The 72089-nt window shown below is 36.1% G+C and overlaps 1 protein-coding gene and 1 long non-coding RNA gene across 3 annotated transcripts; one reads left to right on the top strand and one right to left on the bottom strand.

Annotated features, from left to right (window-relative positions):
• Nucleotides 1-13877: 13877 nt before the first annotated feature.
• Nucleotides 13878-33988, bottom strand: LOC122358647 (WSC domain-containing protein 1). Its single transcript, XM_043258520.1, has 9 exons — nt 33652-33988; nt 25194-25922; nt 24900-25014; nt 21776-21960; nt 17668-17789; nt 17101-17272; nt 15567-15731; nt 14696-14896; nt 13878-14293 (listed from the first exon to the last, which is right to left on the bottom strand). Exons 2-9 carry the CDS (start codon nt 25609-25611, stop codon nt 13878-13880), a joined length of 1794 nt encoding a protein of 597 aa, XP_043114455.1. The 5' UTR covers nt 25612-25922; nt 33652-33988.
• Nucleotides 33989-34049: 61 nt separating this feature from the next.
• On the top strand, nt 34050-54858 carry LOC122358549. 2 transcript variants are annotated; one of them, XR_006252626.1, is made up of 3 exons: nt 34050-34167; nt 38599-38886; nt 51170-54858. It is a non-coding gene; the product is annotated as an uncharacterized LOC122358549 (long non-coding RNA). The 2 variants fall into 2 exon arrangements; XR_006252625.1 differs by lacking the exon at nt 51170-54858 and adding an exon at nt 39038-39966.
• The last annotated feature ends 17231 nt before the right edge of the window (nt 54859-72089 follow it).

Consider the following 72089-nt stretch of genomic DNA (forward strand, 5'->3'; position numbering starts at 1 on the left):
TGACATAGTCCAACAGGGCACATCACATCCTCAGCCAGCTATGAGAAAGTATTTGCACCCAGCGGAGCACTCAATCACATCAGAACAGGCCTACTGACACCAAAGCCACCATAACTCTCCTCAGAACAAGAGGCTTTTGCTCCGGCCCTGCAGTCAACCTCGTCCAGGACTCTACTAAGATTCAGAGCATGTTCCCGCTCTCCTCACACACGCTCACCGATCAGTCTCTTGGCTAATGAGTCGCGGAGCTCTTGTGGCGCGATCGAGAACCCCGGCTCTACCTCCACTCGTCTGCCGTTTCGGTGGAGAGATGTAGGGGAGGGGAGGCTGCTCCGGGTCTGAAACACGGCCAAGTCTTTTCATTACAAAAAGTGGTCCGAGCCTCTGCTCTTAAGCCGACTCGCTCAGTCATTTCTGTCCGCGGCAGAGCCATTACGATGATTGAGGTTAATTGCGTAAATATTTCAGGTGGCCCAGAGCAGCGCGTTTTGTCATTGCGGCACCAAAATAGAAAATTACACGGAGCTTGTTTGTTTATTCCAGCAATAAAGAAGCTCATTGTGCCGCCGCTGCCCCGAATCTCGATTCGAACCCACGCTTCCTGATTTGGAAGTGACATTCGCAATTTCTTTGGTGCAAGCTGAATTGCGGCATTACTGAACGATTTTCCAAGTCGGCAATATGTCGTTGCTCGCTGGGACGAATTCCAGCGCAGGCTTGATCAGTGTGGCCGATTCATCACATTCCTGCTGTTCTCTTCAACAGAAACATAGATTACAACCTACAGCCTGTACATAAAGGAACCAGGTCAAGGACCAACATGATGGATGGGGTACATTTAAAACATAGTTTATAGCCACCCACTTCCAAGCTTTTTCAATGACAAACAAATCTTGAAGTCCCCTGACAGATATTCACTGCTTCTTAATTGATTAGCTGTTTCTCTCACCCGAACGGAGGAGGGCTAAATTAAAGAGTGGTTGTGTTTTCCTAACTGACACAGGCACTTTGTCAGTGAAAGGTTATTGGCTCCTCTCCCATCCTCATGACCTGCCAGCGCAATCCGACGGGGAGCCTCCGAATCCAACTTCTAATAATTCCTCCTTGGCAGTTTTAAGCAGGATCAGTGACCGAGGTGCTTGTGCGGAGGGGGCAGCTGGGAGCGAAATCATTTAGATTCTGATCACACGCTGGATTTACCTCCCCCTGTGCGGCAACACGGATAACCGCTGCTTGTTTGTGCTGTTTGGGTAAATGGCAAAGCCTATCTTTTGTGACATGCATTGAAAAATAAGGAGACGCATTATAGAACACCTTTTTATTGATGTCCAGTTGTCCTTAAACTTAGTTGGTGGCAACATGTTAGGCTTTTTGCTATTGTGAAGGAGTGCAGGCCAATAATATGAATGCTGAAAGCTATTTTTGACTTGCGGAGAACAAGCTGAAAATGCATTGAACGAATATCTACAGGAAATCATAGCAAATGTCTAACGTTTTCTTATTCACGTGTACAGACTATTTATATGATTTTACATTTTAACAATATAATTAGTGTTGTACTAAAACAACAATGTTGTGTTAATTTTAGAATGTATTTATGCGTGCATACTGTAAAAAAAGTGTAATTTTAACTTTAAAATACTGTAAAAACACTATGGGGGAAAACTGCTAAAAGGTTTCTATACTGTATACAGAGAGCATTTTTAAAAGATCTAGCCACACATTCAATGTAATGTGTATAATTTAGTCAAAAAATGTAACGTGGCATTCCCAGAACTCTCTGCAGGACACTCCACATTTGGTTTAGTATATTGTGTAAACCATGTTTCTTAATAGTTTTGTTAGGATTACATCTTCTGTTGTTTAATGAGTGTTAAGTGCATTGATGTGGGTTACCAAGATGGTGGTTTGTGTTTGCATGAATGCACCTTCTGTTTCTTGTATATTAATATATACTTCAGCTTGTGGAAAAGCTACTTGTGATGATTTGAATTCTTCAGGTGTCAAGTATGTTAAAGGTGCACAACAGATTTAGTAGCATTGTGCGTAGAAATTAACGTAACTTTTTTCCTTATTTGTTTTACAGTGTTTACATAATTAATAAAAAAAAAAAGAAGCTTTTATCCAGAAACAATTTCTAAGTATTACATTACTGTTATTTCACATAAATTCTGTTCATTTTAACCTTTTAGATATTTCATATGTAATTATTGTAATTTTTCTTTTACTTGATTTAGACTCTGTTAGAATAAGAGACTTCATTCAAACACGGAAAAAAAAAAAAACTTCCCCGTGACCTTTGAATGGCGGTGCATGTGTATATTGTTTTCTCTTTTTTCAGTGATATTTTTATGTGTTTGTTTGCATGTGTGCGTGTGTGAGAGAGTATTCGTAAGAGAAAATCTTCTGGGTAGTCGCCAGCTGGTTGTTATGCTTAAGTGTTTCTCAGGTGAGCGACAGCTTTGGCAGTCCCATATGGCTCTGTTCAGTCCGATCCTGTCAGGAGTGCAAAAGAGCTGTGAATAGTTTTGCAGTACTTCTTGGCAGCTGTTCCTCTCATGTGGGAGTTGTCAGTGCTATACTACGCAGGTAATTAGGAAATAATAGCAAGCCAAATATGCTGGTTTAATATATTTATCGCTTGTTTTTGTTGTTTTTTTTCACCCTTTTTTATTTATTTCCCAGAAAAGATACAGTCTCAATAAATCTATATAGATTCCCAGCAGAGCTTTTACATCTTGCGCTCAGCTAGGTGATATATTCAAAGGTAATTGGAGTTTTCTGGAAATTACGCAGGTCATCTGGCCTAGTCGAAGAGAGTGGAAAAGAATGGCCGGCCACCTTTGCGGATCTCACCAGGGAGACGTTTGGCATAATTACACCCACCTGCCTGAACGCGCCACCCACAAACCCCTCCAAGTTGGCAGGAGAAAAAGCGGAAACCAAGGTCAAATAATACACGGCATTGTGGAAAGCTAGCTGATGAAAAGAAAAGAGCTCAGCGTGGGGCTCTGACTCACTCCGACAGAATAGAAAATTGCTTGTAATATGCCTCCAATCCGAGCTTCCTGGCGTTGAATCGCGTTAGAAGTTTTGTTCCTCGTCCCTCAGCATCAATTAAATGACTTTGAGAGATTTAGGCTGAATTGCGCGATGGCCAAAACACATTAAAGAATGACAGAAATGTAAGTGTGGGGCTGATGGGGCCAGCAGCGTTTTTTTTTTTTTTCGCTAGCAAGGTCTTTCTACTAAATGGCAAAAAATAAATAAATAAATAAATAAAAACTAAATGCTGCTGACAGTAAAAGAGATCTAGCCAATTTGATTCTGTGGATATTGCTGCCATAATTTTCAAATGATAAAACTGGCATCTGTTTGGTTTGAAACAGCCTGCTAAATATTAGATCATCTGCAACTGAACAACTGTGGGGATTTAGACATGTTGTTTTTATTTATGCAGTGATAGATTTAAAGATCACAGTTCTCTAAATCCACAGATGGTGAAGTAAATTTAACTCTAAAGCCTGTTTCACACCGCATGCATATTTATTTTGCTGGTCATATTAACAGGTCACAGCATTCACACTGTGCAGCAGTCTGCACAAACAAAACGGTGCTGGGTCGCAGGATTTGCAGCAATATTATGGAAAGAAAACTCACATTTTAGCCAAAAACAACAGTTTTGAAAGAATTTTGAATAGCCTGAAGGATTTGTTTGCTACAAACATCACAAGACATTAATTGATGAATTGGATATTCTGGATTATTGTGATTATTGTTTTTATCACACTCTTATTCTGACGGCACCCATTCACTGCAGATGATCTATTGGTGAGCAAGCGATGTAATGTTACACTTCTCTAGTTCGGATAAAAAAAAAAAATTAAAAAGGGGGAAAAGTCATCTAAATCTTGGACCAGACTGAGGTTGGGTGAATTTTGGATGAACTATTTATCTAAAGGAACTGATCACCCAAAAATTTTAATTCTGTAGGAAAAATACTATGGGAGTTAACGGTGACCCAAAACAGCCTGCTTACAAACTAAGCAAAAAATACATCTTCCTTTATATTCTACAGAACAAAGAAATTCATACAGGTTTGGAACTACATGAGGCTGAGTAAATGATGACAGAATTTAAATTTTTGGGTGAACTATTCCTTTAATTACTTTTTAAATTGCACTGCAGTTTACTCACTTCATATATGAAACAGGCCACAACTACAGTGAGTTCTCAGAAATATGTCGTTCACGTAAGACCCTCTCACAGAAGTGCAGTAATATCAATAAAGTTAAGCTGTCAAGAAAGTGTTAGAATGTTTCTTCGCTCACAGTTGGACTTGCAGGTGCCTTCCTCTCAGCATTGAGTGTGTATTTTGTGTGAGTGTGGAAATGGAACAGAGTAACCTTAGAATGGCACACTTTTCAGGGCACTGCCCTCTACTGAGGTCCACTGAGTGGCATGCATGCTCATCGCATCACTTCCTGCTCACTAGCTCATGTCAAACTATTTTGAAAGGGCCTTTCGCCTTTCAGCTTCTGCTGCATTGAATCAGATATGTCTGAGTGATTCTTCAATTAAGAGCGCTTTTAACTACTTCAGCTTTGTTTGGTCTACACGATCAAGGGTACACAGGTCAGAATAATTGATCAACCATCTGATGTGGATACTCGGTCCCGCAGTACCAATTAAAGTGTGTAAATTTGTAATAACAATAATAATAAAAATTATTATAATCAGTCCTTTAAAACCTGATTTATTTTCTTTTTGCCGTATTCCATTCCATAATCATCTATTTATTAAGCAGTGGTGCTGTTTATTTAGTTTAAAACCTGTTTTCACTCAGGAATAAATCACAACCTAAAAACCATAATGTTACATAATAAAGCCCATAGTCTATAAATGTACATCAACTATTAGTCACACGCTAAGCTCTCACTCTTTGTGTATGGATCTGCGTGCAGTAAATGGCTCTTGTGCAGCTGAGTGTTTTGAGAGGGCCAAGTGTATGTCAACAGCTGGATGATTCTTCCTAATGAGTAACAGCAGGTGCCCTCTATGTATGAAGAGAGGGATATCATAATATCAACATATTTTAACCTGAACAGGTCGCACTGTTTGAGTTTGAGGTTCGTCCTTTTTGATAAAAAAAGTTAAAACATCAATAACATTCCCAGAAAAAAAGTACAAAAGCTGTATAAAAAGGCACACTTTCAAGAGTGTGCATGTTGGTCATTTTAATCCCAAAAGGGTGCATGTTGGTCATTTGAAGGTACAAATTAGTTTCTAAGCTGTACCTATTAAACTTTTAAAAAGGCTTCAGTCGCTGGTAGATGTCTGTGATGATACTGATATTAATCATTTGGGGGAATATTGATAGTTTAATTTTGGTTTTACATATATGGAAGTTCATTTCTGCCACATAAGAAAACAATTGCATTCTCATGTGGCATAACATTGTTATGATTTACCAAAATCGAGAACCTTTTATGATATAAAATTCGAAATTTTGACAGAAAAGCTGAAAAATAAGACAATTATTACATATTGCTTTCATTTTTTTTTAAATATAATTTTGATGTAATTTTTTTTCTTATATTTTTTTACTTAATATCTCATAATTTTCATAACAATTTTGAATTATTAATATCAACTTTTCAGTGCATGATTTTATGTTTTAGTTTGTTATTATGTGTTAGAATTTAGTTTTTTTTGCTCATAATTCCAGCTATTTAGTTTTGTCCTGCCCTGTCATAATTTGACTTACATCAAAATTGTCACTTTTTTTCTATATCGTTAAGACACCTTTTTCCCCAAAAATGGACTTCCTTAAACATGTATTGTGTAAATTCAAAATGTTTTTCTTTTCTCTTTTTTATAGTGAATTTATCCAGCCATAAATCTTTCAGTTCATCTTCTGCATGCATTACCCATAGAGTAAATGCACCAAGTAGCGAGATATTTTACACATCCATCAACTTTTGAACAATTTTTTCCTTTCTGTCAAAGTCGTGTCTGCAGTTGTGTCCACACTGTGAAAAATGGCGCTGTCTGGATGAACAAAATGGGATGATTCCATTGTCCCCACCAGGAGATTTAATGCTTTTCTGTGACGAAGCTAAATGATGCTTCTCCGGTCTCTCTCTCTCTGTCTGTCTCTCACTTTCTGTATGCGCTTTACAACCTTCCATACGCTTTCTGTAATGTGACACTGTGTTGTTTGCATTACAACAGATGCGGCGTGTATGCACTTATAGGAATTTGTAAGCATGCATGTTTTTCTCCACATAATTATATTAACACAATTAGGATGTGGGATGTGTTGTATAATACATTTGTTGTCTAAGGCGGCTGTTAATCTCATCAGGGTATTTATACATAACTCCTCTGCATATTAGTTGTTATAGGTTATTATCTTACTTCTTCGTTTTGTTTACTTGAAAAAGCGAGTTGTAGTTCATTACCACATAATTTGATATTAGTTGTGCAATATTGTTTTTAATTAAAATTGTTGTAGTGTTTCAAAGAAGCACTCAGACAATTTTGATAATAAAATATATTACTGAGGCAAATGTAAAGTCACTGTCAGTGCTGAGGGGCACCAACAAAATGATTAATTAAACCTGGGCTTTGACTAATAGCGTTTTTATATTGGCCAAAAATATTGGCACCCTGGTAAATATGATCAAAGAATACCGTGAAAATTAACCTGCACTGTTAAAATGCACAAAAATTTAACCTTTCACTGGATAATAAGAATTAAATACGATAAGAAATATCATTATGAAATAAATGTTGGACACAGTTATTGACAGCCCTAGAAATGCTATAGTAGAATATCTCTGAAGTTTTTTCTTCTGTATAAAACGAGTGAGGTGAACTGAAGAGAAGAAGGGGTTAATCTAAAGGGTCTGCAGTGATTAAAAGGGCTCCATTAATTGTGTATTAGAGAAAAACATTTATTTGATAATGATATTTGCCCCCATTTTAAATTCTTATTAACCAATTAAAAGTTAGTTTTTTTGCGATTTTGTTTTAATAAAAGATCAAAAGGATTAAGAATGCAGATTCATTTTCACAGCCTTCTTTGAGCATATTTACCAAGGGTGCCAATATTTTTTAACCATGACTGTATATCTATAATAATATAATTTATCGTTTTAATATTACTCAGATTTAATTAGAATTCTTAATTCAGTTCCGAATGGCGCGCAATACTAGAGCTACATTTTTTTTATTATAAATACTTAGGATATATCCAATTGTTAAGAACTTATGACATTCTGCCATGAAAAAGTAAGAGACCTCCTGCCTATTAACTGATATATTATATAGAGTCTTTGTAACATTTTTAGTATGCTTCATATCTGTGAGATCACCCAGGATCACTTTGACCCCTTAAGCGTAAACAACCTACCACACAGCAAAAAGACACAGTCCCCATTGGATTTGATCTGCTATCTACTGCGAAGCTGAAACATGCAACCCTCGTTCCTTTTTTTTCCCTCTCTGAGACGGTTGTGGTTGTATGCTTTGCTTAGGTGCCTTTGGGCGCATGTTCTTGATCTTCAGTGGTTCACTGAGAACTTGTTATGACTGCACTTTGTTCCCCTGCCACTCGTTTGGCACGTTTTCCCTCGGCTGCCTCGAAACTTGCAGTAACGGCGATGAAGGGCAAAGCCTCTTCACGAGATTATCAATTCAACCTATCCTATGCATTATGTTACCGCTACCTCTCGAGCGCTCTCTGAATTTAAATGAAGTTTCTAGGCAATTATTATTCATTGGATTGCAGGACATTTAAACACCTTATTAGAATGTGCATAAAATCAGACTTAAGGGAGAGTGAGGAAACTGTGTTATTTTACAGATTATGGAGCTGATTTGGCAATTGTTGCAGGTATTGTGGTTAGACGCGTCAGAGCATTGCGAACAATACCCGATGATAGCGTGCTGCTATTTCCATAACAATGACACGTAAAAAAAAAAAAAAAAACATTCCTCATGAGAAATCAGTTCATTTGTTCATCGCTCTCAGACTTGATGCATGTTAGGGTGTGTTTTTTCTGAAATGAGGGAATGAAAGTATCGCTTAACAAACCATACTAGCATAATAAATCTCTGCAATGCAGTCTTGGCCATTTTTTAATAACTGCGGCTAAAGCCTTATTACTTTTAAATTGCTAAACAGGAAGATTTTTAATTCTATATGGTTTTACAGAATATACATATAAATATATATATATATATATATATATATATATATATATATATATATATATATATATATACACACACACACACACACATACATATCTTTATATACATACATACAGTCATATGGATTTAAAAGCTCTATTGCTCTTATATTTAATAATTTAAAAGTAAAAGGCATTCAGTTGCGTGAAAAATGACTGGAGACATAAACTCCACAATGACAAATTTTTTATACCGATTCTGTAAAATAGCGTTACACGTAATATTGGGGTTGTGAGTAGTACTAGCGACATTGAACTATTTTTGTCAGCCAATTTATGAGGATAAGCTTTTTTTATTATTTGGTCCCTCCTCGCCCTTCAAAATAGCTGTAATGTAAAAATATCACTTCATTGTGACATCATTTCAAGGCTACAGTACGTCTGCACACAAGTGTGGGTTTTTGCTGTGTGTGATTGATGCTTTGTGCCCATTACAGTTCTGAGAAGATTACAAGTTAGTCATGGTCTACTGTTATAGCACCAAGGGCATGTACTGAAGCAGGACCAAATCCTTTTCCTAAGTCTTTTCCACTCCACACAGATTATTTTCTTTTTTCAGGGAAACGTCCTTGTGCTTATGCAGGAAATATGCTGTAAATGTTAAAAACAGATGCGGATGAGAGCTTTAAATATTCCATTAGCATAATGATAGAACAGCATATGAATTCGGTGTATGTGCTATGCGAGCCTGTTCGCTTTAAGATGCATAACGCATGTTGGAAATGAAAGCCATTTCAATGCTAATGTGACGCAAAGTCTGGTGCCGAGGGTGAAATGCCATCTGTATGGCTGCATCAATATGCCTCTTCCTTTTAGCCTTGATGAAAGGACAAAATTCTTATATCGAGGGTCCATCTGTTCAATCGGAGCAATTAGTTTATCTAAACTGACGTCACCTGGCTGAGTTTGACCTGGGCTGATTAGATCTGGGAGGTCGGGAAGGTTGATGAAGCAACAAAAAACACACCCAGAGAAAATCTGAAGCTTCATACCTTAGCCTTGAGGAGCGTAAGTGGGTGTATTGCTTGGATGCAGCCATCTCTCTGGATGTTGGTATGTGGGGTTTGTACAGTATGTGCTTTTCTGTTTACATGCTTATTCACTTCATTGACTGCATCATTAGAAAGTTGATGCATAATGTATTGAAGAATAATTTTAATTGCAACTGAATGTCAATGGGAAAATATATTATATTTTACTTGCTTTTCATTATCGTGATTTTAGCTGTGTGTGTGTATATATATACTGTGTATACTTATGTATATATAAACATACATGCATATCTATCTATCTATCTATCTATCTATCTATCTATCTATTTATTTACATTTACATTTTAGTCATTTTTTAGTCATATTTATCTATCTATCTCTATACATATATGTATATAAACTGCTTATTTTAATTAAAAACATTTTTTTGAACATTTTATTTGAAACTTTTTTAAAATGCAACAAGTCTAATATATATAACACTGTAATTGTAAAATGTGTGATTTAAAACAATAATATATTATTTTTATTATTTCATCAATATCAGATGATGCAAAATATGATAGAGATATATTGTGCATACCTAATGTCAGGCAATATGAGGTTATAAAAAGAGCACATATAATAATTGAAAAATAATTTTATTAAATGTATTATTAAACATTTTTTTTAGTTAAAATTTGAAAAATCTCTCTTAGTCTTCATAATATTTTCATTTTTGTTGAAAAAAAGCCCCCAAACTGATAAAACCACTGATATCATTGTGTTTGTACTGCTATCAACCTATTCAGATGACCCTTCTGTATTCTCATGCTTTGATAAATACACCCTGCCACTGTTCTTCTCATCTCAGACATGTTTGAACTGTACACACGCATGTGTTAGGGCAAGAGTCAGCCGCACTGAACTTCAGCTACCATGAGAGAGGCACGTAGCCATATTTAAAAGACAGATTGCCTGCAGCTTCAAATGACACAGGGGAATGAACAGCAAGGCCTTTTACTGTTTGCTGCGCTCCGAGGGGGCTCAAAGCAATGATCAAGGAGAGGGAACAAAAATGTGATTAAAGACTGATGCAAGACAGATGCAGGCACCCTGTCTTCTAAAAAAGGCGACAAAACGTAAGACAGAAAGCTCTAAGTCCCTTTTATAGAAAAGATTTTTGCCAAGTTAATCCTGAGGTTTAGACATCATTTATATTATGCTAGTTAAAGGAACATTTAAACCAAAAATAAAATAAAATTAAATAAAAAAATCATAAAAGATTCTCACCCTCTGATTTGTTTCTTCATCTCCCGCTTACCATTGGTCCTATGCATTAAATGGGTGCCGTCATTGATTGGATTGATCGGTCCATATTTCTCTCCTGATTCAAACACTGTGAATTCTCCCAGGAGAAAGCAGATAGGTCTAAACAATACACATTTAACAATTCCTGACTGATCTGTGATTGCAAACACACCGCTTTTCATTTCTCAAGGTGTGAGTTGATTGGCTGGAGATGAATGGACTATTGTGACGTTTTTAGCAGCTGTTTGGCCTCTCATTCTGACAGAGGATCCTTTGGTGACGCTTGCATTGTCTAGTAAACGATGTAATAGCAATTCAGGATGTTTGAGTCTCCCAGGCATCCGTCGGATTTATTTTCTTCCGAATATCTTAGTAGCAAGTCTTTGAAACATTCAAGTGACTTAATGCTCTCAAACATCTTTTGTCACCCCTTCCGAGACGATGAAAAAAGACACCCACTTGCATCATGAATTTTATTCATTGTGTTTTCACAACAGCAGTAAAACCTTGGGGGCCGGCCCCTCTCAATAGCATCCTCACAAGCAAATAGTCACAGGGTCTGACCAGCGTCAGGAGAGTTTATGAAAATAAAAAAAGAAGACTTCAGCTCATTATGCCTCTTGTTCCTTTACCCTTGGTTGGCTGAAAAAGAACCCATTTGCTGCTGTGGAAAGTTCAGTAAACACAATTCATGAAAAAATTGGATTTTTTTGTCCGTGGAATGAGGCACATGAACACAACCGTGCGTGCAAACACACACAAGACACACGCAACCACACGCTACCTTAAACATATCGATGTAGCGCATGTGTGCACCGCGTACTGCAGTGATCTACAAGATATGCACGGAAATAAAATTCGGTTTCATTTAGACATTAATCTGTCACAGTTCTCCAGGCAAGACACAATGACCTCAGCACCAAGCCTGCAGGAAATCACAGTGGGGGCGCAATGGATTTCATTTATAATTCATACAGGGCGCACAGCATTTTATTCTCCACAGCAGAGGCTTACAGAACCAACCTAAAGCGAAATCTGATATATTCCATTAAACCTTATATATGGCTCATTAATTATACTTCTGTTAAGCTCACTGATGTATATCTCTTTTTGGGACTCCTCAAGGGCCAAAAATGTCATGGTTGCCAAAGACATTTTACAATTTATAGTTAATAAAGGCTTAATGGCATAGTTCACCCAGAAATGAAAATTCTGTTATCATTTACTCACCCTCGTGTCACAGCATGACTTTTTTTAGTTTATGGAACATGCACACACACACACACACACACACACACACACACAAACACACACAGTGGTTTCCATTTTTGTGGAGACTCTCCATAGGCATATTGGTATATTAATAGACTCCCTTGTGTGCAATTTATATGCTTGTTTCCTTATTAAGAACAAAAAATGTCCCCACAAGGATAGATTGAAACTATAAAAGTTATAATAGCACATAATTACTAAAACTAAAACGAAAGCGGAAATGAAAAAGCTAACTTAAAATATTGATAAATACCTTAAGAAAACATAAATAATACTAAAATAATACCTAAACATGAGGTTGATGACAGAATTTTCATTTTCTGATTAACTATCCCTTTGTGTATTTTACTGTGTATTAACGCATATTTTTTTCCACCCAAAAGAAGTGTAAACAGTGTGGTTATGGCACTATTAAATATTATTCTTTGAACATCCCAACCAGTCCAGCATAGCAACACTGACTCAACCAATGATGTTATTTTGAGGGTGTAACTCTAATTTTTTTCAAACAGATGACAAATGGGGGAGTGTTTTTATTTAAACGCACTCCAGCTTTATGCAAACCTAAACGTCACTATTAAACTATGGACCCAAACAGTGCAAATGTTTTATTTAGTCTACGCTGAAAGACGCTAACCGATTGATCTTTTGCGTCTCGTTGAATAACTCAGCAGAAACAGCCCCCCCGGTGCGATTCCTGCCACTAGCACTACAGTGACATTGTCTGAATTTGCAGCTGATCCCAGTTTGGCAATGTGCAAAAGAGTATTACACCAGCGCTTAATCCAGACACATCTGGAGCACGCTGGCGGCGTGCTAATCAGCTCTGGGAGGATTAGCATCAGGCTAGCGTCATTCCGCAAGGCAAGTCTTGTCTAGTCCAGCTGAAAGCTTTCGTTCCATTCTGAAGGAATCTAGCGGGATGGGGACATTCACCATTCGTTTGACTTTGATGTATGTTAAATCTGTTTGCCATGTTATATTTTATTGATCTTAAAGGTTTGGAAAGGAAATGTTTTGTTATTCTACAACTATCAGGGTCTTTATAGATATGTTGAACTTAATATTTAACTTAATAGTTTTGTGGTTTATAAATATGACTTTTAAAAAACTTGATTCTGGAATAATAACGTTGTACTCAATCTTAACACACACACACACACACACACACACACACACACACACACACACACACACACACACACACACACACACACACACACACACACACACACACACACACACACACACACACACACACACACACACACACACACACACACACACACACACACACAAAAAGTTTAATGATGTTAAAACAAGATAAATTTAATTGAAAAGCAAAATGACTTAAGTCTGGCTTTTGTATTGTTTTGCTTTCTAAAAAAAAAAACCTAATATTAAGTGAGTTAATACTTAAAACAAAAAAAATGCCAATAGAAGAAACAATTACTTAATTTGAAGGTTACTCCATTTTTAATTTAATACTTTTTAATGTAATAAGTCTTTATATTTACGTCATTTTGCTTGTCAAAGTAAATATATCTTGTTTTAAGAATGTTAAGATGAAATAATTTTTGTAATGTCTGTGGTTGCATACCACTAATAGGTTACATTTAGCCTAGCGTTTATGATATCAACTTTGTAAATGGTCTAAATTGTCTCTACAAAGTAAAAAAAAGTCACTGTGATAAAACAATGTTGTTATTGTGGTAGACATGTCGTAATCATCTACAATACATAACGGATTAGTTCATAAGCAATTACATCTGTTGTATATTAGGCCTCTTGTTGACTTGTAGTTGAAGTATGTAATTAAGCACTCAAGTTTCCTCCCGAAGGAGGAAGGAGAACTTATTTTGCCTCTCACTAGAGACGTTTTTGATTCGGAGTTCAAGTCTGCAATTGTCAAACCCAATTTCTCACCAAGTTCAGCTTCGCATTCTTTTGCAGACTGAGCTACATACCGCCGTTAAAACATGACGATCTCAAAGCACACCAGCATCATTTCTGACCTCAATATGTGAGGAAATAACTTATCAAAATATCTCCTGGGCATCACAGTTTATATCACTGGAGCACTGGTTTGAGCGAGACAGACAGTCCTGTACTCTAGTTCTGCACACTTATCATCTCGGAGATATTCCTTTGGCAAACCAGAATGGTTGCCGGCTCTGAGGGCCTGGTCCACAGTGCTGATGTATCCATCGATCAGTCGTTTCATATCTGAGGTGAAGGGGTCAAAGGTGGGCCGTCGTACACCTGAGCGCTTAAAGTGGCCATCCTTGTTGCACTCAGCACAGAGGAGCCGCTCTTCACTGACACTGATATTGAGGAAGGAAGTGATGGATCGTAATGTGGGCACAAGTGACTCCTGCAACTCCTCATAGTGCACCACCAGAAGACTCTTTCCATAACGCAGCCAGTCCAACACGTGAGAAGCCCACCATGAAGCATAACTACCCACAAATTCGGGCCATTCTATAGGGAGGAGAAGTAAATGAGGAAATATTAAAAAGGAGAAGTATTTTAAGAAAAACTATGCATTAAGAGCCGGGGGGTGAAAACTTGGTTGAAGATCAAGGTACATTTTACTTATTTTGAAATTATTTTGCAAGTAGCTTCTGAAGGGCAGTACTGAATGTTTTTATGCAAAATGTTCAAATGTTTTCAACCCCCCCCATCTCCAGTTCTTAATGCATTGTTTTTCCATCTGCTCCCACCTGAATAATATTTAAAAAGAACAAAAATTAATTACTAAAACTTATAATCAAAAAGAAGTTATTAAATGTAAAAACTATATTAATATATACTATAATAATAGCGTATAAAAGAACACTAACATAAAGTGTCAGAGATTAACTTATACTGTACTCATAATACCTTTGCTCTTCCAGTGTTGATCAGAAGCGTAACCAAGATGCCCAGCGCACTTGCGGTTGAACTCAGCCATAAGTGAGCGGTAGGGGTTTCTTATCAACAGTATTGCTGAATCATACATCTCTATATCCCGCTGGCCGCTCTCATGTGTCTTCACACAGATGGTTCTTCCACTCTTCCAGTAATCTTTCTCACCCTTGAAGCCTGCACAGTTGGGAGGAGAAAAGGATTAGAATACACAGCCAACTGCATGTGGCGACAGCTCAGTGCCGCCTCTGAATCCAAACACATACGTTCCAAAAACTGCATCAGAAATGGTGTTAGTCCAGGCATGGGCTCCACACGCCCCCTCGGGCAAACGTGTCAGGTTCTGTGATGGATTTGAAAAGGCACTTTGACTTTCAAGGCAGGTCAAGTTCTTTAATGATAGAAAAAAAATGCTCAATAAAGTTTGGCATTTGAAAGAAAAGAGAAGGTCAGCTGTGCCCAAACGCACATTATCAAGCGATCTCAGAAAGCTGCATGGTAGTTGAAGAAAAAGAAAAAAAGAACAATTTAGAGAAACTTTATTAAAAAAAAAAAAAAAAAAAAAAAAAAAAAAAAAAAGTAAATCATTTTTTAATAAATCATTCCAAACTCTAGAGTTACTGTTTATATCAGTCGAAACTTCTTAAAAGTTACATAGAGTACTTTATGGTGGCAGATAAATTTGGTTAAACTCCCACTTTTCAACAGAGACACTGGTCTGTTTATGTGCAAAAAGTTATAAGTGCAATAATATTTTTCAGAGTGGCTTAATTTGTCTCAGTCAAATACAAGTAAGTATTTCAAATGATAAGATTTATGATCACTGATAGAATGGTGCTACTGTTACCTCTGTTGTAAAGGGTGCCGTCAAAGTAGTAGCTGCCTGTGTAGTAGCCTGTGGCGAGCTCAATCAGGTGTCTCACCCAGGTGTTACCCGCACCAGGAAAACTGGACAGAGCCACCAGTGAGCTGGATTTCTCCGGTAGAAACTTCTTCTCTGTGCATCTGGAATCTGGACAGTAAGAATTTTCCAATATTTATTTGGCACTTATGAAAGGTAAGATACCTGCTATTTTCAGCCAGGTTGTTCTATTATATCTGCTCATTAAAACAATTTCTCAATAGGTTATCTTAAAATACAGATATAGAATTAGTCTTAATCATTACAAATACATTTATTTTAACTGCATAATTGTGTTTTCTGTGTGTTGATTGATTGATTTTTAATTGCGTGTAGAACCTACACTCTGCATGGCCTTGAGAAGGATCCCAGTGTTAGGGAAGAAGTTTGTTTTTAACAACAAATTTTAACAATTTTCTTGTGTTAACATATGTCCTGTTGCAACAGGAAGTTGGGGGAATGACTGCTTGATAAAACAATTTGCATGCTAGTTTACGATAGGTTGTAGAGAGAGATAAGCATTGATAAATTTGGTCCGTTAAATTATCACTGTTTAAAATGAAAACAGAAAGAATGCTTTTAATTGATTAACGATGACATTTACAATGTTAAAAGATTTTTATTTTATACAGATGCTGCCGTTTAGTACTTTTTTATTAATCAAAAAATCATGAAAAACATTAATATTTAATTTTAGTAATTCTAATAAAAAAAAATAGAGCATCAAATAAGGATCATGTGACACTGATCATGCTTTGCCATCTCAGCATTATATGACAGGTAGTTACTAGAATATTAGTAATTAAGTACATATTATTGCCTTCTTCTACATGACCTCATCCTACATCCCCAATCTTACCTAATACCTAAACTTAACAACTACCTTCATAACTATTAATAAGTAGCAAATTAAGAATTTATTGAGGGAAAAGTTGTAGTTAATAGTTAATAGGTCTTACATATTCGAAAGTGTTACCAATTTATATTTTAAAAGATATTACAAGTTAACCTAATAATATTTGACAGTATTACTGTACTTACTATAATTTATTTATTCACTTATTCGTTTGTTTATATATTTATTCATTCCTTTCCCAAATGATGTGACAAAAGCACAGCACTAGTTAGCTTCAAATCCACCCACAAAGACACGAGCTATTGAAGATATTTACTTTCAGTCTCGCTTATTATTTTTCACGCAGTCTCATATATATATATGGGTACTTTATAGATATGCGGGTACCCTTAGGCTATTAGGTGTTGTTGGAAAGTTTAGCATTGCCAGTCACACCTAAAAAAGGTATTATTCACATTTTACATCCTTTCATGACTTCCCAAAGAAAAATCTTGGAATTGAAGGAGCAGGCACCCTTTTTAATTCTAGCATACATCTCGAGGCTGAGCTCTGTGCGAGAAGAATAAACTGCCCGAGTAGGGAAATGCGAGCACAGAGGTAATTATTAAGATCGGTAAGTCTTACCTTGAACAGGTGTCTGATAAACCTGGAGGAAGAGCTGCTGGGAAACCTGGGTAGACAGGCTGCCGTTTTCCACAGCACAGAGCTCTTCTTTCACCGGCTTGTGAAGAGTGAAGCGAGCAGTGGTGTAGCCGCAGAAACAGTCGGGCTTCCTGACCAGGGCCAGAGGAAATTCCTGATCAGAGAGAGTAAAAATGTGTATGAATGACACCGAGAGCCGACCTCTACCTCTCTCGATCCATACTTTAAATTACAACTATTCTGAGTTATCATTATCTGAAAACGTTCTCAAGCAGTGCAATTAGCTTCTCAGCTAAAAACGAGGATGAATCAATTGACCACGTTGCCAGAGTGCAACAAAGCATGACCATCTGATAGAAAGGACTCAAATTATGCCACAATCAAGGGGATAATGCTGCGTAGAAGATTGATTACAGAGCAAATTTGTGCTCTCTGGGGAAACATTAAAGTTTAAACAAGCAGATTGTGTTCAGGAGAGCGGGGAAATATATCAGCAGACCACATCCAGTCCACATGAATCTAGCATTGATGCAGTCAGGAAAGTCATACCTGATCCATGCAGGTCTGGATGCACCACTGGGAGGTGAGGTTGGGCTGGATGGCATGAGCCAGGGAAGCTGCTGTTGTGTTGTCAGGCTTTTTGAAGCAGCCCCGGTAGCGCACGTTTCTGTCTGAAGGCAGGGGAGAACCGAGAACATTGCTGATTGACAGGAGAAAAATAGTGTAGGAACAAGATTTTGTGCCAACATTCAGTTCATTGCTCTAAGGTTTGGAATGCTGCAGTGAATGTGTAATTAAGTATAAGATGGAGAAAAAAGAACCTCATAGCCCTTCAAAGAAATATCAAACAGTTCAAGGAATCAGGCTGTATGGGTAATGAGAGAACCGCAAAGAAGCCACGTTTCACAGAAATAGGAAACTGTGCTATCTAATATGAATAATTTTATCTTTTTTTTTTTTTTTTTTTTTGGGGAGTTGCTTGAGCTTCTTCCAAACCCTTTTCAGGCACAGCTGCATGTTTCTTTTAGCAGGTGTTTTTGAATGTAAGAAAAGGAATGAATTTGATGAAATAGCTTCAAACTGACATTTTGATTTTGAGCTTCCCATGATAGATGTACACAATATGTAAATATTAATTTAAAAATAAAAATTAAAATAATAATAATAATAATAATAATATGTTGATATATTGTACACTATAAAGTCTTTTACTCTTCGCCAAGGCTTAATTTATTTGAAGACAACAGAAAACAGCAATATTGTGAAATATTATTACAATTTAAAAGTAAATGATTTTCTATTTTGAATTTATAAAAAATGACTTAAGATTTCAGCTGCCTTTCATCATTGTAATTTTCTGCTCAAGAAATAATTTCTAATGATTAATGTTCAGAAATGTTCACAGATATGCTGCTTAATATAACAGATACCATTATAAATGTTATTAATATCTGAAATCAGTTTTTTATTTTTTTATTTTTCAGTGTATATATGTATCATTCATTTTTATTTTAGTTTTCATTTTAGTTAATACATCATGTTTTTATATTTGTATTTACATGTATTTTATTTAACTTTTTTTAGTTAGAGTATATATATATATATATATATATATATACATATAAGAACCCCGCCTAAATCAAACAATACATTTCGGCATCAACTATAATAAATGTGTTTTCTGTTTCTAAATGTTTTCACAGCTGCTATACAACTAGAATTGGCTCGAAGTAACTAAACCTACAGAGAACGAGCAGAGAAACAGCGGATGTGAGTGGATACTGTGATTTAAGGCGTTTGTATCTGCATTAGCGAGTGTGCTCAGGGCCTTCATGACACTCTGTCACCTCTGCAGGGTAAACAAGCACTCTGTAACCGAAACCCCGGGGCTTTTGTTTGCCTCTCCAAATAAATGAAGAGGCCCTGCAGACCGCCGTTTGCTTTTGAAGCAATCACATGATTCTTTGCGAGAGCTATAAATGAGACACAGCTGCGCGAAAACATCAAACAAAGCGCTATTAAAACATAACACAGAGGAGCACCGCAGGCCTCGGGTGAGTCTCTGAACTTCTTACTAAGACTGGAAGTATAGATTGTTCAACTGCAACAAAACAAGTCAGACCGCGGTCACCAGCGCAGGTATGGAAAAGTGATTCTCGCAGAAAACGGTGCGCTGAATATTTTCACACAAAAAGAAGTTACGTATTATAGGTTGTAGACCTGTCCTAGATTTGCAGTCAATAATTGCAAAAAGAAAACGAAATTCTTTAATTATTTAGGACAGTATGTATATAAAATATATCAAGGTTATGCATATATAAAAATACAAAGAAAACATAAAAGGCAGAGACTAAGGTAAATGTAAAAATGTTCGGTAACACTTTATTTTATGGTAACGCCTATTAGTTGGGTATTAGCATGCATATTACTGGAATATTAGCCATTTATTAGTGCTAATTAAGCACATATTAATGCTTTATTCTACATCCCTAATCCTACCCAATACATAAACTTAACACAACTACCTTACTAACAATTAACAATTAAAGCAAAAGTCGTAGTTAATAGTTAAGAAGTGTTGCCAAATGTTCATACACACCTTTACAATAACATCATTGTTGTAATGCTAAACCGTTTGCTTTTATTTGTGAAAGCCATTGTACATTTAAATGCTATTCAAAACTACCTCTAAAAAATAAGTTAATACTTTTAGGACATTACAGTTATCAAAAATAGACATTTTAAAGATATTTATGATGTTATGATGATTTATGATTTAAGACATTTCTATTTTGAATAAATGCTGTTCTTTTGAACTCTGTATTCATCTAAAAATACCTACCCAATTACATTAATGTGCGTATAAACAGCACGACTAATAAGTACGAAAACTATTGGTGGTATTGATATGCATAATGGCATGTATATGCATGCATGTGTGTAAGATTTGGTTTGTGGGGTAGATGCACCAAACACAAGCATGTTTTTACAATATTTTGCTGTATTTTTGATCATACAGATAAAGCCTTGTTGAGTCTAAGAGACGTTCAGTATATCTTTTCCAACCCCAAACTTTTAAACAGTAATTTATGTACATTTAATCCATTTTATTGAAACATACCGATGAGTATGACTAGATAATTTAATGCTCATTATGCATTTAAAAGATTTTGTTTTCCCAATTCATCCATACCATTTTAATTTTAATAGGTAAAATGATCAGACTCCTTTTCTCAGGCTGAGAGGCAACTTTACTGTGTCACAACTCATTAAAGAGCGTCACTGAACAAGTTACAGTTGCCTCCGGTGTCCCCTTCACATTTACAATTTTTCAGCATACGTTAGCATAACAATTAAAACAATAATTTAGAGACCTCTTTATGGCTTTACTGTTTCATTACATCAACATCTTAAAAAGAACAGCCAAAACAATGAACAAATCCTTTTAACAAGAAATTATTATCTGGTACAATGGATAGCATTTTCAATTTAGGCCACTAAACATATGGTCAATGCTTAATAGCTGTGTCTGTGAGTGTTGTGCTGGGCCGAATCCAGTTGGCCTGAAACTGCAGAGGGACGCTGGGTCAGAACACAAAGGTCCAACAGCATGTGGAAGAGGACTGATGAAGAAACCCGTTTCAAACATATGGCCACATCAAAGCTCCGCTGCCAGACTGTGGACTACCTGCAGAAGCAGCGCTGCTTTTATCCAGTAGAAAAGTATTACAAACAAATGTTTCTTTTTTTCATTAATAAAGACTTTTTAATGTTTTATTTTAATTAAATTTTTACATTTTATTTTATTTTTAACTGCAAAGTCCCAGAAATTATCCCACATTTTGTAACAGAACTGCTAAACTGCATAAATGCTGCTCAATGCTTACATGTTTACATTCATTCATCTAATGGATTATTTTTTTTTAAAAAACAAGCATTATAAAACCTTTTTATTCATTCACAGAGTATTTTTTTTTCTTTTTAAAATATTTGATAGCTAGAAAATTACAAAAACCATGATTTTACTTTTTTATTTTTAATGTATTATTTGAAGTTATTGTTTTCTTATTTTACTCAATTATTTTATTTTACTTCTAAAAACTATAAACTATATATGTCCCAAATTTTGTAACAGGGCTGCAAAGTGCACATAATGCATTCACATCCTCTCTTATTCATTTGGTACATGCTTTTATCCAAAGCATTATTGAAAATTTTTGTTCATAAATAATTATTTTAACATTTTATTGCTTTATTTGAGTGCTAGAAACTTACAGAAAGGATTTTATATTTTATATTTTTACATAATAATTATTAGGATAATAATTTTTCAAATGCAAAAAAATGCTGACAGTCACTTTCATCCACAGAAATGAGGTTTCCCATTTTTTCAACCTTTTATTATTTCCTGACCTTCATTGTCAGCATTGTGCTTTAGGCATTGTAGCTGCATTTTTGTGAAGTTACCGCTTATTAACAACATAGCGCTTTTAACAATACAGGTTGTATCAAAGCACTGAACGGTATCAAAATAAGACTTGTGCATTTTTGTCTCCTTCAGAATGCATTTTTTTTTATGATTCCCAATGCACTCCTAATGCATGAATGGATGAGAAGTTCTGCCCTGCAAAAAGGTAAACTTATTTCAAGTACTCACATCTTCGCTGGCCAGGAAGAACCTCCTCCACCTTGTAAACGGACAGACGGGACACACCTCCACAGATGGCGCCCTTCTCGCCTTTGCAGTCCAAGTTACACTCCTCCTCTTTCATCCGAGCGCTTGTGATGCGGTTGCCACAGTAACACTCAGACCCATATTCAAGGCCAGCGAACTGGTACCCACTGTGTGAAACAAAACATTCAAAATCTAATTATACTCACAAAATACAGGCCTGCGAGAATGAATAACAAGTATATTTATTGAAAAAATTATTTTAATTTCTGAATACAAATAAATAAATATATATATTAATTATAAATCACGCCAATATTAACTAGTTTTCAAATGTTGTGGTAATGGTTTCTTTTTATAGTATTCTAACAACTAAATAGGTGTAATATAATAACAGTTTTGAATTGTAAAGGTGTACAATTTAAAATAAAAAACAAACTATAACCATTGAAAGGTTTATTTTTTGTCAATATTTTGACAACGTTTTCAATTCAGTCAATATATATATATATATATATATATATATATATATATATAATATATATATATATATATATATATATATATAAAAAATTCTGCCCCCTGTTGGCATCCTACATCAAAATTCACCAAAATAATTGTTTAACTGATGGACTTATGTTGTGTGGATTACTGTGATGTTGATTCATATATGTGAAGTATCATTCTGATGGCACCCATTCACTGCAGAGGATCTATTGGTGAGCAAGTGATGCTAAATTTCTCCAAATATATTCTCATTAAAAAAACCCCAGCTCATATGGATCTGGTATGGTCTAAGAGTGAGTAAATTTTCAGCAAAACTTTGCATGTTAGTACATTCTTTGGTTCTCCCAGAAAAGCTCTTACACATTTTACACTCCAAAAAAGACAGACCCACTAGGTATTCTGCTAAAGTCCATAAGCATCTCTCTGTTCATCCCTGCCTATGAGCTCAAAGGGTTAACAGCTGGTGATTGGCCAGCTTGCTGAGCCAAACATCTGTCTCACCGATTCCACACCCTGCGGTGGTAGCCTATGCCACTTTGTAGTGGCAGCCATTCTCAGGGTGCCATTGCAGACCACCTGGCCAGCTATTTCACATTAACGAGCCAGTCCAGGAAGCTCCTGCCTTCACCTCCATCGATAAACGAGTTTCTGTACAGACTTTTGGTTCTGTGACATTCACAGCAAGTTGGTTAACAGTTAACCACGACGATCTTCCTCCATCTCGAAGCTTTTGTCCTCTGGCCCTCTTGACTTTTTTTGGAGATTGCAAAAAGGCGCAGCATGATTCCATTCAAGCATGTTGGTGTAGGGCTCAACAGGTATTAGCTTGAGCCCCTCTGCAAATTGTTTCTCTGATCCTCTGCTTGAAACGTGGCATTGGCACTGCCATGGCAACCCAGCCAGGGACATTCCCACTGTTAATCTGTGCTCTGAATTAATCGCTCAGTCTGAGCAGACATGTTCCTGCAGACACAGGACAGGAGAAGATTTTCTCCCCGTCACCTATCTGTAGATGATAACACTGGGCTGGGATGTCAGATCCTTTTCAGTCTGAGCAGTCACAGAGTATTAACGAAAATCTTTTCTTAGATATAAATATATGTTTCAGAAATGTTTGGTTGTGTTGCTTATTTTTTATCAGAATTAGAGGCTGATCATGTTTTTGAGGTGTTTGCTTTTAGATATGTTTGATAAACTAAACTACTTCCAGATTTTTTGGACTGAAAAAAGATTTGACAAAAATCAAAAGGGGCGGTGAAGATATTTATAATATTTAAAAGACCTCCGTGTCAAAAACTTTTAAACGTTCTATTTGGCACAAATATTAGTTTTCAGTGTTGATTGTGATGACAAATGTTTCTAGAGAGGCAAATCTTCATATTCAAATGATTTATGAAGGATCATGCGATACTGAAGACTGTGGAAATGGCTGCTGAAAATTTAGCTTTGCCATCCCAGAAATAAATAACATTTTGTACGTTCAAATTGAAAATAGATATTTAAAATATTATAATTTTACCCCACTAAATAATAAGTGTTTTGAGGGCTTAGATAAACAGGGCAATTACAGACAATTACTGTGCTAATCATTCTCATTTTCAAAAATTTTATTTCAATGATCACTTTTTTTTAAACACAAGAGGTCATTAATGGGGCTACATTATAACATGTGCAAAGTCACACACAATGTATATTTAATTTGGCTTGAAGTGCAGGTGCAGGGTCTTAATATCCAAAAAGAATGAAAAAAAGTTGAAATGTTACTACAGATTTTAAAGGGTTTTATAATTAAATGCATTCAAAAGGTCTCAAATCTAAAATTGCCACCACCCAGTGTGTATTATTAGTCCCCGCAGTGAATTTTGGCCATTTTCACCACTGATTAAATGATACTGAGGCTGATTATCAATATTTTCAGAACATTTTAAAGCATTTACCTGCTTGCACTGGTCATTTAACTAAAAAAAAAAAATTATTTGCAATTTGTTTGTTTGATTTTTGTAAACTTTATACAGACCATCTCTGTATAGCTGTAATGCAAGTACATAATATTGCCTTAAGGTGGCAACACTGCTAATTACACAATTTTCTTCCTCATAGGAAGTGACTATGTCAGCGTGAACAGAGGATCATCTTAAGCACATGTTAGGATTCATGTTTTCTAATGGACCATTTAGATTCCCCCTGAACATCGCAAATGTCACCCAAGTAATTAAATAAGCTCTGAAACGTTGGGGGTAATTACAGGAGGTCAGTCTGCCTCACACTTGTTCTCTTGTGGTCAATTATCCGGCAGCCTAAGAACTTGAAAAAGTGTATACTCTATCACGCCAGATAGATGTTTCTCCTCCAGCATTAGCGGAGTCCAGGTCCAGAGCTGCGCTCCATTTATTGGGCCTGATCCAATTCCCAGCATGAGCTCGGCCAGCTGGCACAGGGATGCACACTGCATGTTCTTTTCCCTAAACACTGTTTCATTATTTCTTGATTTAAGATGAGCACAGAGGAGCCTCAAGGCAACAGATGTCCATCTGCTTTGGGTGACTCCGTGATTACAACAAAAGCTGTGAGCATTTGAGTATACTGTGTATTAATCACATACCTTTCGGTGCAGGTGTCCTGACACAAGGTGCTGGTCATTTTCCGGAAGTCATAAAACACCATCCCTTTGAGCGCCCGGTCTTTGGCGTCATCCAGAAAGCAGCCGATGTACGTGCCTGAGCGGAGGATAACAATCGCATCAGAAATTCAGAACGTGACCTTTTTCTGCGCAAACAGATGGGAAGATAGCGTGGCACAGCTTGGAATCCAGATAATTGAGAAAATAAACCAATTATCATAAACAACCAATTTGTCATTCTGAAAAGCACACAGCTCATTTAGCACAGAGTTTCACCTTTGTGTCGGATTTTTCTTTTCGGAAGAACTTTCTCCGCTCGGGACGCTTCCTGTTCGGACATGAGGCTGTGGAACCAACGGCGTCTCAGATATCGGATCTCCTGGTTTCGTGAGATCAGCCATTGTTGTCCAGTATTGTCTTCGGACAAAACACTTTGGTATCCCAACCCTTTTCCAGAGAGTCGTGCTCCCATTATTCCATAACTTGTCCGGAGGGCAGGTGCCTCCAGGGCCCTGGGAGGAGATGGCAAAGACGGCAATGGAAAGTAACTGCTCGTCCCACGCTGTGACACCACCAATCCATGTCTCTGCAGAAGGAGGACACTTCCAGCCATAATGTATGCTACACCGAGGAACAAGAAGAGCAGCTGAGTCCGTCGCAAGAAGCGCTGAAGCCTGTAGAAGGGCTTTGCCATGTTGCCCTCCTTCCAAGTAAGTGAAAAAAACCTAGAGAAATCCTACGATTTCATGCTGCCATTGTTCCAACAAAAAAAAGGCAGAGACCTATTCCAGGTGCTTCATTCTCTAGCAAGCTGTACCAGCGATACCTTATTCACATTCTGTTTAAAAACTCTTTGAGCGCAAAATTCCTCCGGCAAAATGTCCCGCCGTTTACCTGTGAGAGGATTAAGTGAAAACTCGACTGTGGCGTTACATCCCCTTGATGACAGAAGTACTTGTGGCAGAATGTACTCGGAGCTCTTACGGCTCAAAGACTTCGGGGAACCTGGTGGGAAAATAGAAAGCAGTTAGACGCAAGTCGAAGCACATCTTTCACTTTTTTATTTTCAGGGATAGACCAGAGTGCTAGAGACAAGAAAGAAATATAGAGAGAGTGTGTGGCAGTTATTCTGGTAGTATGTCTCCATTAAGAGGAGAGAGCAGGCCTCGCTGGCTGGAGAAGCATTACCTGTTTGTGCTCCTGTCTGCCTTTATGAGTCGCAGCAGATGTGAAAGGTCTAAGAGGGAACGCTACAGTCTCCTAATCGAGGTGTAAGCTATGGGAGGGCTCGGGGTAGGGGTCTGACAGTTCGAAAGGAAGTGGAAACTAGTTGGGATTTTTAAAAGTCTGCATGTGTGAAGTCTGCGGGAAAGTTGCTTTAAAGGAATAGCATTTACGATACAAAAGCAATTTCTTAGATTTTTTTACAATACAATATTGTGTGCTACAAGGTCAGTGGGGTTTTTTTGGACTAAAGGTTGCAATGATTACAGTGTAAAAAGAAAATATTCCTACATATTTCTATTTTAAATAAATGCTGTTTTTTATTTTTAATAACCAAAGAATGCTGGGAAAAATATACATATATAAAAAATATTAAGCAGCATAACTATTTTCAACACTGATAATAGTCAACATACATGAATGATTTCTGAAGAGAACTAAAGACTGGTGCAATGATGGCTAAAAAGTCATATTTTCTATCAAAGAAATAAATGGCTTAAAAATATATTTTTAGAAATACAATTTTTGTTTACATTTTTTATTAAATAACATTAAAATATTTGAACATCCTTCTGTTGAGACTGAAAAGTTTGAAAACATTTTGTCAAAGCTCAACCAATGAATATTACTGACAGAAACTCTTTTCCTACTGTTCCTTGCACAATATGCCGTGGTTGATTTGAGCTACAAATCCGTTTAGCTGCCAAGAGTGATAAATCACGCAATAAAATTACCATTCCTGATTTTCATTTCAGCATGCTCAAATGTTTTGCTTTTTTGTCTTTTTTTTAAATCACGTAACATATTTGTTAGCTGGCTGACTGACTGAAATTAAATCTGGTTTAGAACTGCTAATCTGCGCCAAATTGTTTCTACAACTTGGTACTTTTTCCTTCTGTTCACTTTAGACGTTATTGAAACTTTCAGCCCATTATTTCAACTCCACTGAGAATCCTTTTGTGTGGCAAAAACAAACCTTCTAACAAGTCTAACTAAACTCAGAGGTGGGCTGTCCCTCGCTTCCATCCATTCTTGCCAATCAAGCAAGTCTAACTCTCAGAGCCCACTGTATGCCCCATATATTCTCCCAGTCTATTGCATCTTGCATCCGGGCTCACAGAAGAGGAAAACACAGTCTGAGCCATACACTGATTATGCATTAAATGCATAATCACCACACCACGCATTAATATGAATGTGGATTAGGTTTAATGCGTAAGACCTAAAGGAAAATATGAAAAAACGAAGATGTAAGCAATGTCAATAAGCTGGCCAAATTTACAATATTTACTTTCTTAGCACAGCATTCTGTGCTTAAACAATAATGTTTTTGTAATGAAAATACATTTAGTTTACTAATAACACAGGTTATTAGATGTAACCCAATAGCCCAATAACTATAGGATTGTTTTATCAAAATCGTATTATAGAATGCCTAGTTAATAAAAAAGTCATGCTCTACATTTCATTAAACATACATTTGGTTGTGCTTCACAATAATGCACACTATTTTCAATTATTTGTTTTCAAGAAATTTTAAAGTTTTAGACTTTGGGTAAAAATGTCATTATTCTGATTCTGGGTCCGATTTTTATTTGAGATAACTGGGCCAGTTGCAGCTTTCCACACAAGCACAGCTTTGCTCACTGGACCCCTTTTGAGACCACCCTCCCCTCATCCCCCAACCCCATCTTTTTAGGCCTAGCGCTGGCAAAAGGCCTAGATTTGCATAAACGCTTGAGATGCAGGGGCGGGTGTCCTCGCCAGCACCAGAGGAAACCATAACTACGAGGCGGCTGAGAATGTCAATCAGCCTGAGGGCTCATTATTCTTCTAGCTATGAACAGTGAGTGACTGGCGTCGGGTAGTTTTTCCCCCTCTGCCAGTACATGGTGCAGCTTCTAAAAAATCTATCCTTTACAAAACAGAGGATGCATGCATAGTTGACAGAAATCAAAATAACACCCACTGCATCTGCCATTCTACACCTTTATTTATCTTATTTTCAAAATCAGTTTTAAAAAAAGTTCTGCCACTGAAGGGTCTAAAAAAATAAAAACTGATCTTGTCATATTCGTCTCTATACCGCATCTGTTTTTCATTTGAATCATTTGCAACATCGTGTTTTTACCACGTATACAAAATTCATAGCTTTTGAATAATATATATGAATATGATGTTTACATATACTGTATATGAAGTTTGACATTTTAGAATCTGAACTGTTTATGTCTACGCATGCCATCCTAAAATATAACGCTCATGACGTGAGATGATAAAAAACATCTTGACTTTTGTATTTTGAAAATGTCTCTCAAATAAATCATTAAAAAAAACACCTATTAATTTTCTTCTCAGCAAATATTGATATGTACCTTTCGCAAATAATTCAACATTTTGCAATCAATTCCATTAAAAAATTAAACTGATTTACAACCAAAGTATAAATGTATACACCCTAGATGAATTATTTAATATATAAATAGATACATATCGAAAGAGGTGGTTAAGCAACACATATGTAGGCCTTTGTGATTTTGCCTTGGGGCAGATTTTGTATATTTATATGAACCCTTAGTGGGCACTTGATGTCAAATAAATTATTGTATCTTTCATCTCTGTAGCAAGCAAATGCATATTTCATTTTGTAACATGAATAAAATCACGCCAACGAACTATTTTTCCAAACAAAGTATTTTTTTTGCTGAGGTTGTGCATTTAAATTTTTTTACTCCCTTTAAAATGAAGATACCTGTTCTACGAAATCATTTTATACAGGCGCTATGCCTTCGCTGCTTCAAATACTTTTCCACTATAGATTTATTCAGTTGAAAATCACTTTTGAAAAATGAACCAGAAATGAGGCCACTGTGTATTTATGAGAGATGAGTTTCTTGTCATATTGGTAAACCGGAGAATTTGGCAGTAGTCCTGAGCTCTTTTTTTAAAAGAATATTATTCACTTTAAATAACTGTAATTAATGAAGCCAAAGGGAGGCGGCTCGATTAATTATAAGGATGGTCCGTTAATGAATGTTATAGCAGAGAGATGCGTGGGACACATAATTCATCTTATTTTATCTTCCCTTTTCGCTCTGTTGTGTGCTTGCTGGTAAATGGTATTGCATTTCACACAGAAACAAATGCATTTATGAATAATAATGCAGAGCCAAGGTCATTTCCATTTTCCGTTCAGGGAAGTCTGACGACTCCACGGTGCATTTCAAAGGGCATTAAGTTAGAAAGCAAATGTTATTCGCCTTTATTTGATGTATTATTTATTAGTCTATTTTGCTGTTGCTCTCGTGGCATATGCCGCAAACCTCTGGAGTTGTAATAGCGTGGCGCTTAGGCTTTATGGCTGTCGGTGGACAAGCAGCGAGCGGGTGCTGTAGGTCCAGACTGGTGCACTCATTTGTCTTCATCTGCTTTCCCAGCGTGTTATCATCTCACTTACAGCAGGGCAGTCACACTTCCATCTCAGAGGCTGATGGGACTGACCCTGGAGCTCAGATGCTGCCTGCAAAGCTCTCTTTTCTCTCATCTAAGCATCTTGCCACCATCTCTGACCATCTGGCTGTTGTGTGCTCCTCTTTAGTATCTCCGAATGAAGCATTTCAGTAAGAAATGTTTAAGCGAAGAAGGTTTCCACAGTCATAATCTTGCTTCTAAAGAGTGTCACAGTGGGGCGGCAGACGCATGACAGGTGGCCCGCTGTTCCCCTGGCCCGCAGTGACCCCAATCTGTCCTCCTTTAATATATATTTTCAAGGCCATATCCAAGAAATGAGAGAGGGAAGGCATTTCATATTAAGCTCATTTCATTCCTAATGCACTGTAAAAAGTGGTCACATGCAATTGTCACCGTGAGGAGCTGTTTCATTAGCATAACCAAACGTATTTACGTTAAATAGCATTTTGTCTTGAGCGATTCATTACATTTCGATGGTATTTAGAGGTGTATACGGTTTCGTGAATGACATCTCCAAATTATTTTGGAGCAATAGCGTACTTCATATATTCTGTCATATGTTCTTGGTAATAATCACACTCAGCATCACACCCCAGGGTTGAATAATTTGAATCAAAAAGATTTAAAAAGACATTTCAAGCAGTTCACTGATTGGCAGCCTGTCAGCGAATTCAAAACAACATATGCAAAGAGCATTCGTGAAAACTAATTAAGAGTTCTCTTATCAAAATTGCATCTTATTTTGCATAATATTAGTTGAAAGGAAAGGAAAATAAGCCCAAAATATGCAACATGTTATTTCGTTTCAAATCAAATGAATAATTCTGCCTACGTTTTGGAGAAGATGTGTCCATCTGATTTGAAACGCTCAACTTAAATTATTGAAAAATCATGCGTCATGCTTAATCCAAATCCTGTGAAAAAAGAGGAACCTCCAGCTGTGAACTGAACCACAGGTGATTGTCAATCACCTTATTCACAGCCTACTCAAACTATTGATCATCTACTGCAGAGATTGATTTCACTGCGGTATCCAAAAGCTCCATATAAACTGAATTGTTTATTTGTTCTTAATTTGGCCTGATTTTGCTTTTGAGCCAACTGGGCTTTTGGTTACAACTCATAAAGCCTTTTTCAAAGACACACTCACACGGAGTCCGTATACTCCACTTTTTTTTTTTTGCAGATACATTTCAAACGTTATCCATTTCCCTGGTTCACGTCCGGTATTTACTAGACACTTACAGCAGCAAGAGAGGAAAGGAGATAAATTAGACGATGCATTAAAATTTTGTTAGGAATAGTCTGTCTTTGAATATTTATGCTCTGTGTTGCTTGAGGCACATTTACATTTGCAGATTTACAGCCCAGCCATAAACAAGGCACTATAACTAAAATTCGCTCAATAAATGCTGGCTGAAAAGATGGCGACTGCTGGCCCCTGGACACCCGTTTATTGACCACTAAACTACAACGGATGCGTGCACGAAGCAGAGGTACTAACACCAGAGCGCTTTAACACCCACAGACCACAGACAAGTGAGTGTGATCACTCTGTGGCCTCTTCTGGGAGACTGAAGCAAGTCCCGGCAAACCGCAACAAATACACTAGTGCTCGCTGACACAAACTGACAAGACTGCAGTATTATTACCATGTATTTTGCAGGAAGTCATCACCATCAGCTGCGGAGGATGACACTGCATTCCAAGAAATGTAGCCCTTTCTTTCTCCAGTGTAACGTCTTCATTTTTTTTCTTAGCTGCTGCAGTAAGTAAATGAAGTGGTTTCTCATCACAAATCGACTGTGAAGTCTTTCATCTGTGCAGACTCAGCTGTCTGGTTCCGTACAATGAAATTTAACAAGCGGCATCCTTCCTTCTGCTTTTGTTAGTTACTTATGCGATGGTAAAGGTAGTATACGCCCTTAAAGGGATTGCAGGAACACAAAAGAAGATATTTTGAGAAATGTCCGGGGTTTTTTTTCTTTTAATTGTCCATACTTTGGAAATCAATGATGACCAAAACTTATTGTTTGATAGCCAACATTCTTCAAAATGTCCTGCAAAGTTCGCCTCCAACACATGCCCTTAATTTCCACGTGATCCTGAAGAACTTAATTAGTTGCTTCAAGTGCGTTTGATTAGCGTTAGAGCTTAACTTTGCCGGACAGTCCATCGACAGGAGCAGGATTGGGCACACCTGCTCTAGATGCTTTACATCTAGTACAATTATTGCTACAAAAAAAGCATCACATGCGCTTTTATTGATCATAGAATTCATTAAAAGATTCATTAAATGATGATCAGACGATGAAGAAGAGCCTTATAATATCAGGGTTAAACTGGCTTCTAGACCCCCTCCAAGTTAGATGACCGCCCAAGACCGAAAAGACTCCAAAATATGCAAATAAATATTAACAGCCACGGCAAAAACGGTCCATTCAATCTATTTGAAACACTTCCGTCAGGCTTGTGGAACCACGGGAGATGGAGAGGAAATAAGTCTGTCCCTGGCAAACTGTGCTAGGGCCAGAAAAATATCTCCAGAAGCACAATCAACCACCCTCGATGCATTCATTATTTAGAATAGGTTTTAGCGAGGCTGGAAAAACACTGCAGTCACTGGTGGCTGGTCAATCCATGGGAGTCTAAAGAGAAAAGGTTGGTCTGCGCTAATCAAAAAAAGATATACATTGGGAAGTCTTTGCACAAATAGAGACCTGTGTCAAGGCTGAACAATCACTTTATCTGACTGCTTCGGTTTGATTAATCCAAGTCTTGCTGTAAATATCGTTCAGATACTTGGCCTTGTAACCAGAAATGTAATTATATATTAAAAAGAATCTTTTTTGTCCAACACAAAGTGTGCGGTTATTTTGACGGCGTAATATTTTAATGTGCAAGCCACCATTATCTTATTTTTAAATAGGGATAAATCTAATAAATGGGACGCTATGGCATACAGGTCAATCGTGAAAGATTATGTATTCATACACAACTCGGATGTGCACAGATACCTTCTCTGGAGATGAGGCAGTGTGCCCCATAGGCAGTAAATGTATGCTGCTGAAAGGTCAACCATGACAAAATGATCTTGATTAACCCTGTGAGACATGAAAGCTGAAGACAGACTTCTTTACAGGCAGTCTGGACATATTCCTTTTTCATGACTATAAAAAACCGATATAATGATGACGGACGAGGGAGGAAAACCCTAATGAAATCTATAGCATCTGGCCACACTCAAAAGACACATGTTAGTGCAGTTCATCTGATAACCGCAGCTCTTATGGACAAATCCCTTTACTGGGCAAATCATATTTATATAATCTTCAAAAAAGACATGGTATATAAGAGTTACGTTTTATCACATCACGAAGACAAACTTAAAGTTGCATAATAAAATGATTGAGTTTTAAAAAAGGGTTTATTCCTCTATCCGCAGACCCAAAAATTCACTGTTTATATATTAAATGGAGCCCTACATAAAAAAAGAAAAAAAATCACTAGTAACTGTAACGAACATGATTACTTTCTTTAACGTATAATGGATGTTTAAAATGAAAATGATATTTTCTTTTCGCTTTAATGGACCCCTTAGGGGACCCTCACTAGCTCTATATTTGTTTAACTCTGATCACTTCTAAGAGCTTGGATTTAATCAGTTACACTAAAACAGCATTTCTTAGATTCTGAAACATTATCTGACTATAAAGCAGTACAATCTACATGTACTTAGGCAAACTGGTCGTGGTTTTAAGCACAAAGGAAAATCCCCAAAGCAGAAAAAGCAGGTTCAGTCACTTGGACATCAGTCATCAACACTTGTTTGCCATATTTTCGAGAAAAAAACTTCAAGACTCGAACTGCTATATTGGTGTATAATAAAGTGACGCATAATATAATTCACGTAAACTTTCCAATGTATTTACGCTGAAGCTATTAAACGCACTATACTAAACATTTAAAAACACTTTAGTTAGGGAGAGGGAGCTTTTTATGCATTTACTATCTGTTAAATCACAAGAAATTCTCTTACCTTTCCCTGCTACCCGTCGGCAGCGAAGAATAACAGTCTTGTAGCATATTAAATGTATTTCAGAGCTTGAGATTTCCTTGGGTTGAATGTCTCTTCATGAACACGAGCATCTCTTTTATCTCTGAGGCGAGTCGCATCTCGCTTTCTCACTCTGTTTTGCTATTTTGCTCCACTTGATGTGTGTCACTAATCCTCTTGCATTTTCTTATTTTGCATAGCTGTGAAACCACTATAACAGCGATAATCCTTATCTAAATCCGTTGCCGTGTTCCCTTTGCTTTGCATTCCCACGTTTCTCTGTGTGAACGCACGTAAGAGCCCAGCTGTTTTTAAGTCGGACAGCGCTGCCCGTGTGCGCATGCGCCGAAAGAGAGAGAGCGAGCGAGAGAGAGAGCGAGAGGGACCAGACCACACCGGGAGGGAGAGAGTTCGGGACCGGAGCATCAGTAGCACTTTCAAGGAATACGTTAAAAAAAAACTTACCTGTGGGGGAGACCGAGGAGTGTGCAACACGGGGTGAGTAACAAAACCGGCTTAACCAATCAAAAATGAACTACGGAGTGACATCACTATCGTACATGAGCCCCGCCCTCCCGAGTTGACAGTGTAATTATGTATGCAAAATATTAATAAAAAACATTTACAGTACATGAAAAGTTTGCGAGATTTAGTCAGACGAGGGTTAATTTATAATTTTGTATATCTGGAAATTAGCGATTCATGTTGTTTGTTTGCTAATGAGGCTCTGGATGGTATTTTGTTAGTGCTATTATTTTATATAACTGAATATTGTTGTTGTTTTACAGTTCCATGAGTGGCTACATTTCAGACATGTTCGTTATTTATTTTAAGCTAATTAGCAAATTAGGTAAAATCCTTAAATATGAAAATGTTGTTATTATGACAAATCTTTAATTCAGATACAAGTAATTAAATATTTATATGTTCATATACCTTTACATGAGGTACGTTATCTAACTAACTATCTATCTATCTATACACATATAAGTAAAGACATGCAGCATCATCCAACACATATCACATGGCATGAAATATCAAAGCAGAGCCGTAGCCACCATAGACATTAAAGAGGAAAGTTTGTCCTCAATCCAGAACATTTCATTATACTCTTGTCTAACAGTATTTTTTTCCTTCACAGTTAATGAGGCTTGAAATGTGATGCGCTGATATAGATATACTATATAATGAGAAGGAATCACTCTTTCAGATTCCATTCTTTTCTTTTCAAGTTGATTATCATATCACATCACTTCATATCAGATGAAGTTTAGGCTGAGTGCTCGATTCATAATCGTTAACATAAGTGTTGATAGAGCAATAAGCCCTCTCATCAGATTTATGGTCTGTTGTTTGAAAGTGTAAGTCAGTGCATGCTTCTGAAGAAAGTACCAACATATTTATCAGCTCTAAAAAACACTGCCGCCTGTGTAGTGCCTCTGTAATACGCACAAGTGTACACAAATCCCACACACACACACTCATAAACCCACACAGACGCAAAATAAATAAATAATGAATGAATAAATAAACAGTGGCTGAGAGAGGCGAGAAAAGAAATAAATCTGAGGTTGTAAATTAATGATTATGGAAATCATGTGTCTGTGTAACTCACACACAAATGCAAATGCATGCATTAAACATACATTTCCAATTATATAATGAAAATAGTATTTAATAAATAAATAAATGGCAGCCAAAAAAAAAATCAGTAGGAAGAAAAGGAAAAACGCTGTTGTTGTAACTTAATGACTGTATTTAAATGCAAAACACGAAATAGACGAAGACCTGTTTAATCCAAATCTGAAGACAGCAGCAATTAAGGAATAATTCACCCAAGAATGAAACATTTACTCACTAAAGGCCATTTAAGATGTAGATTTTATTTTACATCAGAACAGATTTGGAGAAATCTAGCATTATATTTTCCAGCTTACCAGTGGATTTGCCGTGGTGAATGGGTGCCGTCAGGACAAGACTTTTATCACCTGGTAAAAACATCACAATGATCCACAAATAATCCTTCAAGCTGTTTAATAAACAAATACATCAAGATGTTTTCAGCTTCAAGCCATTACTTCAGAGCCACATATGATTCCCCTATGCATTATATTGCTTTATACATTGAAAAAGGTATCTGAATCAGGACAAAAATATGCACAGATCAAGCACCATGATTACACTGTGAGGATGCATTTATAAACTGGTTGGATGAATTACTTTCTTACAAGCATGCAGGTTTTTGCTTCTCAAGACATTAATCAATTGGTTACACTTGTGGATTACTGTTGTTGTTTTTATCAGCTATAATAGCTATAATGCACCTATTTGCTGCAGATTGGTGATACAATGCTAAACGATAACCAAAAAAAAATGAAGAAACAAACTCATCTACATCTTGGATGGCCCGAGGGTGAGTGCATTTTCAGCACAGTTTCATTTAGAATGAACTATTCCTTCATAAACATTTAACATATGCTGAAAACTCCCTCGACAGCGTTTAGATAGAAAACGAGATCTGATGCCTGGCCAGATGACTAATGTTATATACATTGGCAGCCTCTTTTGTCCCTCAGCACACATGCAAAGCAATTTAGAGGTCTTGAATTAAAGCCCCCTGAAATGAGAATGAAAGCGTTGCAGAGGTTTCCTGTGCATGTGCGTCCTTTGTGTTGCGACAGTGCTCGACTGGGCGTGGGAAGATAAATTGTATGCAAATTGATCATGACACTGATGAATGCAGTCTAATGCATGGAAGGTGGAATAGGTTGCCAAACGATGTTGTATGGACTTTTTCTAACACCAGATATGTAAAGTGCGTCGTGGCCACTTGATTGCTAAATAGGTTTGTAAAACGAACATTACGGAATAACAATGTCTCTGAAGTCATTACCGCCTCCATTTGCATAGACTCAATTCATGTAAATTGCACATGAGCAGATATATGACAGATGTACAATAACTAGACCACAATTATCTTATTATATTTGCAAGGATAATTGGAGCGAGCCTAGATACTCATTCTCCTACCAAAGTGGGGTTAGATCACCAGTACGTTCATTGGTGCTAATTTAATTTTTCATAATAATTTTAAGACAAATGGTCCATGCCTCAAATATAAAAGCCTGTTTCACACCAAACAATGAGCGTATTAGCATTCGGAGGCCTGTTTGTGCTATCATTTACATTTTTATTAAGTTAAGATAAGCATTGCCATAAATCTCATCGTACCCATGATGCCTCTCTCAACCCTTTTGTTTAGCACATCATCGCAGTTTCACTGTGCAAGGAACGAATTGTTCATCGCCATTGTATTTTACGATACTCGAGGGATAGGCTTTTTTGTTTTGCATGTTCCTCGTGAAATAGAGCATTATATGAGAGGATAAGCTTGTGATGGATTAATATTAATTAGAATACTAACCCCCACTGAAAGATAACGTGATATTTGATTTTTTTATCAAAAGAGGCAATTTGGGTAATAGCCACACAGGAGAATAAGATTCTGATAACTGGACGTAATGGGCTTTGTAACCTTTTGGTAGTGGCATTTGTAATAAAGTGTCTGCCTTTATGTAGTTTATAAGGTGAGTTTTAGGTAATTAAATGAATGTTTCCGTGACAGCCAAACGTCTCTATAATTTTTTCGCATGCATTGTGCTTTCTTCGGCCTTTTCTATTGGTGCGCATCAGAACAAAAGGGACTTTGTCCATGTGCAAATCCATGCCAAACATTAACACGGCCTTCTGATTATCAAGGTCTTTGCAAATCCATTTAGTTCTGCCATTTCCCTCAGTTCCAGTGCTGAACTGAAAGGAGAGTGAAACATGATTACTGGCACAGACGCAGTCTCCCTAGTACACACAGCTTCATTTTCATAATATTCTCGTCAAACAACAACTTTATTCACAATTTCCTGATGGCCTGTGCACGTTCCATATGAGTCTGGGTAGACACCATTGCAGGCAATATAAATCTTCTTTCTTTCTCTGCCTGTTTTAGATATTGCTTAACTTAAGTTTTACTCATTCTGTATTTTTTTTCATTGCATTTCATTAATACGTGTTCTCATTTATCTTTTAATATGCTGCTCGTAAGAAATAATGCATTATTTAATCCTGTGTCCCAGGCTAAATCTAGAATTTGTAACTTCTTCTGAATGTATTGAATTTCATAAGTTTAACTGAATTCTAAGCACTTATCACCCTTCCCTGTTTATTCTATTACGATTTCTTGATAGCAACTTTTAGTGTTGATTTCCCTTCATTTCTGCTATATGGGATTTTTAAATGTCTATTCTCTTCTATTTTTAGTGCTGTTTGCAATTTCCTTCTATTTCAAAAGAAAAGCATGTATTCCCGATCTTTTAAATATTATAGGCTAGTATTCATATCTCTCAATTCTATTTGTTTTACTTAACTGGATGCAGTATGTACAGTATATCTATTGCAAGCACAGGGCTATGGTAATAAGTTCTGTATTATACAAATAACAAATTGTTGGTTCTTGTAATAATCTGAAATATAGATACTTTTTGGTGTGTGTTTTCTTTTGATATAACTGCAAAGATGGGTTTAAAATGGCCAAAAATAGTTCAATTAATTAATGTTTTTTTTTAATAAAGGTTTGGTTTAGTGAATAATTCAATGATAAAGCCATGCAGTCACTTATTTTGTTCGTGGAAAATTCAGCAATTTCTGAAGAATTGGTTGACTGATTAACTTTATCATAAAGACAGTCTACTGGTATATCAATGTAATTTGCTGAAATATTAATTGAAGTTCATAAGCATCTGTCCAGTGTCTACACTATTTCTCTACATAAGACATAGTTAATAAAAAAGTTATTTCAAAAAGGACTAGTGAGTATAGTTCCCCCTCACAGTTTGATATGTCATTGTTCTTTCTCTTTTCTTTTTTCACACCCAGGCCAGTGTTGGCACCGACTTGTGAACCAGCTGATTATGGCAACATACAAGGTGCATTTGCGAACTGACTGTACAGAGAAAAACCTCACAGAAAGAATCAGTGAAAAGAAAACCCATACAAGCACGATGCAAACAGTGAAAAGTGCCGTCCTGTCTTGTCACTCGTCATTCTGAAATTTCACTCAGCCAATCGGAGGATCTGAACTAGCTGTAAGGATTTTGAGTAGCAAGAGGGTGAGTAACTGTGATGACGAGTGCTTATCTGGAACTACATGCTGGATTTTCAAAAGTAAGTAAAATTCTTGGCATAGAATCTTTAAGGTACATCCAGTTTCACGCAGCGGTCTGTTATTGTGGCAACATTTCCATGCCGAAATGTGACATTGAATTTCTAGTTGAGAATGCAAGATCATTCACAGACTCTTTTTTTTTTTTTGGAGGGCTCTCTTTTGTACTGCGAAGACCAGTGACATGTTTGTTCTGAGCTGAGAGAAATAGACTTTTGATGGAGCTGTATGATGTATGACTGAAAGAGAGCGGCGCCGCTCAATTCCATCTGGGTTTGCCGTGCATCCACATGGCCAGTCTTCAGGACCCTGCTTCTGCCAGTCAATGAACCCCTATCTCCCTTCAACACCTTCCAATCACAATAACTCTGGGAGGCAAAGAAAGAGCACAATCCAAACAACAGACCCAAGCCTATTCAGAAATACATCAATCCCATCGGCATGATTTCAGCAAAGCTGTTTCGATGAGCGGCTATGATGTATTCCATAAGAAAAAAAAATGCACACACGAGGGAGACGAAACCAAGCTGCCATAGATATGATACATGTATTCATCAAAACCTCTCACAGCCTTAGAGTGCAATTAATCTGGGATTAGGTGGGACAAAGCCTAGAGTCAAATCCCCTTCTCTCTTTAAGTGTCAGGACCCCATCATAACTGAAATTCCCAGCCTGTGGCTTCGAGAGGGAGGGTGTCGTGTTTTAATAGCTTTTGCTTGGTGGGTTATTCACACAGGTGCTTTGACTGATGTGTGACAGGAGTGATGAGAAGAGGGAGTCTGTCTAATATTGATCTGCCACCTTGCGTGACAGATCATGGAAGAGTGATGGCATAACTATGACTAGATGTTTTTCCAAATCTTGTGGCTTTGAGTGGTTCAGGTCATTTATTAAATTCCGCACAAACATGGTGGAGATTGTTTTTTTAATGTCGGCGTGAAGCTCGTTTTATTTTTTGTAATCTGATATATTTTTAAGTAAGGGAAAAATACATTGTCAGTTGATCTGATGACTTGATTGGCAGGAAAGTTGTTTCAAATTTGTTTTAATTTAACAAACGCTGGATGAGAACTAAATTTTAACTGAACTAAATTAACTAGCTGAACTAAACTGAATAATAGCACAATTGCTTTTTGTAGACCTGGTTTACAGCTAAAATTGAAATTAAACTATATTTTATTCTTTATACTATATATATATATATATATATATATATATATATATATATATTGTTTATTAAATATAAACTGCTTTGAAACCATCTTTATTTATTGTGTAACAAGCTATTCAAACAAATGTGAAATTAGGTCAGGCAATAATATATATGTATCATGTTTTCATTGTGCTTTATTGTGTTATGCAGCCATTTTTTATTGTTATTATTATTTTAGTTTTTTTTAACCTAATCAAAATAATTAATTGGAATGATTTCATATATGAAATGAAATTAACGTTTAAAAAATACTAAACCAAAAAAATCTTAATATTTACAGTCTGTGTAAAACGTTTTTTTTCAGCCCCAAAATATTAAGAAGCTAATGTTTGTTTTCTGACTTTGTTAACTCTAAATTGTTGCTATGAGATTCTGTGCCATTTGTGCATTATTAATATCATGCAGGGTTGTGAAAGTAATGAAGTAAATTTTGCATGTTTTTCAGACTGATTTATATTTGAGCGCGTAGCTGTTTTACTCCTACAATTCTATGATAGTTTAGAAATTAGTATTTACTTGCCATTTTCACTTATACATTTACTTCCTATGCAAATTCCCTTCCAGTGTAGCTCATGCAGCAGTGAAGTGTATATCCGGCTTTAGCACGCCTCTTATTTGAGTGGCCCCTTTGAAATCAGACGCTGACTGTAAATTGTTCTAATGATGTGCACCCTCCCTCAGGTGCTTCTCCAGTCTCGCTCCTCACATCCGTTCTGATGGCCCTGTTTTTCCCCCTCTCCTCCTTCTCTTCCTCTCATCTCCTCCTGTGTGCTTTTCGGTGTCAGCGGAGTGTGGGCTAACAGTGGAACAGGGCTTTTGATGTACAAAGAGCTATGTTTTCCTCTACAATAAAGATGGAGGAACACACCCACTCCTTTACGCGCAAACATCAAACACGCATCTGCAGATATAGGATAAGAGAACGGTGGGCTCCAGACTGACAGCTGCGAATCAGAAGTGGGAGGTGTCAGAAAACATGAATGCTTTCTGTTGCCTGTATCATCTGCATGGACATCTTTTCTCCCTTTATTCTTCAGCTGCTATCAGAATAGCTTTGAACTTTATAGGAGCAATCGCAGAGTAACAAATGATTGGCCCCTGGTATTAAGAAATTAAGTGCATTGTCTTGCTGCTGAATGTTAGCATTTATTGCAAGACTGATATGGGTCTTATTAATTCATAAGCGGGCCAATACTGAATTGCTATGATAAAGCAGTGCTTATGAAATGTTTTGATCTATGAAAGTGCAGGCTTTTCAGTGATTGTTTATGTGGTTTATTTTACAGTCAAATCTGTTAAACCAGCCTATTCTCATTAGTTATGGATATATATATAAGTTTGAATATGCAATGAAACTAACAATATGGATGTATTAACAACATTAAAAACAGTACTTATTCTGGGTTGATCAATTTGCTTGTTTTATGCATCAATCTTGAAACATTAATTTTGAATCATGAATTGTTTGTTCCAGGCTAGAATCAATTTAAAATGCTAAAAATTTAATGAAGCACAATCCACTAAATTATCATTCTGTTTCATGGGTGAATTATTAGAGACACAGTGCAGCAAAGAAAATACGTCAGAAATAATTATTGTAATAAATATAATAGAGAGTACTTTTGTAATTACATTTTACTGTTATATAGATATATTTTTGAGCTTGTAGCACCACCCCTATCCTGAACTTATAACTACTTGAAAGTATGTAAAATATTACATGCAGATGATGATCACATGGCAGACCACCCAGACCAAAATGAAACTATTAATTCTAAATGAGATAAAAACGCCAAAGGTCATGACATTTAAATGAATTGCAACTGCGTTAATTTGATATAATATTTTTACCCAAATTATACTGTATGTAAACATTTGTATGTCTCTAAATAAACTGTTAAAGTTTGCGTTTTAGATGCTGTCCATTTATTAGTAATGCGCATGCCAGTTGCTATGCTAATATGTAATATATAAAATGTATTTTAACTCCTTCTGTCTTCCATTCATTAGACAAGTCTTATCAAAAACTCCATTGACTGAGACAATGTTGCACTTTGCACTAATCAAGCAGCCAAATTTGTGATTGTGAATCTGAGATTGGCTACCTAAGCCGTGGCACAGAAATAGCTAGACTACAGAGGGACGGAGAGAGACATGTCCTCCTTACTGTGAACCCCTAGAGCTGAAAATAGCCTGTGTGATGGGCCGATGACACCGGGTCTGGACGATGAGCGTAATTGACAGAATTCTAGTGTGATTACTGCTGAAGCTGTGGCTAATGAATCCTAAGCACCACTCGTTCCACCCTCCTCTGAGTGCCCAGCAAGGATTCCTGTCCTCCGGTTATACAGATTGACATGTTTTGCTGGGAAGCAGCTCTTCCTCTTAATACCCAATGTTGTGTGGTCCGCTTCTGAGCCATCAAAACAAGACTCTATTATTCTCAACATTGTCAAGGGGCTGCAGTTTATTCTTTAAAAATGTCAAGCCCTTTTGAAAATACCACGATCAAAACATTTTGTTTTCACAATTTTAGAGACCTGGCAAAAAAGACTTTGCTTTGGTTATATTTTATTTACTTACTCTAACTGGATAAAATCAGCTTCAGGTCATTCTGGTCGATCATTACAAAAACAATAGATCCGTACGTTTCTGAATCGTGTTGTCGTTGTTAACTAAACAAAAAAAGAAAATGGTTTTCGTTAATTGAAATAAAGCTGAAATAACATGAGACATCGAAAATAAATACAAATTTAAATGAACGTTTTAAAATCATTTTCAATAACTATTGAGAATTGTTTCAGCTCATTGAATGAAGTTGAAATAAAATAGAAATATAAGCTGAAACAACTTGAATAAGAAAAAATTGTTTTAGTTAGCCCACTACAGTTAAAATGTAAGAGTAAGATAAAAATATAAAAATACCAAAATGTAAGAAAAAATAAAAAATAATGAAAAAAGCATGATACTAAAAATTGAAAATAGAATATTTAGACTGTAAAATTATATAAATAATTCTAAAATAAAACATACTTTTTAAAAATATATTTTGTTATTTTATTTAATTTTTCTTCTTTTTTTTCAATATTAGTTTTTATTAGTTTCAAATTTGTTACTGGTTCTTTCACAACATGACCAAATTATTGATTTATAAATTGAGCTGTGTCCATGCAATAATGATGATAACAGAGCAAATCATAGTGCATTTTCAGGGCAGTTTGATTTAGTTTTTTGACAGGCCACTTCCTCTAAACAGCTGGTTCTATTGAGACATGCTTTGACAGGTGCCTGGATCTGGACCTCACCAGTGTCAGCCCAGAGGCAATCATAACAAGGGGTTACTCAAAACCTTACACAAACAATCACTCCAGCCTGCTGATGTCCATGTCCATGGCTGGAAAACAATTCCAGTATTACCGCTGTGCTGGATAAACTGGATTACACCGAGGGTTTGTCTGCAAGAGATAATGCTGCCATGCTATTGGAAAAATGACAGTGATTATGTTCTTTCCTCCGTATCTCCTTATGTATATTGCATCCCTCAGCTATTTGTTTGACAAAAAAGGTCAAAGGTACACTACATTTACTGTACATGAATTAAAGTGGTACGAACTAATGTTTTTGGTTTTTAATCAAATTCAACAGTCCCCCAATCCCCACCAACAAATCCATTAGATTACATCCATGCTGACTCAACATTTTACATAAAATATCCGAAACCTAGCATGTATTTTTTCTATTATCATATTAAGCATTTTGTCATGTCCCCGATGCACTTCACTGAGTTTGTGCTTTGAAAATTGCATAATGTGCTTAGTGTCTGACTGTCTGTGATTTTTGGCAATAATGCAAGCATTTATTTGTGCTTCTTGAAAAATGTTTTTCTGAAAAAAGAAAGCTATTTTATAAAAAGCAGACGTTAAGGTTATGTCCCTTACCCTGTCACACTAACCTTCTACACTAGTAAAAATGTATACTCCGCTCAGGTGTGATTATTACATCGTTCAGATCTCTTTAATAGCGGTGCAATAAATGGTTAGAAGTATACCTTTTATTTATATTTTGTGAGGTGAAATATAGTCAGGAGGGTACTGTCAAGCTTAACTCTGTTACATAACATTGATTGAAAATGATCATTTTTCAGTATTTTATTTTAATCCATAAGTATGTGCAACGTACTTTATTGCTGCCATGTATGGCCTCCTCTCCATTATGGGGTTGAAAAAATAATTTGAACATTTACATTTTTGAAGGTTTAATATTTACCTAATGATGTGGTATTCAGTGAATCATAGTTGGAAAAAAGTATATTCTAAGTTGAAATGTTGCTGAATTCCAAATATAACCCGTGTGAGTGTGTGTGAGTGTGTGTGTGTGTGTTGGTATTTGTGTTTTATGGGGACTTTTATTTAATGACATGGGTATGACAGAGGTATAAGAATTTGAAGTTGGTTCATGAGGACACTGCCAACGTCCCAGCAATTTAAAAGGCTTAATAAAATTAGCAAATGGTGTTTTCTTAAAAATCGTGATTACGTGTAAGGGGTAGGGTTAGGTGTAGGGCAAGTGGATCCGTGTGGATCAGTGCGTTGCATTTCCGGCAATTCCTGGTGTTTTGGATCTTATAAACATTGCTTAATTTGTGAAATAATACAATGAAGAAAAAAAAATCAACTCAATAAATGCGATCGAACTGAACTGGTCAAACATTTTTAAATCAAAAAGCCAGCATTCGTTTAGAATGACCCGGAAGGTCTTCATTTGTTTTCAGGGGAAAGAGCTAAAAAGGAAAATTCATTGCTGTCAGGATTATCCCTCCGAACCCAGCAGCTAGAAATTTCTTGCAAAGCGAACATTAGTTCTTCTGCATAAAGCATTCATTACCGAGCCCAAGCACCCTCTTTGCTCACCCCCTTATTTGTATCGCTTTCTGCCTGACAGCATGCACTCGAATGGGTCCTGGAGAGGATTTTTTTACTGCAATTAAAATAATGTCACTCTTCAAGTAGACCCCGTCCCAGCATTAGCAGCCCTCCCTTGAACCATGAAATAGCCATTTATTACAGAAACATAAATTAAATTCATCTTTGCTCTCTCTCTCTCTCTTCTTGTTTCCGTGAGTACACCTAAAAAGTGCTCAGAGCTGAACACTCTGTGAGCTTTACTGGTGTAGGGCTTGAGAGTCCAGCCAGGCATTTGATGGCAGTTTAATCATTATTACTGCTCCGATGTCGGGGGCTCTCTTGGGAGCAGGGATGAAGAACTCCTTGGGAAGATTTCGACGTAATGAGGCTGACAGTCATGGCAGGGGACCTGTAACTGATTGCTTAATGCATGCAGATGAAATGTTAATGGGAAAGCTGCATGTTGAGACACAGTGGTGGAAAGCTTTGCTTAAAACTGCTAACACCCTCCCAATACATTCTCCAACACCCAACGACAGAGACAGCAAGCAATTAGGGACATTATAGGACGTGTCAACACTTCTACAAGTCTAGATCAGACAATCTACTCTGCGCTTTAATTGCTCTTTGAAAATATTATAAAACCATGACATAAAGCACGGATATAGACCAAACAGACAAATCTATTTGCTTTACAGTTGTTAATTGCCTGTGTTTTACTTTACTACCGCGGTGCTGACTTGGCATTGAATGTTTATCGTAATTAACATAAATGGCATGTTTCTGATTAGAGCTTCAGTTCTACTGAATGAAAGTAATAATGTTTTTTCGTTTGATAAAAGTCATAGTTTGGAAAATAAACTAATTAAAAAAATAAGAAAGAAAAAAATGACTGACAATTGTGAGATGACAAGATACAAGATTATCATGCCTATATAAGATATAAACCTACATTAAGAAAGAAAAAAAAGTAAGAACTGTGAGATACACCTGCAGTTATATATAAGTGACATAAAATATAAAAAGACATTGTGAGATAAATCACATATAATATTATTTATTATAACCAGTCCACTACATAGCACGATTGACCACAATTTTGTATTTCAGAGCTCTTTGTAATAGTTTATTATATAGACTAATGCTACTAATGATACTATGTCTCCTCCTAGACCTCACACTTACATTTTGGCATTTTTATTAGGAAATTATTTAGTGTAGATTTTTATTTTTTGCAAATAAGGTTTTTAAAATAAGCTTTTATGCTTTTATCAGATTCAGCTTACTGTGGGCAGAATTTCCTCAAAGAATAGCTAGTGCAAGTAAACCCCCTCCCACACACACACACACACACACACACACACACACACACACACACACACACAAAAATACACACATCTACACAACCCTTGAGTGCCAGAAGCAAAAAGCAGCTTTGAATAATAGATAAAATTATAGATAAAAGGTGTGACATTTCCCGTGCCATTCTTCTCCAGTGTTAATAAAAGGCTCTAATAAGAAGGTGACCTTTTTGGAATAGATTTGTAAATGTCACAAACCAAGACCCTCCGTATGAAATTGGCACCTTAAACAGAGGCACTGAGAGGAAGGGAATTGGCTTCTTTTGCCTCATAACAAGTGTCACGTGTACTTCATTTACTGATATTCTAACATTTTAACACTTTAATCTGCAATCAAACATAATTAAAAAGATTGTGTATTACTGATTTTACAGAAGTTCAGGTGTGAAGGTTCAGGTGCAGAGAAATATTCAAATTTTTAGGAAGAACACACTCTCTTTTTTTCAGTAGGTCCTACTTCAGTGATGAATATTTCAGTTGTGTTTTTATGGCCTTCATTGGTTATGAACAATTCAATGACTCATATTTCAGCTGGATATTTATGACTCGCAAAGACAGGAAGGTCATGAGGTTTTTCCTGTCCATGAGGACTAACATAAAGGCCAAAGAGGCATATAGTGGAGAAGCTGTGATCTAAGGTGAAGTTTCAGACTCCATTCCTCCTTTAAGTTTTCATCATAGAATAATAATGCAGTATTTTCTCTGACCTTCCTTAAAGGTGAAGAGTGTAATTTCTGCACCACTATTAGGCTTCATGCCCATTCTAACCGAATAGGATTTTGGAGCCAAGTGGATTATCTATAAATATACTTTCCATGAAAAAAAAATGGAATGAAATTGCATAATTATTGAATAGGTAAAATAAATGTTCAGAAACTATTAAATTGCAGAATAGTGTGGCAAAAATAATCCAATCTCATGGCAAAGTAATATATTAGATATATTCAAATATATTATCTGTGTATTATTTTGGGAACATATTGTGTCGCTTTTGTAAATATAACATTTTTTGAAAACAAAAATGCAGTGAAAATATGTATAAAATAAATAAGCATAATAAGCAAGAATTCAGCCTACACTGTTTTTGGTAATAATGTTTATTTTATTTTTGTGATATATATATATATATATATATATATATATATATATATATATATATATATATATATATATATATATACCTATTAGATATTACATATCTGTTTCCCTCTTTCACACACACATACTAACTCCAATTTATATTTAGACATTTTATATATTTTCCCCCTTTTCGACATCTTTCTTAGGAGAGCGTACACATAAAAAATACTCTCTTCATCTTTAATAAAAAGTGAAATAAACCCATATACAAATCAGATGTTATTGGTGCTCTGATATCATAAAACTCCTCAGTTGCTGCGTAAGGTTTAAGACTCTCCAACCTCTTCATCTGCAGCCATAAAAAACAGAGTTCATATCCATATGCTTCTTGGACCCATTTGGCTTTCAGACTTCAGTATTAATTCAGTCAGTCTTCATTCAGGGTTCAAAGCTCTTCAGGCTGACTCGGCAGTGCAGGACAGCAGAGAGTATTATGGTGCACTCACTATGCATTTTACATGACTGGACACAGCATATCTTATTATATGAGGGCTCTTGTGTGAAAAAGATGAAATGTAGCCAGCGGGCTCTGAGCTTGTTTCTATCTGAGTATGAGATGAGGAGGATGTTTAGAACCTGTTGTCTGGTGTTGGGGAACTAGCTCTTCTTTGATTACTGCAAACAACACGAGCCTGGAGACTGTTTGTGTGAACAGGGTTGGAATGGGACAGTTTCTGCTCTCCGATTTCTGTCTCTTCCTCCAACTCTCCACAACATCAAGGTCTTTGTTCTGTGTTTGTAATTCATTTCATTTATCATGGAAGGTGACATAATAAAGGAAAAAATAATGAAAAAGTACAGTGTTATAAAAGTTGTAATAGATATTTTGAATAATTGATGTTCTCTCGTACGTTCTGGTCCTGAAAGAATTTAAAGTATTTCATAAAATACCTAAAAAATATTAGGCAGCACTAAAATTGATATTAATAAGAAATGTTTCTTTAGCAGCGAGTAGGCATATTAAAATGAACACTGGAGTAGCTGCTGAAAATCTACATATTTTAAAATATATTAAAATACAAAAAGTTTAAAATTGCAATATTATTTCAAAGTTTTACAGTTTATTATTTTTTGATCAAATACTGTAAATGCAGCCTTGGTGAGCATAAGAAACTCCTTTCAAACATATTGTGCCATGTGGGAACAATATAAGCGAACAAATCAAACCACTTGAAAATGGATCATTTAGTTGGACTAGATCTCTATTCATTCATGAATCAGACTAATCTGGTTCTTGAGTTTACTTCACCAACTCTAATTGCATTGGTTCTTGAGCTCACAGCTCACTGGATTGGAAAACAACTCATGGAATAACAGCTCATGAAATAATGTAACTATCTAAAATGTAAATGTACGTCTGAAGCTCTTTATGGAATTTAATTTATTATAATGTGTGCATAATGTGTTGTAATGTTTTGCCATTCTCAAGTGTGTGTATTTGGAGGTCCATGCTTTTATGCAAGATGTACTTTGCTCTCAAGCAAGGTTGTTTTTGCAGAATCCTGCTCTTGAGTGAAGTGGACCCTGGGGCTCAAAATGATGAGAACAGAGTGCCAAAAACACTACAACATACTTGTGTGCCCACAGACACACCTACGCAGAATACATGCATGCAAATACAGTCCTTCTGCAATACACACACATGCCAGTGCTTTGTTTCTGATCAGACTCAATGTCACTAATGGGCAATCGTATGTTATGCTATTTTAATAGAAACGCCCTCGGGACATATCCCTGAGCTGAGAGATTCACAAGATCCAAAAGAGAAGAGAGCATTGAGTGCGTGTCCTTTTTAAACATTTTATTAGCATCCTACCTTGATACTATGAAACGTTCTTCATTGAGTTTGAGAGTAAGTGGGCGTCAGTGACTACATAAAAACATATGCTACCATGAACAGAGGTCGCAGGTGACTCTTCACAATCTTTCAAACGAACATATGGCAACACGAACACTGTTTATATGTGTACATCATCTACTTTCATAGCTATACAGTTTTTTTCTGATCTAAACAGTCTTTGTGTTATATATTTTGTTACTCTGCTTTGCTTTTCTGCTCCTTTTTTCAATTTCTGCAGGTTGCATCGTTATCTCAGTAGATGGTGAAAAGTAACTGCCTTCATGAGCAGTATTGGGGAAAGTTACTTTTTAAATAAAAGCAGGGCTTTATTGCTTCTTTTTAATATAATATGATATTTTTATAGAAATGAAAGCCCTTTTGTACCAAAAAATGTAACGAATAAACCTCAGGCTGAAGTAAGAGTAAATTCACGTGTGTACGGTAGAATGCAGGAGAAGGAAGTTCAACACTTTTCAGCAAAAAAAAAAGGATCCCAATTGTTAGCTTATCTAAAATACATTTTGCTTATTAGTTGAAGATCATCATAGGTCAGCAAGACATTGTTTAATAAAATGGGATTAGACACATTTTTGTTATTTAACATATTTAATTATTGCATTTTGATTGGTTTCTTGGTTTGAATTCTATTCTTTTTTGGGAGAAGAATTAATGCATGTTGACATTTAGTCTGGCACTACAGTAGTGTCATATTCACAGCACACACAACGCCTCTGTATTTCCGATTTCTCCCAACATGGGGAAAGGAGACTTGGCAGTAAATGGGGAAAAAAGTAAACGGCGTTTTCTTGTAAATTAAGAAAGTAATGCATTACTTTACTAGTTAATTGAAAAAAGTCATATATAATATCGTAACTTGTTACTTGTTATGCGTTACCCTCAACACTGTTCATGAGTGAAGAATCTTTTCTTTTGTTCAAAAAGTCGAAATGTTTGAATATGAAACTAAATCACTAAATCATTCTCTCAACAAGTTCATTCAAAAACATTTAATCACTCAATAACAAAACGTCATCAATGCTGAAATGGTTTGCAGTGGCTTTACCACAATTTTTGTTGGCGGAGCATAGACAACTGATTACATTCTGTCTAAATGTAAATTGCTCAATATTTTTACCATTTTATGTATTTGGCATATAGCCTATATTTATTTATTAGCATACAAAAAATCACTGGATGTCACATTATAACATGAACAATCATTTAAAAATTACGAGTCTTTTCAACCCTAACCTCACTGAAAACTGAAGTTCACTATAATAATTTAGCAGTTCATTAAAGGGTTCATTCAAACCATTAACTCATCTTTATTTATGGAAATTTGTCATATGAACATGATTCACTAAAATGACATTTCCGTTGCATTCTGTTGTGGTTGCATGCACTCTGCAAGGTTAGCTTCATAGAAAAATGTTTTATTGTATTTTGCAATACACTGTATTTTTAGTCCATCTCAGAACTCACATTCATTACTGAGTCAAATCTGATTCATTTTGCCATGGTGCTGCTGCAAAATATTCATCAATGCACAAAACATTGCATTGTCCTTCTGAACCTCATTTTCTTAATGTGAAAACAGCCTATTCTCACCCCAAAGTTTATCCAGTTCCAAGACTCCAAACAATAAGAGAACATCGAATGCATCAAATGTGCCTCTTTTTTTTATAGGCTCATCATCTGCATGCATAAATATGATTTCTCACATAAATATCCTACAGAGGTTCAGGACAATTTCCACCATTTCTCTATATGATGATAAATTTTGCAAGGTCGGTGGTTGATGTTAATTATTTCCTCTCTGTGTTTCAGTCGAGAAGCCCAGGTCTGTTGATGAGCATATGTGATTACATGAGGCTGGAGATGGAAGATGAAGTGTGAAAATGGAGCGACCTGTGGGAGTCTCACAGCCTGCAAAAAAATCAATATTACTCTCCTTGAGATCCTCTTTCTCTCAGCATCTGTGAAGTATAGATTCCCATCTCCGCCATATGTGGACTCTAGCGCTGATGAAATATCTTTGATATTTACCACTGTTTAATCATATACCGTATGTGAGGAGGACTGAACTACAGAGCTAAACAAACAATTCAAAGCAGCTTCAGCATATAGCTGAGCCTAATGGAGTCAGTAATGATCAGTTTCGTTGTGTTCAATCTGGAATTGGCTTCACGATCCCCAGTCGGATGTCTTTTAAACCAAACAGGAGCAAATCTGTGAACCTACATACAATCTCACAACATCTTCTCCCATCAGTCCCTCAGTCTATGCACCGGTAGGTATAAGTCCTAGCATATTAGTCCAGTCAGGTGGAACAAAAATGACACAGTGAGCATCGCTAAGTCATGAGGTGTTGAGTGTGACTCATTACGCCACTGCTCGGTGCCTCCACAGCCGATAAGGACCGTCCCCGCTGTATGTCCATGCCTAGATGGAGTAATTGGACCGGTAAGGTAAAATGGCCACACAGACTCCAGGAACAGAGAATTAACTGCATATTGACAGCGTTAAACTTGGCAGCCTCCCAGGGCTGAAATGTTGATTTTTGAACTGCTGTTTTGCCAGAGCGAGAAACTAACAGAAAGACAAACCTTTATAAATTACAGAGCAGTAAACCCCGACAATAAAGAGTGCAGTATTTTTGTCATCTGACAAGGTTAGAGAGTTCTTTCATCGCAAAATCCATCAGTTCCATTATTTTCTTGGAGTTTGTATAAAGATGCTGGCCAGTGAGAGACGGAGCTCTGTAAAAGGCTGATACGACTTAAAATAAAACAAGACCTTAAATATAAAGAATGCTTTTATGCATTTCTTTTAAACTGCTGCCAGCAAAGCAAGAATGAAAGGAACGCAGAAGACTGCCAGCATTATCCTTGTTAGTGTCTGCAGATAGAATGTTTTACGAGACAAAGGATCCATACTCTGCTGGAGAAATTAATGACTTTCTTTGAAAAGAGGGTCTCGGTGTTGTTATGGAAACCTCCTCTCAAGAGATGCTAATAAGCTCAAGCCAAAGCAAAAGAAGCAGTTTTGAATGTGGAAATAAAACTTGAGCCTGTCTCTAATGCACTGCATTTGTTACAGGGTGTTGCAGGACTTGATTACTGCTGCTTGCTAAGGCAACAATCAAAAGTGCTGTTAGTTTGCATTTCGGCTCACATCTCGTCCTGAACATGAATTATACCATGAATCTTGGGGCCTGTTGATAAGAGATGCTATGTTACTCTTCTAATTGATCGGACATGCTGGGCAATAGTCTCATAAAACTGTTTGCTTATCAGAATATCACAGACGCTTTTTTTCTGTGGTAACCAGATAAAAACCACCAGAACACTCAAGCAACAAAACAGCAACACTAAAAACTACTCAGCACAGCTTAGCAACTGCATAGCAATGCCTTGGCAAACACCCCAAACAGCAACCAGCGATGCATAGGGTCTGTGAAAATTCATTTGCAGTGATAAAACGTATCTGTGATCCTACAAACTAGGAAATGCGTCTCTCACGTGGTCAGCCATGTTAAAAATTAATATTTAAGTCAGTAATAGGAAATTAACATTATTCGTTATTCCTATGCTAATAGGGAGAAACACAAATTTCAATACTGAAATATGGTTGTCAAATGGCAAAGCTTTTTAAATATTTGAAAGTACGCTATCAATACCAGTCAATATCAATATCAACATTATATGACGTTATGATAAAGAATTATGTCATGATGTATCTTTAGTAATTATAACTTGGTAACAATGTATGAACAATGTTTTGTCATTTAGACATATTCATACTGATACCATGATAATAATATGAATTATACTACTAGTAACAATATAAAATGGATTATTGAGTTGCTGGGATCATTAATCATTAATATTAATTACATTTTCTCTTTCTGTTCAAATTGATTCGCTGAGATCAAAACAGCCGGCCAATGAGATTGCCATATATGCATTATTATTTATTTATCCATAAGATACTAAAGTCAAATCTAAGAATGTACTAGCCATTGGCTATAGATTTAGTCACATATGTTAGCGATTTGCTTGCATTGTAGACAGTTGCATTCAGTAATAAATGTAATAACATGAAGTAAACGATAACAGCAGAGAGTGCTATTGCTTAAATGGTTTAAATGATTTTATCTCTAAAAATGATGCCCATCATTTAAAAAAATGGAAATAACTGGGAGAAGTTAAAACAGTTTCCTATTTGCACACAGTAATCATTTAATGGGATCTTACGGGGTTATCCCCATAACAATCACTGTTCAAACAAGCCTTTGGATATTATTTTGAAGTCAAAAAAGTGTTAGATACAATGTTACAGAACTGGAATCTGTTGACCCCCAAAGATGGTGAATAGTGGAGCAGTAAACGCTAGTGATAATGGCAGAGCCCCAGCCCGGTCTTGACTATGGGAAAATGGGTCTCGTGCATATGCATGAGATTGGACCTCAGGTGAGGAGAGCTGTGACCCAATTGCAGACATCATCACTAAAGATGAAGTTCACATATTCAGAACTCACCTGAGAACAAAGTATGCCTCTGCCCTCAGAATGTGCATTTGTAGTTTTTTTTTTATTGCAGTTATTGTGAAAAGATGTCTATTTGACCGGTCCGGAGTGTTGTATAATAGGTTACCCCTATTATTTATGTACTTGAACTTTTGCATACGGACATATTGTTAAGAGAATCATTTCCTGTAATCAGTGAGGGAAATGACATTCTAGCCAAAGGCTGTATGTGTTTGCTGGTTATGGCTGCTGCTTATATTTTGGTTTGAAATTGACACTATTTTTCTCATAACGTTGAAGCACATCACCTGTGGGTCTGCTGGCCCTGGGCTCTCAGGTATTAGAGGACAAATATCCAACACGCTGGTTTAGAGCAGAATTTCATGTCTCTTCTGTTTTCCTAGTATTGCAGAATACCTGTAACCTTTAACAGCTCCTGAGACTTAATGTCAACTCTATATAACCCAGATTCCACTTCTGATAACAGCACGGACAAAGGAAGAAAAGGAAAATATACTAGTGATGTCTAACGAATCTTACAAGCCTTATAGATTGCATCTTCAGCAAAAAAAAACATACATGGCTTAGCGATGCAAATTAGTTCAATTGCACCTCCTAAAATGGTGCTTTTCTGAAGATTATGCTGAAAAACCCTGTTACCATGAGACCTATGGTTATTCATGCGGTCTACGGATTCAAGTTAATTACACACTAATCGGATGAAATTAATTGCACTTACTATGCAATCTGAGCAAATGGATTGTAAGTCTTTTCCTCTTTTGTTTGGCCAGAATAACATGGGCGGGTACATTTAGACTTCTCAGCATTTTTCAAGTAAAAACACCTTACAGGGACATTGAGGATCGGCATAAAATTAATTATCCAAATCATGGACCATACGTTCATTAAACCGTGTTGATTTAAAGAGCGTGCATACTGCATTTGTCTTTGTTTAATTGTGTGAGTAAAAAAAAACATTCAATCTTATCTTAAGCGTATGCACAAAGCAAATTATACGTATTTAAAATAAATGTAAATGATTTAAATATAAAATATAAAATATAATTTATAAAATATAAATAAAGGATTTACATTTTATAATAATTGTAATTGTTAATAAATTAAAATTATTATTGTATAATTTAAAAAATATAATATATATGTATGTGTGCGTGTATTAATTATAGTATTTATATATAATTACACATACGTTTATTCACACACAAACACACACATCACCTATGAGCATAACTTAACATACTGGTAAACTTTGTGCTACAGTGTTCAACTTACAAATATATATCTATAAATGAACAAATAACTGTTTTATATACCATAAAAGGTGGAATTCAAAAGCTATGCATGGCGTGTATATCTGCAAAATGCAAATAAAATAGCATGAATTCATAAATAAAGTATATAAAGTTAAATAGACAAATGCGATGCAAATTGGAAACATTCTCTCATCGCTTCTCAATGAGCGATATATCTGAGCAGCGCCTTCAGCATTAGGACTGTCAGCAGTTAACAGCTTTAATCACATCGAAAGCACAAAATGAACAAATAGCTGCAAAGTGACCGGTTTTATTGTTTGCGCCTGCAGTTATGGACATACGCAAGTGTGCGCGTGTCTTTTTGTGAGTACAATTGTCCGTTCATCACCTGTCAGTTCCCCAACACCGCATGCGGAAGAGGGTGAATCTCAGATGTAGCAGACCAATGGTCAGAATCACGGCCTATATCTGCAGCGCAAGGCTGATTGATGCGTCTCTAAATGAGCCCCAACAATAACCGAGTGTCTGTGTCAGCGCCTGCTTTCTTAAGCTTCTTTAGCCTCAAAACCAAGCATCCAAAAGCACACCTACTCAAACTGAAAGTGCTCAGATGGTGGCGGGCGCTTTTGTGCTCACGGTATCGACAAGCATTTTCTGAGCTATCCATCAACAAACCCCTGCTCTCACAACTGCTCTCCTCACTTACATCATGAAGTGATATAATCTCAATGTAATGCATTATGTCTTTTCCAGCTGCGCTCCAAATTACAAGGTTTATTTTGCAGGCTGTCAGTTCATTGCGTCACTCAGTTTTATTGCTGTTCAAGGTTAAAAGGGAAGTTAAAGGATTAGTTCACCAGAAATGAAATTTCTGTCATCATTTGCCAACTCTCGTGCATGTCATACCATATACCAAAAAAAAATTGTAGCTAAAACATATTTTAAATAGTATATTGTTGGAAACATTGAAGCTTAATGACATGTATTTGTTTTAACCTTCATAAACAAATATATATTTCAGAATGTATTTCAAGGGCAATAAAATACATTTCCAGTATTTATTTATAATGACTTTTATGATGTAATCTATTTTTTTTAATCATTGTAATGTATGTTCCTTGCTGACATTTATTGAAATGTGTTATATATTCATGTGTGTTATAGACAAGAAAAAATTTGTAAATGTATTATTTTTAGATTGAAATATGTGTAAGACAAATATATATATATTAAATGTTTTTAAAAGATACTTACATATATAGGTAGAAAATCTATTTCCATAAAAACATTTTGAAACATTTGAGTAAAAACATTTAATGTATATTATATTAATATATTTGAATATTAAAAATGGCAAAAACATTTTAGCAGGTAAATGTGGTAGTATGGCAAATCGATAAGTATAGTACATATTTTTGGACTATACTTATTTATTTATCTACATTCAATACATAATTTTAAATATTTTAGAAAAAACTAAAAAATGCCTATTAAAAATGTCTATTTAAATTGAAATAATATAGCACATTTAGTAGTATATTTAATTGATATTCATATATTTTAAATATATTTGAATATGTGTATACATACGCATACAGTATACTTAAACATTTTAAAAAATAAAACATTTCACGTACATTTACATATATATATATATATATATATATATATATATATATATATATATATATATATATATATATATATATATATATAATATATATTTATATTAATATAATTGATATTATATATAAATATATTTAATATATAAACACAACATATGTACATATGAAGATGCAAATATGTATATTTATATATCCACATTAAATATGCACAGTACATACACATATATTATGTAAACAAAAGGTTTTATTTTGGATACAATTAATCGTTGCCCAGCACAAATACACACACACAAAAATTTACATACATACATACATACTTTTTGGGACACAAAAACAAAAATAAAACTGAAAAAAAACAATGGTGCCTGTTCTTTTCTTCCCATTCAATTACAATGACTGAAGACAAAAGCACAGAAAAGCGCCAGAAGAAAATCCTAAAAACTATTTCATAACTCTATATTCCAACCAAGTGAAAGAGATCATTACAACTATTCCTTTGAAAGTATTTTTATGTCATGTTTTTTAACTTTTAATTTATTATTTAACCCCGCTCTTATTGTTCACATGGTGAAATGTCTCTTTAATTGTCTTTAACTGCAGTTAGGATTGGTTAGCATCTGCTGAGCTTTGATGTTTGTGAATCTTGAGAGCTTCAGATGTCAGTGTTCAGAATTCACTGAAGAACCCAAGAGACAATGATGCAACGCAGAGGACAACTAAGAGGCAAGGATGTCTGCTTGATGTTTTTTCACTCTTTTGATTGCGAGTGTGTGTGCAGTCATTTTAGCACAGATGCAGCACTCATTTCTAAGCCAAAGCAAGTGTGTGTTTGACTTGGTAATCATCAAGCAGTGCACCAGGGGAGTGTGTGTGCACAGATGACATGGCCTAGATTTCCTCCAAAACATCCCGGGGCAACCAGATGAGCAAATGAACCACGTGGCATCACCTCAAACAGCTGACCCGCAACTCGAGCGCGTCCTTCGCATGTGGCACAAGCATCTCCATCCCTCTCCGCTGACCAAGATCTGACAGCTGTTGTTTTCTTAGCATTTTGGGATTGCTGACTGTTTGGACCTTCCTTTGTTCACACATCAGTCGCTGCGTTTTTTTCCGGGCATCTGGATCACATTGTGCTGGCATGCAAGTTGTCAGTTTGATTTTCGCTCAGTGAATGCGCAATATGCATAAGAATATAGATGCACAATGCAGAGGAATAAAAAAGTAACCAGCTTCCCAACTTTCCTCAAGCATCTCCCAAACTTTTAATGAAAGACAAACTAAAGACAATCTTTATGTTCGCAATTCCATAAATGGATTTCTGCCTGAGTGCTAAAAGTGAAATACGACTGAAATGCATTTTCTATTGTCACCCGTTGCATCTTTTAAAACAACAGCACAATTGTAGTTTCCACTGCCAGGGAGCATATATACTGGCAAATACAGTAGTTCGAATAACTAGTAGAAGGTAGGTGGGGTTTTTTACATCCCAATAAAGCAGATTTTCCATAACTACATATATATATACTATTTGCACACATACTATATATATATATATATATATATATATATATATATATATATATATATATATATATATATATATATCAAATAAATACAGCCTTGATGAGCATAAGGGACTCCATTAATGATATTACTGAATGGCAGTGTATATATTTTAAACATGCAGTACTGTAGTTTTTAGTTGGTTTGTTTATATCAGTTCTCTAAAAATGTTTACCCCAAAAATGGCTCATAAGTTTAACACAGGGTCTCAGTGCTGTAAAAGGCTGCTGAGAGGACTGTGCCATGCGCTAGTTCTAACTTCAGTAGTGAGAACCGTGTTGCACCGTGTTACGTCACTTTTAGCACCCAGGCATGACACCGTTTATGGAGATATGGTCAGTTAGTTGTCTATGATTTTTCTTTTATTAAAGGTTGTTTTGTTTTTTTGACAAAGCTGTTGGTCTTGTAAATGCCTTTTTAATGCAACCCAGGCTCATTGGAAATACGTGCCTCTTCAGCACTGAAAATGCATTCAAATTGCTGCATTGTTTCCAGTTGAAATTAACACCAGAGGCAGTAAAACTCCAACTAATTTTATTTCTTTTCACACAAATGTATGATTTACGCATACATTTTTGATTAATAAAGGCTGATTTTCACACAATTAGTTGCAGAATGTTATTGTGGCGTGATAATCAAGAAACTGTTTTCAGGCTGATATCACTGCGCCTGCTGCGGCAATTATTACGCCGGTATGAGTGTAGTTCCTAGTCATATCAGCCTAAAAAATCTCACCTTTTCATTTTCCGCCGGTCTTAGTACACAATATAACTACAGAAGAGACAAGTTTTAAATAGGAAAAATATTGAAACTGTTCAGTAATTTATGAACGGGATGCTACTGGTCTAATTGGATTTAATAATCTACGCTAAGCTATGCTAAAAGTGCTGTGCCAGACCCCGGAGATCAGTTAAATAAATTGAAAAATGGTAACACTAGACTTATTGACTCTGGGGGGTTGAAGAATTAGCCTATTTTTTTTAAAAAGTGGTGTGTTTCTTTAATCTTTAGCGACGCTCACTGGATATTTGAATTCTGAATGGCCACGAAACGAACCTCATGCAGCATAATAAAAATTCTGCAATACGGACCATTACCAATGTAATAAAAGTGTGCCACGATCTCATATTAAATATTGTGTTTTCGTGTTTTTCTCACATTTTAGTTTTGATGTCTGTCGCTTTAAATGCTTGAGCTTTTTAAAGCAGGATGGATTCTGATTTGCTATTAATTATTATTTTAGTTAATCATCTGAAAAAACTGTTTTAAAAGAGAATATCGTTCCACTGTACCATTATTGTTATAGCTGTGCTATGTACTCCTTTAAAACTCTTTATTGTTATCATCATAGTTAATGTGTATAGTATGAATGGGCCTTAAAAGACACATTCAAAAGTTGCAATGTAAACAAATAGATTTTCACACCATCTGGACTACATAGTAATAATGTTTAAATTAAGCACTGTGTTTACGATATGCAAAGAGATCATTTACATTTTGCTTACAAAAGACTAATTTAGTTCTTACCCTCATTCCCCCACAGTATGCACGCATTTTATCAAAACAAATGCACTTTTCCAAGCGTATTTGTTTTGCTTTTATTGTTTCAGCCTTTCATGCAGTTTAATATCTGAGCAGTCCTGAAGCGTTCTCAGTTAAAGCTGGGCTTTAATCAATACTAAATGCTGTTTCAAACTATCATTTATGTTAAGTTAAGAGCAATACCAAAAGTTATGAATAATTCAGGTGTTTTGACTCCAATGGTGAATTGGCTATAATCAGCACAGACACCGTTTTAAGAGACTTTCCCCTTGATGAATAAAAGATGCGGGGCAGGGCTGAGACGCTGCTGGCTTATAGCTCCCATGGACCTCAGTCTGTGTTTTTGTGGTTAAAATGTGTTTTGGGCCCTGAGGATACTGAAGCTGGTGAAAAGCATATCAGAGAGAAAGACATAAAGATGAAGACACACAGTGACCTCAGCATGGCTGAATGAACCAGAGAGTTCAGAGAGCACACTTTCCTATTCATACCAATACAAACTCAACATATACACACGCATCTGTGACTGAGCATATAGAAAACATGCCAAAAAAGTAGAGTAATTGGCAGGAACGTACTGCAAAAATGACTTCAGTTATTAACCCATCGTGATGCACATTTCTTTTTCATAGCTTTAATGAGTTCTTCTTTTTATAAAAAAGTATTAACTTTTTCTCAGATGTTTCTCCTAAAGCACCTTAATGAATAAAATACTGAAGTAAACAGTAAGGGCGTCATTACGAAGCGTGTGTATGCTGAGATTTGATTTTTAGGCCCTGTTTACACCTGGTATTAACATGCATTGTCATTGCAAAGACACATTACTGTTCACACCTGGAGTTTAAATGCGTCTGTTTTGTCCACTTTCAATTACTTCTGTCCTGATTCCATCTCCATCTACTGTGAGAGGGTTAAACGCAAGGTTACATGCGCACTAACGTTTTGTCAGAGTCCAGCTGTTTGTGTTGTTATCAAACAAAGATGCTCCACAGCATGCTGGGTATGTTTATGTATGTGCTTTTTTAGTTATTTCGATCCAGCAGACGAAATAAGCTCACACAACTATTGGAAAAAGACGAAGAGAGTAGCTTTTGTTTCTGCAGTAAGATGCTTGCACAATGAGTCTGATATTTTCACATGCATTTTTCGGGTTTTTTTTTTTCAAATTCGTTACCCATTTCATTCAAATGTATGCTACGGATGCGAAAATGCAGAAAATCGAACCTGATCCGAATTTTAGCATAACGGACGTTTCGGAGGCAGTGTGTACACGTGATTGACACAATGTAAGGTTGTAAGCACCACTGCTTCAAAATAAACTTTCTAGTTTAACCTGGCACAGTTTAAACCCCATTTGATTACATGTTTGGTTAGGCGAAAAAAAAGGCTTTCTTCAGCAGTTGTTTGAATGCATTCAACCACATGTGCGTCTACAGCAGCAATCGGATTGAATGCGGTCTGCATGTGGTTGAAAGTAAACAAGCTTTTACTCCCCTCTTACATCTCTACTTAGCTATGAACACTTGTCATTGGATCGATGAAAAAACGTGTTAAAGTGCCCTTATTATGCCATTTCCAATATTGCCTTTCACGCAGTGCGTAAGTAGCTGTATGTGATTGTAAACGATCTGCAAAGTTGTAAATCTGCAAGTGCAAGATGAAGTTATTGTCTCCCAAAATGAAGAATCCACTCTATACGGCCTAAACGAGTCATTAGTAATTCAAATCCCTTTTCTGTCACAGCGTAATACATTTGCATAATTCCCGCCTATGTTGTACATCGGTCGGCTGCGAACAACTTGACCCCGCCCACAAACACCTCATTTTGCTGTACGCTGCAGACCAATCGCAAAAGGCTGGGCCATCTGATCAATCAGAACAGAGTAGGCTCACGGAAAGGAGGAGTTCAGAGAGACTGAATTGTAGAACTGCTTTGAACAAATAGTTTGAGAACTGCTGTTAAATGAGGTGATTTTTTTGGCATGCATGTAAGCCTATTGTAGGAGACCCCCATAAAAATATTAGGAGCTTAATTACTTCAAAACCAGATGTAAACAGGGCCTAACGATGTATGTGCGTTTTTATTTATCAAAACTACCTTTGACATGAAAAGTGCTTAGGGCTAAGCTTTTTACTTTTTCTTGTCAGAGTACCACTGGTTTTTAAAAATGTAAGCTGTTCTTGTAGCTCGCTGTTCTAAATGAAAGGATTTGTACAATGACTGTTGATCTTTTATATGTTAATGACATTTATTAGGAGTTGTTTACAAGACAGAGAACTGCCTGAAACCATTGCGTGCAGTTGCGCACTATCAAGATCATTTGCGATACACAGATTTCAAATCTAAAAGAGATGCGTTTTAGGTCCGTACGTTCATTCTATGAATCACACAGGCGCATATTTGATAATCGTATAAGACCTAATTTTGGATGGTTTCTGCTCAATATTTTATAAATGAGGCCCCTAGAATCTATATGTATGTTACAATATTTGTTAAACTGTTTAAAATAATTTTTTTTAAGTATATTAAATTGTAATAATATTTAAAATTATGGAGCGTATTTTCCATATTTAAATAAGGCTGCAAATAAATGTAGTGTATAGCTGGGTAATTCTTAAATTCTAAGTATAATGTATGAATGATTTTAGTTCAAAATGTAGAGCACAGTCGTTTCTCCTTGACAGTAATGTATGTATAATGTATGTGTGTGCATATGTGTGTATACATACATACATAAATACATATAATACATATATATATATACATATACATATATATATATATATATATATATATATATATATATATATATATATATATATATATATATATATATATATATATATATATATATATATATATATATATATATATATATATGTGTGTGTGCATTTTTTAAGCAAAAGACTCATACATTACTGTCCAGGAGAAACGTCTGTGATCTATATTTATAAATTCTCTCTGTAGGTTTCTTCAGGACTAGCTGGTTGTGTTTCATTTTCATTTGATCTGTTCCTCCAGCATTCACCCATGTGAATGTCCTGCAGCTATGTTAGTTTTCTCAAAGCAACTTGTTTACCTTCCCTTAAATCCCCCTCGCACACAACCGTCGCATCGGCTCCTCTTCATTTCCTTGATTTTGGCGTGGACTGTTAAACAAGGTTACATGAATACACATGAACCCATGCGCATGCAGCCACCAGTGTAAACCTGGTCATGTTCTACTAGTCCCTCTGTCCTTATTTCAGGAGCTGTAAGCCCTGGAGATGCTGCAGATTTTGCTTCAGTGTCACTGACTCTAAAGCTGCGGTTGTGATTGGTGTACCAAGCCCCACGCAGCAGTGATCAAGAGCAGGGACCCCAGTGCCCCCGTCTCATTTTTTTCTCCTCTGAAAAGCGAGACTCACTTCACAGAGCCTCTAATTAGCAAGGATGAAAAGCTGCATTAGCAATGTTAATGAAGTTTGTGTTTGAAAGTGCATCCGGTGAAGGACTGCAGTCCTATCTGAAGGGTTTTGCCTCACAGACCAGCCATGAGCTGTGATTTTATTCGGACCGAACTGCATTTTCATGTTTACCAAAGAGGTGCCGGAGTCTGAGGTTTATTCAGATTTGCAAAAAAAGAAATCCCATTTTTCAGAATGATAGACCTACATGTGGTGGATTTTTTGTGCTGAAAATAGTGTGCTGGGGTGAATTTCAAAAGGAAAATCAATGCCTATTTGAAATGCCTGTTTGCAGAACAAAACCCTGAAAAATTGACTCATGTGTCTTTTGAACCTTTGCAATACAGCAAAAAGCTATTTTCATTCAAGCTTACCATTATATATATATATATATATATATATATATATATATATATATATATATATATATATATATATATGTGTGTGTGTGCTAAGAACAAGGTAGTCAAGGGTAGAGCAACTGCAAAAATCATTGTAGATTGCAAAACAACAAACAAACCCATAAACATGCACCTGATGATAATTGATAATCAAGAACAACCTAGTGAAAAAGAGCCTTAAACGGCTACTCAAAATTTTTTATTACAATTTCTCCTGTATGTTTTAAAGTCTTAAAGATTCCAGACTAAAAATAAAATGCCATTCAGAATGTGCAAAATAGTCAGCATAACAGGCAAGATGAATACTGCAGCAATATGTATATTTTTTTCCACCATCGATAATTGAAACATTAAATAGCATGAGGACAAAAGATGATGTTCCCAGAGAGATGTATGTATTTGCAAAATTTCATATTGCATTTACATAAGAAAACTCAAAAAATAGGAGTAAAATACCCAACTGGCATTACAAAGAGTAGCTTTAGAAGTAATTATATTGTTTATTTCACACCATTGAAGAAAGGGCTATAATTTATATCATAAAGAATGTTTTATTTTAATTATTTAATTAGCTAAATTAACATGATACATTGGTAACCCTTTTAAATTGGTACTTGTTGCTCTCAAATTGAATCCAGATGCCCTTTACTGCGATGTTTTGTGGTTCCATGCACAGCTATCAGATCATCTCTTTTCAGTACCCAGAATACTTTGTCATGTTTTCAAATACTGGTACTACGGTACAGGACGAAGAGCATAAAAAACTTTTTATTTTGGTCAAGGACATGTCTTTTCTGTTCTGCTTGTGTTCATGCAGAGAAAGGAAATGTACTACCCGAGAGTGAGACAATATTAAGAAACCGTCTACAAAGCTGGCGTCTTTGTTTTCCATCTGTGATCAATGTACCAAGATTGTAGTCACACCATCCCAGTCCTTGTGCCGCAGATGTCATGGTTCGACTGTAATCCCATTTTTGAAAGAAGATTTCTCACCCATCAAATTACTGTTCCCTGGCAAGCTTTCCCCTCTGAATGCATCCAATCGGAAAGATCTCTCTGACCTGCTGATAGAATATTGTGGCCTCTTCACTGCAGGAAGTTATGCATTTAGATAGAGAATATGTCTTTTGGAAATATGACTGCAATCACTCTGAAGTAAATATTTTTTTCCACTCTGCAAGAAACAGGATTCATTGGAGAGAACCTTTTAAATGACATTTTAAAATGACTGGTAATATACTGTATGCCTATGACTTTGAGCTTTTTAAATAAAACATTACTATTGCTTTTGTTATTATTTTATCATTATTGTTATTAATAATTGTAATAAGTGGCATTATTTCTTGTGCACTTTTTATTTACAATTTATTTTATTATTGTTAATTTATTGACTTTTTTTCATTTTACAATATCCAATTATTTATACTTTATCCTTTATCCTAAAAAAGTTAGTTTTCAACAACGATAAAAGTAAGAACCGTTATTAATATTTAAGCAACAATAACAATTGATAATAATTGAGCACCGAATCAGCAGCATAAAGACTGGAGTAAATGCTACTGAAAATACACCTTTGCCATCATTTCAATATTTAATTTTTTAAAAGTCCTTTTTTATTGTAAAAATACTACTGTAATATTACCGTTTTTACCACATTTGCGACCAAGTGAATGCAGCCCTAGAGAACTTAGTGAACATAATCAAAGTAAACTTACGTTTTTGGAGTCCTGGCATATCAAAAATATTCTGTTGTCTTGGGCGAGTTAGCTACCACCCAGAAAACCCTTGTGTGTTTGCAAGTTTTGCCCAGACAAGCACCATTTTCTTAAAAAAATGCATAAAATCCATTCCATTTCATTTTTGTAGGGTATTGTACCCTCAGGAGCCATCTCTGTCAACAGAACAACTGCATCCAACCAGAGAAAAGCCAAAGCCTGCCAGTAGCACAACATATCAAAGGCTGACTAATTTAATCCCTAAACCTATTGTGTTTAGACTGGCAGCAGTCACACAAGGATTAGCATGTCATTGTTCCCCAATCTGTTCCATTATCTGCTTCTGTTGTTCTCATGCATAATCCATAATAAACCGGGCTTTACATTAATTACCTTACAGTGATCTGTAGCCTCCTTAAATTACATTTTACAAACAGAATCATGAACTTAATGCATTTTCGTCTCAGTTATGAGTTTGTGTTTCTTCATTTCTTTTTAATTTTTTTTTTTCGTTTGGAATACTAATGTTTATCCAGAGGTACAAAGTGAAGAAAATGATATTAATAGCTCATACTGCTCTGAATACTGATGTGATACGTCTGATCGCTGCGTAATAGTGACTATTTAATGGTATCTTAATCCTGTGGCTCCTTCATCTATAAATCATAAAGAAGCAATATGATTTTTAGCTATTCCTCCTGAACTTGGCCCACTTTTTCAGTCTAGACTTGTGGGAGTTGTAGTAAGTCTTTTATGTTCTGGATATTCCCATGACAGCTCAGTTTAGTGAAGAAGCGACTTCTGGCTATTTTCAGACGTAGACTTTCATATGTGCGATATAGTTTCGCAAATACAATATGCAGATGTTTGAAACATGTTTTCTAAGCTGACAAAACTAAAATTATAAAGATCTTTTTTGACATAATTTAGACCTTACGTACTGCAAAAACTCACAACAAACAGCACCAAAAGCTTTTATCGTTAGCCAGTGTTGCCCACAGCTTCACAGGAAGTGCTTGTACTCTCAGTGCTATGCTCCGTTGAGCTTGGTTCAGTACCCGCCTTAGGGTATCATTTGTAAGGCTTATTAGAGAAGCTTTGTATAACTAGATAAAATTCTCCTCCCTGCACTGCTTTAGCACAGCAAATTCAGTATCTGCATGTCTATTATACCATGCTAATGTGTGTGTGTGTGTGTGTCCCTATGATGGCTTCAGGAAATGCATACTGTAGGCCTATGTTGTTCTACACTTTTAAAAATAAAGGTTTCAAGATGGGGTTTTCAGAGTGATGCCATACAAGAACAGTTTTCTTATCAGTCAGTTCTTTTTAATGAATCAGAAACATAAAGCGCAACCATAGTCTGATTTCCTAACAAATGATTCTTATGAACTAGTTATTTCTAGTGTATATTCGAGTGCGGTCATTTAATAAGTCCAGTTCCCCAACTAATGATTCTTATGAAGCATTTACTTAATACATAAATCAGAAACACTTATCATTACCACACTGTCTGATTCCCAAACGAAGGAGTCTGGTAAGTTAGTTCTTTTTGGTTAAATACATTTAGTTTACCAATCACTATGCATTCTGTATAACAACTACTAATGATGCATATACTGTATGCATTTATTTATTTATTAATTTAAAAATGGTCTTAAAGTCTGATTTTTTATAATGAAATGCTTTCATGATCCTTTTTGGTTGACAACAATTAATATAAAAAAATGAACAATTAATTTTTTAATGAAAATAAATACAATACGTTACAAAACTGTTTCTTGTTTAGTTTTGTTGTTTAATATAAAGTGATGATTCAAAATAGGCTCAATTCTATTATTTATAAGAAAAGCATCATTTGTTTCAGATGACGCTCGATTTGAAATTTTATCTAATGCAATGCAATGCAACCTTTGTGTGACTTAAGTGTATATTACTTTTTGGCCCAAGGTACAAATTTTGATTTGCTTTTTATCTGAGCTGTATGTTCTGGTGGAGACTGTATGAAAAAAATGATTGTGACTGTGTTGATCCAATCTTCCAGCTGCATTTGAAACCCTGCTTTCTTCCGCTAGTAATGGCACAAGATATTAAGGCAGATTCATTTGTGCCAAAGACCACACAATGCGGTGTGGTCCTCGTGTTTCCTCTGTTCCGTATCCGCTGAGATCCACAATGTTCCATTACAGATGACATCGCTCTCCACTCTATGTAATTCACTGCTGCTCCTTCTCGGCTCTGCCCTCTCTCTTTGAGTGGGCCATGAGAACAGCGTCTGAATAATACATACATGGAGCACTTTCTCCTGAGCCGTGAATACACGCTTCCCAGCTCGTCAGGCAGAAAATGAAACCTCTCCTTCTGCGCTGTCACCTCTTCCTCGCGTACGGTGGAACGCTGGATTGCGGTGAAGGTCTTGAATGCTAATGAGGAATCATCAAACGTGAACGTTACTCTTGAAGCACTGAGTCCTTCAAGAGGTTCGCCTGAAGACTTGTTCAGCACGACACTGCCAATGTAAAGATGAAAATTTATGGCTTGTGACTCTAGTTTTCCATTAACTTGGTCTGGTGTCACGGAGAAGTGTTTGATTGCTGTGGAAGTCGTTTTGCGTAAGATGCAATACATGCAAACAGCTCTATTTTTAATGGTCCGGAGATTCGGTAAAACTTCCGAACCCATCAATGCCTAGACCCAACTTCCCATTCGTTTTGCACATAGTCACAAGGGCACTGGCTAATTAGCATGCCGTATCCTTGAGTCACGTAGGATGCTCCAAGTAATTAAAGTGAAATATTGCAGCATGGAGGCGGAAGATGTGACGTACCCTCCTCTCCGCTTGAGAACAAATCCCTCACATTATAGACACCGCAAGCTCCATTAATAACCCAGGCAACAGTTGTCAAGAATTTGGGTAGTCTTGTGGGAAAAGCTGAAAAAAAGAGAGGGAAGAGGGAAAGAAAAAAAAAAACACAGACTTGCAGTGATGTGGAGCCATATGGCTCTGCATATTTCAGGACGATAAAGTCGTCCACCGAGGACAAAATAATACAGAGAAGTCTCTGCTTAGCAGGCAGAGGCACAAGAGGTAATGAATATGGTGAAGCCATGAATTTTGTACTGGAGTTTCCAGAAATGCAAATGCAGTGATTGAACATTATGTGTCGATTAATGCCTTTACATATTTTATATTTAGTTATGAAGAAATGGACAGCACTGAACCATCAAAAATTGCATAGATAGATATTCTGTAATAGTCAGTGGCTTAAAAAAATGTACACAGAACTGTTCTTTGAACCAACGGCACGAGCTGCCTTAAATAGCTTTTGGCTCAGCACAGATCTAAAAGGAACCAAATCTCACCTTTAAATCACTCTGACTCAATCAAAGCTTACTCACTTTTTTCTGGTATGGACAATTACTCAAAAATGAGTCAATTTCCTGGAATATATGATGGCAGCTCATTCAGAGCAGCGTTCCAATTACTCCAGCAGTACACTGAACTGAGATCAGTGTTTTTCAGACAGGTCCGACATACTGAGAACTGTCTACAAAAGGTTTCTGATGTATTTTGTCAAGCATAATGTAAAGTAAAACAAATACAACACTGGAAATACATCCGTAATTTGATGGCAGTAGTTTTGAGTCAACACTGATCTATCTTAATCCATCTCAGGTCAATTCTATTTAATGTTGTCACACAGTGTATTAAAAAAAGAATGTAGACAAAGCTATATATAGTCTCTTTATGTCTTGTTTTGAAGGCCACATTTGTCTGCCAAATACATAAATGTCTCATTTCAGAAAAGCAACTATTATTAAATTGACACATGAGGCATAATTACTGTGATTTATTTCTAACTTTAGAATAGTTGCGTGTCTAAAATCAGAGCCTATGACGTCTGCAGCTGATATATGCAACCTGATAAAGGCACAACCTGACAAAGGACACAACTATCAAAATGAGAGTTAAAGAGTACGAATCTGGTTACAATTGTCTGAATTTCTGAGGTTTCTCATAGCGATGAAGTGAATATATTTACCTACAGCAATTTGAAATTAAACCTGCAAATACATTTTATACATAAATGTACAAATACATTCTTGTCCCTGATGAAGTTTAACCCATAAACTGCCCAATTCGTTCAAATGCATGATGAATGCAATTCATCACCGGACTCGTCTACTATGAAGCCATGCTGTTTTAATAGCTGCAGTATGTGGTTTTTCATTGTCCTGCCGAAATACACAAGATCTTCCCTGAAATAGAAGTTGACTGGAGGAGAGCATATGTTTCTCCAAAACTTTATATACCTTTTAGCAATCATAGTGCCTTCCAAAATATGCAAGCTGCCTATACTGTATGCACTTATGCACGCCCATATCATCAGAGATGCTGGCTTTTTAACTCCCTACTCTTTAGTCCGGAGGACACAGCATCCATGATTTCCAACAGCAATGTCAAATTTAGACTCATCTGACCACATTTTGCAGTCCATTTTAAATTAGCCTGGGCCTACGATGGCACTTCTGGTCTATATTCACAAATGCTTTGCTTTTGCATGAAAGAACTTTAGCTGATATCTGCAGACGGCACAGCGGATCGGTTTCAGGAAGTCTTTGCAGTTTGACATTGAGGATTGTTTTTAAAGTATTCCACAATGTTTTTACACACTCTTTCAGAGATCGGAGAGCCTCTGCCCATCTTTACTTCTGAGAGACGCTCTCATGATGTTCTCCCGCTGAATCTTTTTAAAATTTCTTGTTTTTTCAGCCCTTTGTTACACCCGTGCCAACTATTTTGAAACCTGTAGCAGGCAACACATTTGAAATAAGCTCATCTAATGGATTAAAGTGTAACATTTCTCAGTTTAAACATTTGTGATGTTCTCAGTTATATTGTGAATAAAATATTGGCTCATGTGATTTGAAAGTCTTAGCTTTCCTTTTATTCACATTTAAAAAAAACATTTCCGGAATTCGGGTTACATTTTTCATACTCAGTCATAAATTAAATAAGCTACTTTTTCCATGTATTTTTTGGATTGTAGCTACTAGTCTAAAGGCTATCTTTCATCTCAGCATAGCTAATTGAGTGTTAATCAAAAACATGGTGAACACACTGTCCATAGTTGTATGTCTTACCCCAGATTTAATGGCACTACTAACAAAAGCAGTTCACTAGAAGAAAGTGACAGGAGCACTGCGATTTAACCATAGATACAAATTAACGAGACACTCAGAAGGCGAGGTGTTAGAGACCAGCTTTAACTTAAACGCTGACAGTGTTTAAAATGAGTACTTGAAAGTGTCTAGAGTTCAGCTCTCCTGTTAAGCTAAAAGCATCTCACAAATAACAGTGCCTTTGTTGCTGATTCAGTGTCTCATCTATTGAAATGCATGCAGCAAAAACTCAGCTAACAGGGAACATTCTTTGTTCAAACTTTGGCTAACTTTCTAGCAAGGTTTTCTCAGAGTTATGAGCAAACATACTAGAAATAATGCTAACCGAACATTTGTTTAGTGTTACATGGTCTTTAAAAATATTCTCAGAATGCTCACCCAAAATCGTTATTTATCAATCCTTGCAACGTTCCAAATAAATCAAAGAAACATTTCCTGGAATGTTTCAGTTGGACATTCAACTCCTTCTTTAAGACTGCACAGAGAACACATTATTTGCCACACCATAAAATGGAATGTTGCCATATTAAATTCCATCACTAAGAAAAGAAAATGCAAAAATTCAGAGAACAATCAGAAATAACGCTAACTAATAGCAAAATGTTCTCAGAACACAGTTTTGCTCACAGAAGTAGGAACATTCATACTAAATACTTTCATAAAAGGAATGTATGCAATATTTAAGTTACATAAATAAATAAACCATGAGTTGTATATATTATACCGAGATATAAATGCACAAAAATCTGTCTAGTGTTTTGTCGTTCGAAAGTGCTAGACACCTGATAAGAAGGAAAAATGTAAATTGTGCTTCTATTATTCATTCTCAAGGAAAAAAATGTCATTACAGAACAATAATCCACACTTGTATAGCTTATAATGTTGTCATGGAGATTCATATAAAATTTACAGAGGAATATATATATATGGAAGTACAGCACAGAAAATGTCCATTAGCAGTCTTATTTATCATGTTTCCCATATGAACGTTTGCTGCAAGTTGTTATTTTCTGTACGAGTATCGGGATGACATTCTGGGGGATAATAATGTTGTGAAAATATATATTCTGCATCGCATTGCTTCATAATGTTTTGTTTACCTCACTGAGATTCTCTAGATGGATTTGCTGGATCATTAACGAATGGAAATGTACAGTGTCTCTCTACGCGCTGCATTTGGATTCACAATTAAATCGCATAATCACAACAGGATCCAAATATTTTCGGGACATTTTACAGCGAGAGAATCTGCCCACAATATGCACATCAAACTAAAAAGTGTGTCTCTTCTACACACCCACACGCAAGTAAACACACACACTGTGGGTGGATCCCAAAGGTAGTAACAGTACGGCTGAATTTATCTAACAACACCACCTCATGGCAATTTTATTTTTAGTATTCAGCCTTATTATTAAAGTTACAACAATGCTCCGACTCCTTCATTGCTACCAGTAATATTTTG

Source organism: Puntigrus tetrazona, chromosome 15 (genome assembly GCF_018831695.1).
Source record: "Puntigrus tetrazona isolate hp1 chromosome 15, ASM1883169v1, whole genome shotgun sequence".
Taxonomy (NCBI): Eukaryota; Metazoa; Chordata; class Actinopteri; order Cypriniformes; family Cyprinidae; genus Puntigrus; species Puntigrus tetrazona.

Coding starts and splice junctions, on each gene's coding strand:
- LOC122358647 (XM_043258520.1), bottom strand. CDS start 25,611: ATGGCAAAGCCCTTCTACAGGCTTCAGCGCTTCTTGCGACGGACTCAG. Junction 25,015..25,193: donor AAGAAAAATCCGACACAAAG/GTGAAACTCTGT, acceptor TCCTCCGCTCAG/GCACGTACATCGGCTGCTTT. Junction 21,961..24,899: donor CAGGACACCTGCACCGAAAG/GTATGTGATTAA, acceptor TGTTTCACACAG/TGGGTACCAGTTCGCTGGCC.